Source organism: Nymphaea colorata, chromosome 2 (genome assembly GCF_008831285.2).
Source record: "Nymphaea colorata isolate Beijing-Zhang1983 chromosome 2, ASM883128v2, whole genome shotgun sequence".
Lineage (NCBI taxonomy): Eukaryota > Viridiplantae > Streptophyta > Magnoliopsida > Nymphaeales > Nymphaeaceae > Nymphaea > Nymphaea colorata.
This window is the reverse complement of record NC_045139.1, coordinates 33,173,741-33,244,919: the sequence shown is the minus strand read 5'-3', so window position 1 is coordinate 33,244,919 and position 71,179 is coordinate 33,173,741. Positions and strand designations below refer to the sequence as shown.

The 71,179-nt window shown below is 37.3% G+C and overlaps 5 protein-coding genes across 9 annotated transcripts in view; 3 read left to right on the top strand and 2 right to left on the bottom strand.

Moving 5' to 3' along the window:
* Positions 1-19,118, bottom strand: part of LOC116248107 (DEAD-box ATP-dependent RNA helicase 28) — a 20,469-nt gene extending 1,351 nt beyond the window's left edge. Inside the window, exons 1-17 of the mRNA XM_031620711.1 lie at positions 18,744-19,118; positions 17,465-17,641; positions 15,619-15,687; positions 15,415-15,521; positions 15,247-15,325; positions 12,481-12,654; positions 11,275-11,423; positions 10,407-10,502; positions 9,607-9,709; positions 9,252-9,314; positions 9,021-9,082; positions 6,716-6,812; positions 3,909-4,027; positions 2,801-2,843; positions 2,543-2,644; positions 218-316; positions 20-103 (exon numbers count right to left, since the gene is read on the bottom strand). Of these exons, the coding sequence (XP_031476571.1) occupies positions 20-103; positions 218-316; positions 2,543-2,644; positions 2,801-2,843; positions 3,909-4,027; positions 6,716-6,812; positions 9,021-9,082; positions 9,252-9,314; positions 9,607-9,709; positions 10,407-10,502; positions 11,275-11,423; positions 12,481-12,654; positions 15,247-15,325; positions 15,415-15,521; positions 15,619-15,687; positions 17,465-17,641; positions 18,744-19,070 (1,950 nt within the window). The 5' untranslated portion in view covers positions 19,071-19,118. The remainder of the gene's footprint in view (positions 1-19; positions 104-217; positions 317-2,542; positions 2,645-2,800; positions 2,844-3,908; positions 4,028-6,715; positions 6,813-9,020; positions 9,083-9,251; positions 9,315-9,606; positions 9,710-10,406; positions 10,503-11,274; positions 11,424-12,480; positions 12,655-15,246; positions 15,326-15,414; positions 15,522-15,618; positions 15,688-17,464; positions 17,642-18,743) is intronic.
* Positions 19,119-24,521: 5,403 nt separating this feature from the next.
* On the top strand, positions 24,522-32,004 carry LOC116247909 (amino acid permease 3-like). Its single transcript, XM_031620357.2, has 8 exons — positions 24,522-24,732; positions 24,878-25,046; positions 26,210-26,443; positions 28,021-28,114; positions 29,845-30,059; positions 30,616-30,755; positions 30,978-31,205; positions 31,438-32,004. Exons 1-8 carry the CDS (start codon positions 24,685-24,687, stop codon positions 31,861-31,863), a joined length of 1,554 nt encoding a protein of 517 aa, XP_031476217.1. The 5' UTR covers positions 24,522-24,684; the 3' UTR covers positions 31,864-32,004.
* A 268-nt stretch (positions 32,005-32,272) lies between these two features.
* Positions 32,273-47,196, bottom strand: LOC116247910 (protein MHF1 homolog). 4 transcript variants are annotated; one of them, XM_031620359.2, is made up of 5 exons: positions 46,891-47,196; positions 46,701-46,772; positions 44,771-44,851; positions 44,448-44,591; positions 32,273-32,427 (listed from the first exon to the last, which is right to left on the bottom strand). In XM_031620359.2, the coding sequence occupies exons 1-4, from the start codon at positions 47,012-47,014 to the stop codon at positions 44,464-44,466; spliced, it is 405 nt and encodes a 134-aa protein (XP_031476219.1). In that variant the 5' UTR covers positions 47,015-47,196; the 3' UTR covers positions 32,273-32,427; positions 44,448-44,463. The 4 variants fall into 4 exon arrangements, with proteins under 4 accessions (XP_031476219.1, XP_049932236.1, XP_049932235.1 ...); XM_050076280.1 differs by lacking the exon at positions 32,273-32,427 and adding an exon at positions 35,250-35,374; XM_050076279.1 differs by lacking the exons at positions 44,448-44,591; positions 44,771-44,851; positions 46,701-46,772; positions 46,891-47,196 and adding exons at positions 32,858-35,374; positions 35,453-37,464.
* A 224-nt stretch (positions 47,197-47,420) lies between these two features.
* Positions 47,421-58,914, top strand: LOC116248341 (probable U3 small nucleolar RNA-associated protein 7). Of its 2 annotated transcripts, none has more exons than XM_031621080.2 (8): positions 47,421-47,630; positions 50,127-50,235; positions 50,364-50,453; positions 52,294-52,426; positions 53,486-53,604; positions 54,565-54,632; positions 57,040-57,088; positions 57,511-58,914. In XM_031621080.2, exons 2-8 carry the CDS (start codon positions 50,167-50,169, stop codon positions 58,528-58,530), a joined length of 1,548 nt encoding a protein of 515 aa, XP_031476940.1. In that variant the 5' UTR covers positions 47,421-47,630; positions 50,127-50,166; the 3' UTR covers positions 58,531-58,914. The 2 variants fall into 2 exon arrangements, with proteins under 2 accessions (XP_031476940.1, XP_031476941.1); XM_031621081.2 differs by lacking the exon at positions 47,421-47,630 and adding an exon at positions 48,621-49,324.
* Positions 58,915-60,123: 1,209 nt separating this feature from the next.
* Positions 60,124-63,188, top strand: LOC116247564 (uncharacterized). The gene is made up of 4 exons (XM_031619738.2): positions 60,124-60,132; positions 61,199-61,580; positions 62,592-62,662; positions 62,935-63,188. The coding sequence occupies exons 1-4, from the start codon at positions 60,124-60,126 to the stop codon at positions 63,103-63,105; spliced, it is 633 nt and encodes a 210-aa protein (XP_031475598.1). The 3' UTR covers positions 63,106-63,188.
* Positions 63,189-71,179: the final 7,991 nt, after the last annotated feature.

Genomic DNA, 71,179 nt, shown 5'->3' with positions numbered 1-71,179 from the left:
AGTGGGAGATGTATACTACCTCAAGGTCTGTCGTTTCATGTCCTTCACTAGCTGCTTCTCTAGCTGCTTCCAGTCTTCTCCGTTTCTTCCGAGGCATGCTTTTCTGTTAAACAAGATCAAGTACCAGCATATAAATGTTCCAAATATTTCAAGAAAGAAGCACTGTTTATCAAAATCCACAAGGTAAACAAGCAGAGATAAATGCAGCAAAGGACACCTCTCGCTCTCGCTGCCTCTTCTCCTTCTCCTTCTGATCATCTGATTGCTGCACACTTAGTGTCGTATTTACACTGCCTAGATGGTTCTCTTTGGAAGCCTATATTATCAAAAGGAACAATTTTGCACATTAAGGAAGAGCACAAAAATCTTAGAAAGTACATATAGCATCAAGTTCATGAACAAAAGAGAAACTATATTTGAAAAAGAAGCATACACACTATATTCTCTCACAAAATATAAAATGTTCAAATGGGTGCGAAGAAGAAAGAAAAACAATGATTGCTCAGGGAAAATGAACTTGATATCCATGTGGCTTGTAATAAGGATATCCATATTAACTTGCTCGATGGGAAGAATAGTGAAGAAGATACAGTCATCAGAGACGTTTAGATGCTTCAGCAACTAGAGATTGTATGCAAGAAAATGAAAGGTTTGATCAACAACCACTCGAGTCCTTAACATTGGAAGTACTTGGATAAAGTGGATAAGTATCATTCGAACTAAAGCACTTTAACATGACATTAAAGCAAGATTAACTAAATTTTGGGTAAAAAGAGTAAAAACATACAGCTGGCATGTGCATGCTAAGATGGACAGACAAAAATATAAGATGATGCATAGAGTTGTTGGAGCCTACTACAAAGGAGCCTGAAGCCAGCATGGCGGTACATTTGTGGTACACTTGGATCAGTTCGGAGTCAACGAAACCACATTTTTTAATTTTTTCTTATATTTTAACCATATTTTTGTTAGTTTATTATGTCTTATGAGATGATATGTAGGAATTATGAAAGGAACTATTATAAATTACTTTAATGATGTGTTGTAAGTATCTATATACTATATATATACACATATATAGACACACACACTTTTTTTTTGTCTTGCCCCCATAACAAGGTCATCTAAAATTGCTGTAATCGTACCCGTACCTATGTGACTTAGGTAACAGAAGAATGAACTAATACAGGTCTGGAGGTGAGCATAACTTGTAGTACAAAACAAATATCATTTCTTAAGACTTCTTCACAAGAATGTGACATGGTTGCAAGAAAAGTAGCAAATGCACTTGCATGAATTTTAACATTTTAATAGAACAGTAGAGAAAAGAAACAAATAGCACTATTAGTATAGACGTCCAAGTTTCACCACAAGATAGAAAAACAGACCAGCTAAAACCACAAAGCATCAGTGCACTTGTGAAATGACACAAATGCCTGGAGAAAAATTAGACCAAAACTGCAGCAACTACAAAGTTGGGTATTCCAACAAATCTACAGATGCTTACAAGTTACAACAATACCATTGCCATGAACCTAAAAATGAAGCTGAAAGAGAGTGACAAAATAAATATCCTAAATAACTTTGTTAACACAAGAAGTCTGTCAGCAAATCAAGATAAAAACATTCATTAAATATCTACACGATTTAAAGCTTAAATCTCAAAGTGAGGTTCTTGACAACACCATAATAATTTATTCTGCTTGGGCTTTAAGCCTTTAAACATAAATCTTAATAAGCAAACAGTTTATCTAATAACCAATGGAAACAAGAACCATCTTTCCAGTCATTTGAAGATATAACACTTCAGCTTAATGAGAACAACAAAATAATATGGTTATCTCCATCTTTATCTTTTACTTTTTCATGCCCCAGAAAATGTTCTCCAAAAAAAGGCCATGGTTTAGCTCCTCCAAGAAACTGATACATTTGAAGTTCAGGCCAAGTTTCAAAATGCTAGTATTCAACAGACAAATAATTTCACAAATGACCCAAAGTCATACAAGCATGATTTATATTCTTACAAGCATGATTTACATTCTACACTCGCCTCTTTATCAGCATAAGATGAACTCATGCCTGGACAACAGAATGAAGCTGCAGTAGAGAAGGACTTGTAAGTTTGTAAACCACTGCCAGTTATTATTTGTGTGCCACATGCTTCTGAGGAAGTATATGACTTAAAGCAAATAGCATAGGGACAGGATATTGTTTACCCGAGACATCAGTGAAGAAAGGTGATTTTATAATGGGGACAACAACCGTTAACTAGCTATCACAATCAGTGCATGCATGAGATGGCCATCACATGAGATGGTCATCACACAGATTAACCAAACAACTGGTTTTCTGTTAAATTTTTCATTTTAGTAAAACATGCCAAATGTTACCTTTCAGCCCTTCAAAATTTTGGAAGAAATTTTAAGATATAGCAATGTCTGGAGCAAATGTGCAAAAATAAAGCTTCAAATAGGTTCAGACTTGGGACAGAAGATATCAAGATAATGTTAACCTATCAAATTCAACAATAAGAAAAACAAACCTTTGCAGCTTTAGCTGCAAGCTTCTTCTCTCTTCCTGTCTCGAACCAGGTTTTCTTGGGACGAGAAAATATCTCAGTTTTGTGCTCGATCATATGTTCAGCCTGTCCATTTATGCAGAAAGTCAAAAGGAGACTCTATGTTAGTAACTCATATACATCCAGAAAGTTTGCAAAAACAATGCCCTTATAGCTATTTTCATATAAAATAATATCAAAACAGAAAGGAAAAATAAAAACAGATCTTCAGAAGTTTGTCACCTTAGCTGCTTCCATTTCAGCCCTCCTCAATGCCCTCTCTTCCCTATAGGAAAAGAAATGAACAAATGCTGTCAAAGTACATTACAACATATCACATCAGAAAAGCTTTTCCACAACCATCATAACAAATATTGATAGTATATTTAAAGCATCAAGTTGACACCAAGTGGAAGTGAAGAAAATGAGAAGAGAAGGAATTTCATGATATTTTGTATTTATCACTAAATATATTTTATGATACCACTGTGATAATATCACAATTTTTTCCCTTTCTTTAACAAAATACAAATGTATGGTCCCTTTCTCTCAGGATTGGGAGATGAAAGGTCATACAAAAAAAGAGAAAGAATAATAATAATATTACTAGAAAAATGACAGGCGAGAAGTGAGCTAATTGTAAATCTCAGCACAAACATATGCATGCTTGACAGTACGAGTACATACAGAACAAGTCATCATTAGAAAACATGAGGGGAGAAAAATGATCCCCCAAAAGGATGGTACATTTCTGTATCACTATTAGTGGTATCTACTAGAATCCTTCTCGCTACTGACAAAAGATTAAGGGTGACTCTTTGGTAGATAATTGCATTCCACGTATCCCAAATGACCACCAAAAAGTAAAAAGCCAAGTTCTCCATATGAATTTCCACTTCCTCCTTCATTTGAATTGCTAGGGACCTCAACTTAAGTGTCCAAACACAGATGCCAAGCGTATATGAATGTCTGGGGGATCACCAGGTGGCAAGAACCATATATCCTTTATTGTGAGACAGAAACGGAGATTAATAAATATGCATGGACGGGTCGACCCATCCATCCATCTCTCTCTCTCACCCGTCTATCCATTAAAGCCATTAACAATGCCTTTCTTCTAAGAAAATTAGTAAAAATTCACAAGTTCATAGCTTTTCTGTTATATATACATATATATATATATATATATATATATATATATATATATATATATATATATATATATATATATATATATATATATATATTCGAAATTCACAAGGTTTCCCCTAAAAATATTTTACAAAAAACTTCCCACAAAATCCTTGTCAACAAAAACCCGGAAATGATATATGTAACAATGCTCCACAACCTTTCTTCCTGAAGAATTTCAGCCACTTGATCTTCCATTTGCTCAATCCAGTTGCACCACTTAACTACAGAAGTCTCTGCCACTGTACGACTTAAAAGCTTGGAACCAGCTTTCTTGACCTGTAGAATTTCCAAGTGAGATAGTTACTCGCCAAAATTTGCATGGACAAGATAGCAGACAATAAGGACCAGGTTCATTAATTTCTGTGTATCAGCTAATCTCTTACTACCGAGGGTCCAAAAAAAAAGCACCCGCCCATGTATATACATGTATTTCAACTAATTTTAGAAATTCACAAAACTTTTAGACATATCCTAGCTTTGACACTTCTCTTGGATGATTTGGGAAGCTTTCAAACACATTTAGGGTTTCCTCAATCTTATCCTGTTCTAAGTACTTCAGAGACTTTCAAAACTAATTAAACAATTGAAGCTCTCATTATCAAAGCACAACTCTTTCACATGGAGCATTTCTCATCTTACTAGCTAATTGTTGTACACACAACAGACCATAAAGATAAATATAGCAAGTTCGTAAACCCTGAGGAAAACACAAGCAACAAAGTTTTTATAAAAAAGAGTAGAAAACTGAACAAGATAAAAGTTCAAAAATCAATCAAACCATTAAGTAGACAAAATTCCTTATCATATAAAAAAAATGAAGGATTGACCATCCCATCACAGAAATCTCCACTTTAAATCCCACTCTATGTCCCCCTATATAGAAAATAGAAATCATATGGTGAGCCAAATAAAAATAATTGCATCCACTTAGCCATTTCCTTGTGGACTAGCATACCGGATGATGAAAAAAGAACTTAAACAAAAAAAAAGTATTTTAAGGATCTATGTAAATGGAAACCCATTTTTGATAAATATCAGTTCTGTTATTTTCTTGCCAGGCATCATCTAATCTACCATAATTTAAGGAAAAAGGAAAATGCAATTGGCTAAATTGCAAAGCTAAAAAACTCTAAAAAGTATAACAGAAAAAAGACGAGGCTGGTCAAAGTTCACTATGTCCAAAATGACTGCACTAGCCATGGCCTTGACCACATATGAATCGTATCTAAGGTTGCCAATGTCCTGAATTTTCAACAGCGGCCTATAGGTGCATCCATCTGACACAGATAGCAACCTTTGTGTAACTTATCTTCACCTACAAGCCAATGCAACTAATTCCTAGCAGTTAGCACCACCAGAACAAATGAAAATTGATTTACAAAAGGATAATTGCAAGCACCAGGTGAAAATGAGACTATATCAATGAAATAGATCATTCAAGAACTTCGAAAGTGTAGACTATCATGGTCATACAAGGGAGAAGAACATTGATTTATAGTAATTTTATCATGACATACTTCATATTTTGACAAATAAGCAAACTTTCAATTTATATGGCTTTAATGAAGCTTGAATTTTTAATATTCAATATTATCGTAACAGTAATTTGAGACAAAATAATGCCACCCTTTCATCATGAACATTGTTCTCAGCATTTGGAAAAACTTGGCAATTCAAAAAAATATAAGAATATAACGAATAACATAAAAAAGCCATAGATTTATTAGTTCTATACTCTTTTTTTTTTCTAAAAAAAGCATAGACAAACACCCATGCCACATAGGTGCAGGGCATCGGTGCCAGTCACAGTGCAGGTGCTGGTGTAACTCTTTCCAAAAACTTTGGCTGTGAGTTTTACAGCTGGGGCTTTGCCCCTGGTGTTGGAGGGGGGTTGGTGTGGAACTAGAATAGATGCATCCATGTGCCACAGAAAAACATTTGTAAAAGCTTTTATAATTAAAAAGAAACAACATTTAGAATATACAATTAAAAATATAATCTAAAAACAAAATATCCCCCGAGAAAAGAAAAATATCATGGTAATATCATTATGGTTATTTTGCGTGATTTTTTGAAATTATCATGAATTTCTTCATGATATTTCCCCCTCAGAACCAAGAGCAGCACCACAAAGGGCAGGCACTATAGTTTTTCAAAATTTCATGGGGGTGACATGATATTTTGAAAAATCTGTATATAAAACTTGAATTTGGAAATGATCAAGAGGGATGCCTGTTTGGAGTAATTTGTAATAATAGTGGGAAAGTTTCAAAATATCATTGATATTTATGACCACGTATTTGCGGCATCTGCTTATTGTAACGTTGAATGCAACCAGAATCTTCAACCATTAAATGGTGGGCTACAATCCAGATTGCTTTTAAATTTCCTGCAATTATGATAGCTGTTCACACTCAGAAAATGGGAAAACAAATACATATGCATGCTTACGATTTAAAGTCAATAAGAGGGCACCCACGAATTTAATTACAAAAATAGCAGCCTATAACTTTTTTCAACTGTAGAGGTGTTAAACATGTTCTATTTGCTAAGCATAGACTTGAATCCTGCTGTTTTGGAAGAAAGACGTGAATTTTTACACTAAAATATTTATCAAGCTTCTGAGTTCTTATTTGTGAGTTCTAAGTGAACACCAATATGTGCATCATAATTAAGTAAACCAAGCATAAATGCATAATTGATTTTTTGTCAATTTAATCACGTAGATGACATCATTACAGTTACTTTCGGAAAAAGATAGATAAAAGAGAAAGAGAGAGCGAGCAATCTTAAAAAGGAAAAGAAGAATACGCCCAACCAAATCTCTTCATCAAAGATGATAGCCACAATATCTGAAGTTCGACAATCTACCTCATTAAGAGCTTAAATAAGCTCACTGGCAATGCTAATGACCGAACTTTCTCAATCAGAAGAAACAAAAGAAAACAACTTTATGGCACTTACAATGCCCTTCAAGAGGGACCGATCTCTTTCAGTTATGAAAGTCACAGCATGCCCACCCCTCCCAGCTCTTGCAGTGCGACCTACTCTATGAACATAGCTGCACAACAAGCACATAAAAGCTACTAAGAGAAGTGCCATCATACAGTCAATGAGGAAAATGTGTGTGTGTCTCTCTCTCTTTCTCTCTTTTTCTAAAAATTTAAGTTTTTTTCTTTTGAAATTTTGGTAAATGTCAAGGGGGTTAAGGAACAAAAAGATAAAAATTAGAACTAGACATTTAAGAAGGGACAAAGTCACGAAAATCATCAACCCTACTCACTCTCTCTCTCTATCTTTCTTGTACTTTGTTCTTGTAGAAAGGTTAATATGTTAAGGATGTGAATACAATGATAAGGTGGCGACTGAATACAAACGAAGACACAAAACCATTGAAAGTTTGACCCTTTCAAAACCCTCTATCTCAAGCAAGCCATGCAGCAAGAGCTTGTTTCTGATGCATCAACCCTACCTCCGACCTAATGCTGGTGCTGCAACCCCTCAAGTCCATGAACCCCAAAGTGCTTAAGCTGGCAGAGCGGGATACACACCACAACCATGTAATATTCCTACGAAACTTTGGTGAGGGACCCAAACATTATTCAGCATTGCATCAAGTCATTGGAGGCCATGCTGACTTGAGCAGGCAAAAGCAGCTGGCCATGGAGCAGGTCTAGTTCGGCAAGGAGAGCCCTGACATCGTCTTGGCCGAGGAGGAGGAGAGGCGGGAGGGGCACAAGAGGTTCAAGAGGCTGGCACATATCATGAAGGCTGCTGGCTTCTTGAACATGCAACTTAATCTCCCGCCCATGGTTTCTAATCTGTCTCTCCTGTTTCCATCAACCGCCTGCTGCCATCAACTGAGGACGATGACCAACCAAGATTTGTCAACCTTTTGCTTCAATTTTAAGGACCAATGTTTTGGATTGGGCCTGACCCAAGACCGATTTAAAACATACCCAGCTGCCCAAGAGTACTTGTGCCAAGAATGCCTTAAAGACGTGTATGCTAGGAGAACTCTCATACCTATGCAACTTAGCCAATAACATAAACTGCACGAGGCGGACAAACTTAAGATGTTCCAAGTGTTGGCTATGATTTAAGTAATTGAACTGCTTGTATCGGGGAAAGGCTAAAAAGTCATTGCAGTAAATTTATCTAAAGTTCCAAGCAGAGGCTTCTGATTAAAGAAGTAGTTGAACTCATTGTTTTTAGGAACGACAAAAAGAGAACTGCAGCAAATGTACCTAAATGACCAAGCAGAGACAGTAATAATAGAGAAGTTATACACATAAGTGCCATAATAAGCACCACTTAAAAATAGGAAATCATAAAGGAATTTCTGCTTCATCATCTACCATTTATCCAGTGGTTAGACAGGGATAGTTACCATTATACATCTGTATGTGAAAAGAACATCTGAATATGTGTGGAACAGTCTTACAAGGGTACTTTACTTTTGCTTCCAAGTTACGAGGAACAGGCTATATTATTAAAACCAAAGAATGGCGAAAACCATAGTCAAGAATAGCATTTCAAAATTTTAAATGGCGAGGTTTTCCTCGGGTATAATATGGTGAGCTTGAAAAAAAGGGGAAAAATGGGAAAAATATGGTAAATCTTTTAAATTTTAAAAAAACTAAAAATGGAGGAAAAATAAAATAAGTGAGAAACTAATAACACAAACATCAAAAGATAAGTAGATTCGCAACAAATAAAAAATAGAAAATGAAAAAAGAAAAACTGTTTGGCATTAAAAAAATGAAAAAGAAAAAAGAAAAAGGTTCAAAAAACATGTCAAAAACGCATTAAAATGCGTTTTTTTCGTTTTTAATGTTTTCTGTTGAAAAAAACGTGTTTTTCTAAAGTTTTAAATAGCAATTTAATTTATCACATTTTTTTCGTGTTTTTTTCGAAAAAAAATGTGTTCTTTGTGACTATGACTGAAAACACCCATAACACAAATAATGAACCCAAGGAACACATTATCAGGTGATGTTTCATTGATGGACCCAATATTAGAAGTAGAGCCCAAAAAGGGAGAACTTGGCAAAAAGTAATTGAAGTAAAGGCATGAAAAACTAGGGCAATTCCAGAGCATAAATGATGTTTCCATATCATGAAATATTGAATTTTAATTAGCACAATAAGGAGACAAAGGAAAGTCGTGTCTACATATATATGAGAATTATTAAAATTCTGATTCAGTAGAAATATGATAATTGTTAAAATTGTCATTATAGAATAAGAGCATACTTAAAGGCCTTACCTGTTTATATCCTGAGGACATGAAAAATTCACTACTGTTTGCACGCCAATTATATCAAGACCCTGCATCACAAGGTTCAAAAAATCAAGTACAAGATCAAATTACTTCAGCTGTACAATAGAATAACACATGCATATGGCTATTTAGTTGCTTCCTAGCCAAATTATCATCAATAATAGACTTGTCACTTAAGGAAAAGAATAGGACTTTTTGTAAAAGAAAAGGCCTTACACGAGCAGCAACATCAGTTGCAATCAGAAAATCCACTTGCTGTTTCCTGAAAAGCTCCAAAGCCTACAGGCATTTACAAACAGAACAATTGAGGAGATGTCATAGCATGAACTACCTTTTGATGAACAAAATGTTGATCAGAACCAAACAAGTTTTAATTTTTTTAATATCTTCTCACATACCGCTAGAAAAAAATGTTTAACACTAGATTAACTTTTGGGTTATCATTATTGTCACATACTAGGAAAATGCTTTTCTATGAAAAAGACTTGCATCACAAAGATCAAAAAATTAATCAATCATGTACTATTTGCTCACAAGTCACAACATGAGGTACAAACACAAAAGCACCTACATCAAGGCGTTGAGCCTGTGTTAGATCACCATGGAGTTCAGCAGCTTTAAAACCAGCAAGACCAAACAATATTTTCAACAGATGTGCTTCCTTTCTGGTCCCACTGCATTGTTTGCATATTGTAAGTGCTAGAATTACATAAGAATATCTTCTAGAACAATAAGCTCAAAGAAAATTATCCCAATGCCTTACTAAAGATAAGATACTAAACCTGTAAATAAAAATCGTAATGAACCACATCACAAATATCAGTGTTCTGCTCCAAAAAAAAAAAGTAAAACAAACGGGAAAATAAAGGAAAACACAAAACACAAAAAAAATTGTAATATTTTGGGAAGAAAGCCAGAACGACATGATGCCTTTTTCACTTTTTCAGAAAAATGTCTTAAATATATTTAAATTTTTTTTAGGTTTATTTTAACATTTTAATAACTGTTTTGAATTTTTATCGACGTTTTTGTGAGAAAATAGTAGAAGACCCAAATCTTTACAATTTTTTAATTATTTTTTTATGTTCTTAAATTATTTGAATTCCCAAGAAAACCAAACTTCCCATTTAAGACTTGCCAAATAAACCCAATAATGATTTTTGTGACAATGTAACCAACAAAACCTCCAGTCTAAAATGGAAGTACAAGAAATGCCTAACAGTAACCTGCTTTTCACTTTTCCCACCCGGTTAACCCATTATGCATAAAAGAACAACAAGCCTACCAAAAAACAACAGAAACAACAGTAGATGCATAGAGGTCAACAAGATAATCAAATAAATAAACACAAATATTTAGGAAAAAACAAACCAGAATATTATAACTTTGTTCACAAAATTTCGCGAGCAAAGCGATAGAAGAATGGCCTCTTTATTTGCTTCCCTTGTAGGACGAATCCTAACTACCCTGCAAAGAGAACAAATGTAAACGAAAAATATATATGATTCATCAGCATCCCAAAAAGAAGACAACTGAACCTACAGCTAACGTGTTAAAGGGAAAAGTTAAAAGTGTTAGACAACTTAGATAGCAACATTAAACTTAGGAAACAACTTTAAGTGCCACATTTGTAGCTTGCTAGTGGATGATTGGTGCAAATAAAATAGGTATGGGACATGCCCATCACAAAGCCACTTAGCAAGGTCAAACATAGTGTGCACAAGGTGGTTGAGATTGTGGGTGTTGCATGGCCAGGAACAGCACAGATAATCTACTAAAACTATTTTTAAAAAGTGAGGAAGGGAAATAGACAACATCAGCTTTGTTCATTCTCCATTAGTCGGTGGTTGGACAATGGCCACATGTTTGGTTGAGAGTCTTGAGACCAAACTGATGGCTAGCCAGTAAACTTAGTCAGAGTCGCCCATAAATTTCATAGGCATTGCGAAGAGATAAAAATTGTGAAGGTTTCTCATTGAGGGAAAATGTGACATGTTATAGTTTTGAGAATCTGAAAAAGGCATCTAGGAGATCCAATTACTGGGTCTCAAACTCGAGCAGGAAATGTATGTCTATGATGCAGTTGATCATCAAAATTGGAGAACACAAATGAATACTGCACATGTGAGAGCAAAATAGCAGAAGTACAATAAGCCAACCAACAAAAGAGATAAAAAAGAAAACACCCAAAATCTGCATCTTATGTGCATATAGGAGCATTCACAGCAGAACTACATACTCCTCAGAAAGTGTTGCAGGCCGTTTCATGGATGGATCAGCTGCTAAACGAACTGGTTTATTTAGTGAAAGCTTAACCAGTTCGTCAACTTGATCAGTCATTGTAGCTGAAAACAACATTGTTTGTCTCTGTCTTGGACAAAGTTTAACCTGCATAAGCAAAAGTAGAAGAGCAGAAAAATGTAACTTGGAGAATAACACAAATAAGAATGCTACAGGCAACACACAGGCACTTGTACGCTAATGAAAGAGACCTAGATCTTTGGCATGCAGTACACATGAAAAATAATAACATATGCACCAAAATAGATCAATCTGGCTGAAAACACAAATGCAAGGCACAGTAAATTTATTATTTTAAAAATGTTTCTTAATCAAGACAAGCATTCCTTTGGAATTGATTGAAGAATGCATTGATAATTGAAACTGTATCCCTCATTATTACTATAACTGAACAATGCATTCAGTTTGGCAGTGACACGTCCCAGATCTTGCTCCAATTCGACAACCAAAAGGTCCAAAAGGGCTACAAGCGAGTAATAGGTTTTAATTGGACTTGAACATATATGGTCAATTAATTTCAAAATTCACAGACGCAAGAATGCTTCAAGTCACTGTCGTATACAGAACATTATAAACAACCTCCTTAAATGACATAACTCCTTATGGATTAGACTCCATTTCCGAGTTGAACAAGGTTCTACTACCATTTGTAATGCCAGCATAAAAATGACTGAAGTACTCAGTCTGCAGATCCTAACAAGTCCTGTAGATTGCTAAGATCAGCATGTAAAAGGGCCATGACCCAGGATAATAGATAGTCATAGGCCCTTAGATAACAAGCTCATCATTCTCTTCAGATTTCTTAAGATAAATAAACAAATAATTATATATATATATATATATATATATATTATATATACGTATGTCTGTATGTATATATGTATGTGTGTGTGTGTGTGTGTGTGTGTGTGTGTGTATAAAGGGTCAGGATATGTTCTAAGAATTCAGGAGGTAGGCAACAGTGGCTTCTATCAACCATGCCTTGTAATTGACACTTAACAAATTGAAATAGATAGTTCGGGCAGAGCACTCTTACTTGATGAGAACAGAAACTTCTGAACATGCTTGATAGAAATCATTAACACTATACATGTAAATTTGGTAGCCAAATGCGAAAGGAAAAGAAAGAAACATCAACAAATACCAATTCATTAATTTCTGCACTAAATCCAAGCTCCAGAAGTCGGTCTGCCTCATCAAGGATCAAAATTGCAAGCTCTTCCAGCCCAACAGACTGAGAATTTCGAAGATGGTCAATCATTCTGCCAGGTGTTGCTACAACAATATCGGGCCTGGATCTCAATGCTGCCTCTTGCATCTTCAAACAAAGAAAAATCAAAACAGCCCCATTCTCAGGTGAATCAACATGTAATAGGTCAAGCATTCAAAATGATAGCTACTCCTGTTGCCAAACAAGATAATCCAGCATCACTTTGCAATGCAGATCATTGATGATGAGCAAATTAGGCAGGCATTTACTTGAAAAGAAAATGAGCAAATATGACAAACATTAGCATGGGGTGCAAAACATGGTCATCAGAAAGTAGAAAAACAGACAAGGTCAGAGCCCAGAGTTCATAACTTGAAGTTATGCTTAACTGGTGACTTAGAACAGTCCACTGAGTGCTTTAGCTGCGTGAAGTAAAATTTTTATTTATGTTTGAGATAAAACATACTCCTGGTTGCAATATGAATGCATGGTATAACAGAAATGCATTAACTAATGTACACAATAAAGGAGAATATAGCTATCCAGCATATGTGTATGGTTTATATCATCATCAATTATCTCACTGTCTCACATGAACTGATGAAAGTACATAATATTTTCAAAAGCTAAGTTTCCCCAAAACAAATGTACATAAACAATTGAATTATGTATAGATATAAAGAAGTCAATTTATGTCACCAGGGTGCGTCCTTTTTGGACCCGCACCTGTGTCGCGTCGACGCGGGTGCGGGTGCTACCCGGATTCACACCCAGAGTGAGTTGGGTGCGGTCAGCCGCAACCGACTATTTTTGACACAAGTCGGGTGCGTTCAAACCGCACCATGGACATTTTGGTCCATTTTTTAGGTTTTTTTAAAATTTTTATTTTTAAAGAAAATCGATTTAGGGCACGAGATCGTGCCCTTCGCCCCTTCCCGCTGCTCTCTCTCCGTCCGCTGCTCTCTCTGATCGATTGACCCAGATCCACCGGCGGCATCATCTCCATCCGACGTCCGTTGCTCTCTCTCCGATTTCTACCTCCACCGGCAGCATCATCTCTGTCCGGCGTCCGGTGCTCTCTCTTTGACTTCTACCTCCACCGGTGGAATCATCTCGGGTGTCCGCTGCTCCCCTGCTCTATTCTTCTTTCACATCTTTCCACTTCGTCTTTACTCAAGAACGAAGCGGTAAACTCTCTCTCTCACTCTTTGCAGCAGTGTGTTTTTTATTTCTATCTGTTTTGTCTCGTCTCTCTCTACCGCAGGCAGCATAGCCTTTAATCTTTGATATCGCACAAAAGCCTTTAATCTTTTAATCTCTTTTGTGTCTCGTCTCTCTCTGCCGCAGGCCCCTTGCTTGTTGTTTTCTGCTATAATTGACCTCTGCTACTTTTCTGTTGCTTATTCTATTAGGCTCATTGTTTGTCCTCTGTTTTCTGCTGTAGTTGTAGATTGGATGATTCTGCTGTCTGGCTTCATGATTTGTATGGTTAGGTCGTTTGAGTTTGAGAATGTTTTATTTCTGTCTTTCTTTATGCCTGAAAATGCCACAGATTGTCATTTGTTTAGGCTGTGAGAACTGAGAAGTCTTTTCCTGTGCCGAGATGTGGGGCGACCTCTTTCTTCTGGCAATTTTAGATATGTCTATGGGAGATACATCAAACCCTTGCACGGAAACAGCTGTTCTTACAGACAATTTTTTGTCATATATATTATATATATAATATATAATATATATTACAATAATAAATTAATAATAATAATAATAATAAATACTCTCGCCGCACCGCCGCAACTAAATTTTTTGAGATGTGCCGCACCGACACCCGCACCCGCACCTCCCACCCCAGTGACATAGATGTCAATATAATAGTTCTAAAGCAACAAGCCTTTGTAGGCCTAAAAGAACACTTTTGGGGTCAAAACACAAAATAAACCATTTATTTGCAAGTTTTCAACCATGCTGGATGCATGTACACCATCACATGGTGTCCAGACTCCAGACTACTCTGATTGCAAATATATATATGTATGTGTGTGTGTGTGTGTGCATATTGGCAATTTAGTAGCAGAACCCAACCTGTCAGAAAATTCAAAATAGAATATGCTCAGAGTCATTGTAAATGGGAATATTTCAGCTTCGCTTTGTAGAGCCCAGTAGGGTTCTTCAGTCAACTTATTTAATTTGTCAATATGCTTATGTTTCTAGATCAGACCTCAAATCCATTTTCTTACTCGCCATAATATATCCGATCAAAAACAAATAAATAAACTCAAAACCTACTAGTTTCTGTTTCCATGACAATCATAAAAAAAAGCATAATAATCATGTCCTTCATGTGTTACAGTGTGAAAGATATAATAACCACCACTCCTAGGCATTCCATAACAAAGCAAAGGTGACAGATGCGACTCATTCTCAAAGTCGATATGCAAAAATTTTTGCATTTCGACCAGAAATGCAAATACAAAAGATAGTTCATAACAACAAAACAAAGGAATAAAAGAAAATAACATGCATATTTGTCCATGCTTAGCTGGATTTCCCATTTCCTGATATCACAAAACACAATTTTGATTTCAAGAAATTTGGACTGCCAATAGATAAGTACAGAATAGTCATAATAGATTACTGTGAAGCTATACAAGACTTATTTCATGCTAAAGAGATGTAAGAGGTGTTACTATGGTGTTAGCACACCTTCATTGATAGGCCACCAACAACTAGGCAACAACGGATGTCAGTAAATTGTGCAAGCTTTTCAATCATGCTATGAACCCTGTAAATCAGGAAACAGTCACAAGTCAAGACTGCAGAGAAACTATCACAATTCATATTCAAAGATATCTCAAGCAATAAGTAACTTACTGCACAGCCAACTCCCTAGTAGGAGTAAGAACAAGCACCCTAATAGCTAATACACGCTTGGGACGGAAAATCAACCTCTCCAAGACAGGCAAACTAAAGGCTGCTGTCTACAATTAATAAGGAGAAAACATGTACCAAGATGAGAAATGCTTATAAACAACTACCAAGAACAATAGATCTAATATAAGATTATGCAACTACCACCTTTCCAGAACCAGTTATGGCACTTCCACAAATATCTCGTCCAGTTAATGCTAATGGGATGCATGCAGCCTATAGCAGACAGAAGAGGAACAAATATTAAACAGTGATTTCATGTTCACCCAGAGTAAAATTGATTATGGGGAATACATTATTTTCAAAAAAAAATATTCTTCATTCACCAATTAATTTACATCATGTATACAAGAAGGAAATGACATAGCAAAACAGAAACAGGAAATTGATATATAACTTGAATGAAGTAAATGGTTCAACGAAAAAAATAAAATGAAAAGGAACAAGCAATTTATCATACAAAGTACGGGGGGAAGCTTTGAAGGTGTGCCACTTATTTAACCTGGAAACAAGCCTTGCCCAACAATTTTGCATTGGCACTAAACTAAGCAATTAGAACACATGTTTGGGCAAGGCAACACCAATCAAATAGGCATAAAAGGCTATTTTGAAGTGATAGAAGGTACAGGTAAAAGCTGCCCGGCTAGACACATGACCAAGGCTCCAAAACAAAAAGACAACTACTCAGTACAGTAAAAAAAAGAGTGTACTAGTTCGGACTCACAAATTTAAGTTAAAAGCCTACTTCAATCATTATAATCATAAACAACAAAAGCAGCTCCTAGTTCCCAAAGGTTACATTGTGCAATGGCAGCCTTTTTCCTTGAACCCCCTCAGGCATATGGATTCTCTTAGGTCATCATCAATGAAGGGATAACTTTAAAGGTTTTACCTGCTATTTTCAAGTCTTCAGTAGACTTTCTCTACCTTAACATGTCATACAAGAACAATTCTTTCTAATGGACCGACAGGTCTCCTCAAACTATGCCCACAGTCATGCAGCAAGACTGATTTTTTCATTTTAGACCAATTGCATTAAACCAGTTATGCTTTCCAGGTATGACCAAGATCAGACTGGGGAAAAGGCACCAGCCAGCAAGACTTTCCAAAGTGATAAGTCATATGCAAAATTTCGTAATCTTTCAAGTTTCAAACTAAAAACTTTTATCTAGGGAAAATATTTGCCCTGGTGCTGCTGTGTTACTGTTTTCCGCAAAAATTATATCCCTATTCTTGACGGATAAAATTTTGCCTAAAAGTTGCTCATTGATTTGTATTAGGGCTGCAGACATCACCGTACTAAGGCATTGAGACAACTAATGCGACCTCCATCAGTGGGAGGATGGGAATACCAGCAGCAGAGGCAGCATCTGCCAGGGGTTGTGGAGCACCTGCTTCCCTCCCTCCCTGCACATCAAGGCATAGGCTTCCTTCCTTCTGCCAGTGGCTTTCTGGTTCTCTCCACCCACTTTCTTCCCCTCCATATTGGTGGTTGTAATAGAAGAAATGTCATTTTGTTGCTTGTAATTTAACAAAGAGTAGGTTATTTTGGTGGTTTGAATGAACACGAAAGTGGAATGAAATAATAATGATTTGAACTTATACGAAAGATTGTTCTATGCTCTATTTTATCAAAATCCCTTTCTACAAACCAGTTCCGCACATTATCATTTGATTCTATCAGTGATCCATTAAATGATTTAAATACCGGCATAATGAACAATATGGAAAACAGAGCATGTTTTAACTATTAGCTTTTTATTATTCTCCATTAGGCATTTCAAAGTAAAACTAATCAGTTCTATTTTTGAATAATCAAAACAAGAATCATTGTTCATGGACAAAAAGGGCCAAATCATAGTATGGAAGGATAGAACAACTGCAATTTAGTGTATGAAACGAAATTACGGCCTTAGGAAAACTTTCTAAAGATGTAGGTTGAAGGATCCAGGACCAGAACAACTGCATGATACCAAAATAAAGAGAACAGAACCTGGATAGGTGTGGGCTTCTGGTATCCCAGAGCTTCACATGCTCTCAGCAAAGGACGAGATAGGTTCAGCTCAATGAATGAATTTGCATGAAAACAAGCTCCATCAGATGAACTGAAAAAGGTACTGGCTTCGGTCCTGGTAGCTCCAGATTCTTCTTCTTCCAATTTAAAACTTTCCTGGGCAACAAATCTGGATTCTAAGCACCTCATTGCATGCAAAAAGCTCCTAAGTCTAGCATAGATTACAAAGTAATGTGCACCATGGTAAACGAAAAAACAAGCAACAGCGGGTTAGCTCACAAAACCCTTCACTGAAAACATAGATTACAAAGTGAATGAAAACTGCACCAAAAAAATAAAGGAATAAAACGTTAGGGTTTACATCTAGTGTGCACGTTGAAATGAAAATACATTATGAGAAAACACAGGGATACTTTACTTGAACAAAACATGCTCGTACATGCACTTAATGAACCATAATTTAATCATATCCTAGAGTAATACAAGTCACCCATTTTCAACATTCACCTGATTCTCAATTGTGGGTCAAGCGCCACGCATCACGTACATTGTTTATTGAACTGTAATTTAATCATATCCTAAAGTAAAAAAAGTCTCCCATTTTCAACATTCTCCCGACTCTCAAATGTGGGTCAAGCCCCACGCATCACTTGTTTATTGAACTATAATTTAATCGTATCCTAGAGTAATACAAGTCACCCATTTCGACATTCTCCTGACTCTCAAATGTGGGTCAAGCCCCATGCATCATCTACATTGTTTGTTGAACTCAAAAGCACTTAATAAGGTCTTCAGGTGCCTAGAAAATCGGTATATAGCAAGCCAGAACGTCACTATTGGGGAAAAATCCTACAAAATTCACATCCCAAAGTCCGAAGCAATGCTGCAAAATATCAATACGAAACCCGTGTTGTAAGAATCAGAGGTACGGGTTTATATATAGCATCATTGTAAAATACGAGAAGAAATCTCGTTAGGAAAACCAAAAGATTGCAGAAAAGCAATAAGCAAGAAAAAATAACGAAAAAGCCATAGAACGAGAGAGTGCAAAAGGGAGTTTAAATGACCTTTTGAGTTTACAAAGGGAAACCATATCCGGGACCAACAGCTTTACACGGTATATCATATAGATACACACATAGTGAACAATTTTCACAATATTGGCTGGAAGTACTCATGATTTCAGAATATATTAGAACGCTTTTCAACCGGGTTTTTACAATAGTGTATTTCATTACACATAGAACTCGAGTCTTACTCGTTTGTCCTCCTCGGCAGCCGCATCGTCGGCACCAGGGACCTCAGGGACGACGACCTGGCGCTCCAAGCGAGCTCTGAATATCTTGTCGTCGATGGAGGTGGTGTTCCTAAGGGCGTGCTCTTCCTCAACGGACTTGGAGTGGCCGGAGAAGTCCCATGGTGACTGCGCCTTCTTCCTGACCCTTGGCCCTCCTTCTTCCTCGTCTCCCTCGCCTTCTTCTTCTTCTCCTTCTTCTTCGGCTCCTTCTTCTTCCTCCTCCTCCTCCTCCTTCCTCTCGAGTTCCTCGTCGGAGCTCCCAGCGTCGAACGTGAATCCGGGGTCCATGAGAGAGAGGCGTCGGGGAGAGGAGGACGTCGTCGAACGGAAACCCGAAGGGGGATTCTGGGAAGGGTTTAGGAGGAGGTTTTTCAGAACTTTTATTGTTTCGGCCCGCTCCCTGAATTTTTGAGAAGTTCTATATACACGCCCCCAAATTCTCTAATTTCAATGAAGAGTTTCATATTTTGAAATTCTTGGATATGCGCTGCAACCTTTTTCTTACAACTATTAAATGCATATTAAAAGAACTTGTTAAAAACTAAGCTCGTTTATCTACATGATCAAACTAAGAAAAACATTATCAATTCTCTTGGGCATATCAAAATTTTCAGGTGGGCCGAGAGGTCAACAATCGACCACTTCTCGAAGCAATGGTAGTAATGTACCTTTCAACTTAGATACTGTGTTCTACTACTTAAAACACGAAAACATATTACTAGCTTTTAACCCGACTAGCTATGCTATTTCCTAAAATATGCACATCAAAACTTAAAAGCATCATTAAGGCATTCCCTGAACAAGTTGACATATAAAGTGTTTTGAATTTGGACACTTGGGCACATAAAGGTGGAATTAAACTTGGATGTCATATGTACATATATGCTTTTAGGATCATAGGTGGCTATCCCTTCATATATGAACTATAAATTGTTGAAAATTTTGTTGTTAAAGTTATAGTATTAACATGACTCACGTAAGAAAAAATGACAAAAAGGATCAAAATTTGATCTCGGATAAAATGTTTTGTTATGTCTTTTTCTGTGTGTACCAATTTATGATTTTAATTATTTATCTTAAATCATTTTAAAATGGAATATCAATCAAGCCCTAGTTATATGTTAGGCCATAACATCGATGCTAGGTCTGGTTCCTGACAGTAAGCCTAAGCATCGGGCCAGCCCGGCCCAGCCCAGCCCGATAAGGAATCGTGCATGGACTCGGCCCGACCATTCAAACCCAAGCTCGAGCCCGGCCCTATTAAATTAAATATAAATATATATATTTTAATATAAAATAAAATATAAATATAAATAATCTAATTAAATATTATATTTATATATATATATATATTAAAAATAATAAAATATCATGCCCACCTGAGTTTATTGTGTCCAACCGAACCAGCCGGGTGCCCTTTTTTTAGGTCTGAACCCGAGTTTGGCAATGTACCGGTATATGTCAGTGCCCAGCTTACCTGAGTAAGCCCTTTGGATTTTGTAATTACTAAGGGCAAGCTTTCTCCATAGTTATGCACATGTCGTGTATGCAACATCAAAAAGAAAAGTGAAAGTTGAGGTATTTTAGAGTTTTTTTTTTTACTTTTAACTTTTCACTACCATTTTTGTCCTTAAAAAAATCTCCTTTTTATGACCAAGGTCATTTTTATTCTAGTCATTACTTAAGGTGATACACAACATATAACCAACTTGGGCTTTCACAAATGTCCCTCTTACGGTTATATTATAGATAAAACATGGGAAATGTCACCAAGATAGTTGAGGCACACCTGCAACTTCAATCCTTCACAATATTTACTTTTCTTCTATTCATAGAGTTTCCTTGAAACCAACACTTGGTTATTTTTAGATCTTAAATATGAAATGGACAACCGAACAAAAAATAGTTTTAAAATGGTTTGTCTTGGTAACTAGTTGAAAGGTCCACATGATGGTATGATCTGTTTGTGAATAAGCTCAATCTGATCATTCGGTTTCATCTTGTCAGAAAAATGTTGACAAATAAAATACTTTCGCTATCATTTCGACAACATTGATTGGTGATACGTGCTAATGGATTTAGATATTTATTTCAAGTTCTTTGGTTGGTGATATGCATTAATGGGTGTTGAGATATACATAGTGGGTGACATTCATGAAGGCCATCCATTAATCTATCTTGATACATGATTGAGAAAAAAAAACTAGAAAAAAAAAAAAGGTATGAACAAATATTGAATGACAAAAATATTCATCATATTTTTCTCTTCTTTTGTTACTCAACTGACCATGACAATACATCATATGACCTTGAGTGAGTTGGATGACTCTCACCCACCATTCCATCTTCCTATTTGTATAACTAATTGTTACTTCGTACTTTTCCCATGAAAACTAATTGTTTATTCATGCAAATCTCTTACACTATTGTCATGAAAACTAATTGTTTCTTGTAGCCGTAATTATATAAGAATTACGTCAAGAATTCAAGGGCATAAATCGTATGATCTGTTTGTGAATAAGCTCAATTTGATCATGCAGCTTTACCTTGACAGAAAAATATTGACAAATAATATATTGAATATCATTTTAACTACATTGATTGGTGATATGTGCTAATAAGATTATATATATATATATATATATATATATATATATATATATATATTAGTAGTCATGTGACCCTTAGGTTAGGTGCATAAGTCAACATAAAAATCTATCTTGGCCATTTATTTTTTTAAGATGGAAGGGTAAAGAAAAATCAAGGAGATTTTCTCCTTGATTTTCTGTTACCTTTTCATTTTAAAAATATCAATAGCCAAGATGATTCCTTACCGATCATGCACCAAAGGTTATATCACTCTTTGATTGCCAGGATAAAACAAGAGAAACTGGTGAAATATGTACGGGCGGGTGAAATTTCACCCGCTTGATCTTTTCTCTCTCACGCCCATTTTCCCCTCATTTCACCCGTCTCGTCCTCCCTCCACAGTCGACGACAACTCTTCCTCCCTCGCATTTGAGAATATCTCCCTTCCCACCGTCGTCGCCCCTCCGCCGTTGACCCTCAGATTGGAAGAGGGAGAAATTTCATCCTGTAATTTTTTTTTAAAAAAATTACCATGGTAATTTTACCACGTTAAATTCTCCTTTGCATGAACCCTAAAACAGAGATATTTGTGGAATCAATCCCTTGCAGTTAGTGATATAATGGGATTATTACAGGTGAACTGAAGATTGTTCTGAAAATGGCGTTTTCCTTCCAAACAAGCGCCTATTCCAATCACCACCGTTTTGGGTTTGAAACCAGCTTGACTAACCGTCGGTGGGCGTTGAAACTGCTCCTGCAAAATAAGGTCCAGCAGAAATTTCTCAGGCAAATGAACATCCTCTCTTAGAACATGACTTCTTGAAAGTATCTCCTCCTGGTTCATTCCTGATGCCAGAAGCATACATCTTCTGATGGTTTCTTTAATAGTGCTGCTGATATGTAGTGAGCATTAAGGGTAAATTTTCCATTTGATTCATTAATTTTTTGAGATGGACGTTGCTTTTTCATGAAGCTCATGATCAATGTGGCATGCTTTGAGTCTTTCAAACGAAGATTGAACTGATTAAGAAGCACAATTCTTATGATTCTTTGTAGGAACTACTAACTTTTGGAATTGAAGTATGGGCTTTTATGAAGTACCCATATCTGTTTCAGGCAGTTGAAATTTGGTATAGAGAATGCACTTATCTATGAATAATGTTTTTAAGCAGTTCATAAATATAACTATTGCAATTGAGTTATTTATCTTATGCAGGCAATTCCTTATGGCTGTTCTATTTTTGCTTGTTTCTGCAGGATATTTGGCTTGTGGTTGCTGTTCAAACATTGGAACTCCTCCAATTGAGCCAATTGTAAAGATGAAAGGTTCTGATCAACCGCTGTCACTGCCTAAGGTGTTGGAAATGGCCGGACAACAGGACAGTGAAATAGAAGAACTTCTGTCATGTTAGAATTGTCCCATTTGAGCAACGGAAACTTGCATTGGCTACTTATCTAGTGTTCATATCGTTATTGTGCTTAATTTGGTGGTTGGGACCATATGAATTTGTACATGTTTATATGAATTTTTATTATTTCTACACATTTGGATGCATAAAATTTTCTTGAATGACAATGATTTCCTTATTTTCACAAAATAATGTTATCTTTTTATGTTTCGACTTTATAATAATAATTTCACTGCTACTAACATTTTTAACTTATCATAAAGGCCTTTAGTGGCACTTTTAAATTTCCATAAAATGTCGACACTGACATCCAAAGCAAGTGTCACTAACAATCGATAATGGCTTCTTCATTTTGCCATAGAAAGAACTTAAGTGACACACAAATAAAGCCATAGAAAAATGTTTAGTGGCATTTAGTGTATGTCATGGTTGACTAACAGTGGCGTTTAAAGAACGCCACCAAAAAGTTTTCAATGGCATTATTCAAGCACCATAGAAGATCCCCATTTATGGCGTTCCAGCATTTTCACATTGAAGAAAACCACCGTCGGCACTTTCTCTCGCATTTTTAGTGGCGTGGTTTCTTTCCCACGGAAAACCTTTTGTGGTGCATTTAAAACGCCACTTATATATATATATATATATATATATATATACATTTGCCATGAAAACTACTTGTTTCTTCGGGCAAATCTCTTACTTTATTATCATGAAATCTGCTGTATGGTCGGTCTAGCTACTGAAATAACTGGGCCGGCATATCAGATGAGTGGACGTGGTTAGTGGAGTAGACTTTATTTCGGCACCAAACTGATCTTTGAATTTGGCGACTTCAGATAACTTTCAGGCTCTACTTTTTCTTTGGATTTTACGATAAGAAAGTTTTAGGAGCAATGAAATTATTCTGAACAGTTTAATCTGTGTTTCTTGCTTTCTTATGCAACATATATGACTTCAACATCAAGGGCAGAGCCAGAAAATACTGGTTAAGAGGCATTAAGTAAATGTAAAAAAATTGCTCAAAAATATCAAAAGAAAAAGAAAAAGTTTTTTTTTTTTATCCGTGTAAGCAATTTGCCAATGCGTAGCTCACACCTACCTTTATCCTATTGTTCAACATGAAGTAAAAGCTTTATATCTTCCCCATGAAATGCGAAGTGATGATCTCTGTAGAGTTTTGCAGTGTAAGATCATATATATGAACTGCTGAACAGATAAGCTAAAGGGATCGCAATCTTTATCAAACCAATCATGTTGAACCCATTCAGACAGCCATTAGCAAAGCCAGAAAATATTTTTAGAGGAGCATTCATTCACAGAAAGAACACTCATATATATAACAGAGCAAACATTGGAAAATGTTAACGTGAAAGTAAAGAATATTGAGGGGTCTGATGTGGGCAACAGCCGACAGCAGCCCATATGTGCTTTCGCCACTGCCATGAAGCTTGATTGGTGGAGAAAAGGACCAGCAAACAACGAACTTTTCATAGCGATAACAACGAAGCGTGAAGGTAGGGTGGACGATATATAGAATGGATGAAACCCGGCTGGGGCTGGTCAGATGGCTGGGGTTAATATGGAGGGGATGGGCTTTGGTGGTCAGCAATGGAGACCCATGAGTGGCGCATGCTCCCCATAAAAGCAGGCAGAAAAAGGACAGTAGTGATAAGAGAGACAGAGATAATGGAAGCAAACGTCATCTGCTTTGGAACTATATATATATACATATATAAAACTCTTTTCTCAGGATCTCCCAAGTTCCCAACTATGAGAGATCAACACATTCCTGCCTGATATGACTCTTCTGCGAGATCCCAATCATTAAGAAAGAACACTCTCCTGCCAAACAGGACCTCTCTCTCTTTCTGTCCCTCCTCCTCCCTCTGCTGCTCACACTGCAAATGTTGACAAGAAGTAGAACCCTCCCAAGCAGGATTGCTTATGACTCGGTAATCTGACTATGAATTACCTCATCCCTCTATCTTTCTCTCATTTGTTGCTTACGAGTTTTCCGATGGTACTAGAGCTTCTGTCTGGCTTTCCTGTAATTGACTGACTGTCTTCTTGTGCTGTTGACGGCCATTGATGGAGCAGTCGGGAGATCAGAGCCGGGAAAGCAGGCACTACGTGCAAGTGGACGTGGAGCCCAAGCTCCACGAGCACGCAGCAGTCACCGGCGCAGCAGCAACGGCAGCAGCTGCTCCCCTCTCCGTGGCCGCCTTCTCCAAATGCCTCGATGATGACGGCCGCCCCAAAAGAACCGGTAGGGGGCAGTAGTACTCTCTAGTTTTTTTAGACGTTCGTAGAATATACGCACCGCCCAACGGATTATGATACTTAGTAGGATTCGCTGGTATTATAATTTTACAAAAAGAATGAGCAAGAACTGTTTCTTTTCTCAGTCGACAGCCATTGTTTTTCAGGATAAGAAAAGAAACGACTCTTAGTTTTTACCATTAATTTAGTAAGATTGAAGTACTTAATTTTCAGCCAGGCTTAATGTCGTGAAACAACATGTATCTCGCTACCAACAATCCTGTCCACAGGGGAGAAAAGCAAACATAATAATCAATATATATATATATATATATATATATATATATATATATATATATATATATATATATATATATATATATATATATATATATATATATATATATATATATATATATATATATATATATGTTAAGGCATCTGTTTCCTCATTATATTTGAATGATTGAGAGAAAAACAATAAAAAAAATAGACATTTTTATCATATGCATTTTTTTTTCTGAACAGTTTATTGCAATGGATCAAACTACTCTCATAATTAAATTGTATGATTCTAAATAGCTAGCTTTGAATTTTTAAATTATTGGTTATTAGCTATATGGATTATTGGATTCCTTTAGTCATATGCCCATCCGAATGTCTCACACACAGAGCTCAAATTTGGCTATATGTGTGAGACATCTTGATGAGCCGATTGGTAGAAGGATTGCAGCTTTATATATATACATATGTATATTAACAAGTTTTCATAACTTGCAACCACAGCAACTTTAATTATAAACTATAAATACAATAATAGCGTTGGATATTTTTATGGGATGTTTTTGATATAATGATAAAAGTTTTCTTTTACCTGATCATATATCTTGGGCAGTTTGTAGCTGCCATTATTGTAAGAGAAACAATTAGGAGCATCAATCCATCAGCTTGGCTTGAATCCGGCAATCAAACTCAGTTTATGCATGCAAAGTAAAATCGAGTATGATGATCAGGAGAAACATTACAAAATCTTTAAGATTTCAGACATCGAAAGTTTTAATAACTTGAAGCAAACCTTTATAAAAATTTTAGAAAGACGACAACCGAGAAGCGATGGATCAAAGTTGATCTGACTTTTTCCTTTCGTGATCTTCGCATTGATGTGAGCAGGAACTGTCTGGACGGCATCGTCCCACATAATTACTGCAGTGATAGGATCAGGAGTGCTGTCCCTTGCCTGGGCCATGGCTCAGTTAGGTTGGGTGGCGGGTCCCGTGATCATGATCCTATTCGCCTTGGTCATTCTTTACACCTCCAATCTCCTTTCTGCTTGCTACCGGACAGGAGATCCGGCCACTGGTAAAAGGAACTACACCTACATGGATGCCGTCAAGTCCAATTTAGGTAACATTTCATTCCTTTTCAACTCTAGCTAACACACACACACACACACATATATATATATATATATATATTGAGTCAATAGTGATTCTTGCTATCCAACAGTCACTTAGCTTCACAAGGGCCTTTAGTGATGTGATAGATGGTTGAAACAATAGAAATGACAACTAATACTATATATATATATATATATATATATATATATATATATATATATATATATATATATATATATAATGTGTGTGTGTGTGTGTATAACGTCTGTGTTTGTGTGCAGGCTACTTAGATCTGAAATGAAAAAAAAAAGACAACATAAAATAGATAATTAAAGTATTTTTGTGTAACATTTGATTTTAGAATAACTTGAAAAGTATATCTTGTGTAACATTTGATTTTAGAATAACTTGAAAAGTATATCTTAAATCAATCATATTTTTGAGTTTACATGTGTTGCCGACCTTAGTAGTTTGAGATATATAATATGTATACACTGTTAGGGAATCTTATTGGAAAAATCAACTCAATGTATATTCCGAACTTCCAATATGCTTATCAATTTAACTTTTTGCGATGATTGATGTCCAAGCATTGAAAGAATAATGCATGTAACATGCACACAAGGCAACCACCGTTTGTTTTGGTGTCCACAGGCTAAAACGCAACCATAACTTGAATTCGAATATAGAGCGTGTAGTTTTTTTTTTTTTAACGAAAATCATGCTTTAGATTATTTTTTGAAAAACAATTTATAATTTCAAGTTTTGATGCATCATGGATAGTTGGTTTTGTCTCTAATATTCAAAGAATTTTATTTGTTGTTAAATTGCCTAATGTAAAATTTATCAAAATGCCAAATGAAGAACATGATTCAATCACTTTATGAGAAAAACCTTAGAAGAGGCCTACGCCAACTGAGGACCTTAGTAGGGATGTAAAAGGTCGAGATATAGGCTGAATGTGCAACGAGTGAGCTGAGTTCGAGCTCGCCCTAGTCACATATTGCTCAGCTGCTCAAATTGAGCTTTACGAGTCGAGCTTGAGTTTAGACTTGGTTACCGAGCTTGAGCCTAAACTCAACTCCTTTAAGCTCATGTTAATTTATTCATATGTGTTTTTTTAAAATGAAAATAAAAAATATAAAAAAGGTGTTAGAATTTATCAAAAATTACCAACATGCCCATGAAGGTTAACAAATAGGGAAAAACAAAGCCAAGTCGAATTTAAACAAGTCAAGCTCGTGTAACTCTAACTTGACTTGTTTAAAACTCGAGTTTGCCTCATTTGCAAACAAGTCAAGCTCGAAACGAGCTTACTCAATCAAGTTCGAGTCGACTCATTATATTAGATACATGTCATATCTAGCTTTTACAGGATTCAACTAATAGGATTTATCTATAATCGGATTCAAATTCGAACTCTGGCCTTTTTCTAAACAAAGACTTGAAAAAATCTGATATTTATATGCAATTCAGTCATATCTTTTTATTGGGTACATTTGACATAGATCCCAACTTGGTTATTTCGTATCAATGTCCCATTTTTCATGCCTTAAAAGCCATTTCTGAACTTAATTTTTTCAGGCGGCACAAAAGTAAGCTTATGTGGCTTTATTCAGTACGTCAATCTCTTTGGGATTGCGATTGGATACACCATTGCAGCATCCATCAGCATGAAGTAAGTTGGTCTCTTGGTTTCTTTCACGTTTTGTGTTGCACTTTAATTTGCTTGTTTTCTTTCTTTTCATTCTTCAAAATCGTGACCAAGTTCATGAACTCTGAAAATCAAAATTATGCATCTGAAAATCACTAGAATTTCATAAAATCTGAACATGAACTTGCTTTTGTCGGTTCAGTCCAAGTGTTTGGTAATAAAAGGTTGGAAGCCTATCCCCTGCAGTGTTGCCGACAAGTGGAAGTATTGCAGCATGACTCGCCAACGATAAGAACCTCCCACAGTTTCCCCTTTGTCACTATGTGTCCTCTTATGTCGGATCCTTTAAATTAGTGAACCGCGGGGAAATAAATAGTTCAGTGTTTCATTAATCTACCTTAAAGATTTGAACAAATTCATGAAACACTAGAACTAAGTGTGCATGAATCTGCCCCAATTTTTAAGGAATATTCATGAAATGCTTACAAAGTGTTCCGTTTGCCAAACAACCCATTTGATATTTTACTGCTCAAGCAAAGCAGCATGTGGTCCAGATTGTGCCAGACTTAGAGCTATAGTCCTTCATCTCAAATACATATAAGAATTGAAATATTTCAATTGGCTGCCGGATGTTGTGGCATAACAAAATTTTATAAATAATCTATAAAAACATATTGCAATGGAACTACTAGCAACGAATTTATATCGACAGCTTTTGGTGTTTTTAACAATGGTTTATGCCACATTTATTTATGACTTTTCAATATTTTGACATATATATATATATATATATATATATATATATATATATGTGTGTGTGTGTGTGTGTGCGCGGGAATATGACTCTCACTGACCATAGAAGACTCATATGCACCGTTCAATCTGTCTGGAAAAGTAGAACACTTCTGAAAGCTTCGAGAAAAGAAAGAAGACAAAGGGAAGCATCAATCTCAGTCACACTTTATTTGTAGACATAAAAAAACAGGTATAGTTTAAATAATAAAAGGCAGCACCATGATGAAAAGTTCGTCCAGTTTAAGTCATCTGCCTGTCTTTTTTCTCTTATTTTACAAAGAGGCATCTTCCTATCCAGTTTGCAGATATCTTGTCGGGAGGCTCAATCAGTGAGTTGAGTCCGCAATTATTGGAGACTTCTGTGAAAATAATTTAGATTTTCAAAGAAAATAGTTTGGTAGTCGAACACTTTGTGAATGTAATTAGAATCTGCGTCGACATGAAGCACTGAAAATCATATATTGCATAAATATACTTCAATTTTTATGTTAGATTCATGAAACACTCACAAAATATCCTTACTACGAAACAATTCTTAAGGGATAATCTAATCATTGGACCAATTACACGTATATTGTTTTATAAATCTTACAATAAAATTAAACAATTCATGGTTGATCAAACGAAGATGCCAAAAAGTATTTATGATTCATTAACATATATAATTGGGCGCAGGGTCGGACTAATTTATTTCCTGAATAGAAATAAAAAAGATACTGATATTTCAAACGCACAAATATGTGTTTATAAGGATGCCCATGCGCGCGCGCACACACACACACACGAGTTCTTTGCAAGATGTTAAGGATTAACTTAAGAAGTTATGAAAGCACATGAAATACAAAGACACGAACTTTACCGTGCTTCCATGTGACCATGGGCTGCTGTTCAATTTGAGGAGGAAAGGAAGAAGGCAAACTTCCAAAACGCCCTCAAGCAAAACTTTTTCGTATTTTCAGGGCGATGAAAAAGTCGGATTGCCGGCACAAGAGTGAGGGAAAGGATCCATGTCTCATCTCCAGCAATGGCTACATGATCACATTTGGACTGATTGAGGTGGTGTTCTCTCAGATTCCCGACTTTGATCAGATATGGTGGCTCTCCATTGTCGCTGCAGTCATGTCCTTCACATATTCTACAGTCGGTCTCAGCCTTGCAGCAGCCATAGTTAGGCGTACGTATATTCGGGTGTAACATAACTTTTTGGTTTTTTTTTTTCATAATGTTATATATATATATATATATATATATATATTATATTATGAGTCTAGACTGTGGATCGTTATGATTGACCATTCCTCCGGCCACCCGACTATGGCATGCTGGATAATGGCCCTGAGCTCTATCTCTGCATCTTGTAGTTGCAAGAAGACCCACTTGCAGTTATGAGATTAAATTAAAAAACTGATTTCTAGATAAAAGATTTTCGTTAAAACAAAATCAAAGTTTATCTTTTATCATTTATCTTTGCAGTGTGTCAGATGTTTGCAAATGGCTAAAAATTTAAAGGCCAGAAATAGTTGCTAAAACTATCATGGGCATAAGTATATTTAAGTTTTAAAGTAGCATGAATTTTATTTTAAAGTTAATTTCAAGAGATGATTTTCAAAATACTTTTGGCATATTCACAACCAATTTAGCTGATATAAAAACAGTGTACTTATCTTATAATTTCCTAAGTGTTACTGGGGCCGCTAGCAAATTGATACTTTATGGCAAATCTGATGCAGAAGACGGGCATATTAGAGGAAGCGCCATGGGCATAAGCATAGGAAAGGTGACGGGAGCTCAAAAAGTATGGAGAAGCCTCCAAGCTTTAGGGGACATCGCCTTTGCCTACTCATACTCCATCATCCTAATTGAGATCCAGGTTACAGCATCTTTAATCTTTGAGCTTCATTATTTTCTTGCAATATAAACCAGTCAATGGCTTAATCTAATTTTGAAATTAACTGGTAATTAGTATTCATATATGCAAATTAAGATCCCCAAATTCATTTTAATGGCAGATTTTGCTTCTCGACCTTGCTTTTTTTTTATGACATGTGTCGGAGGTTAAGAATTGATCACATGGTTATCATTTAATTGACAGGATACAATAAAATCGCCACCAGCAGAGCACAAGACAATGAAGAAGGCCACACTGCTAGGTGTGGTGGTGACCACCGTCTTCTACATGTTGTGTGGATGCATGGGGTATGCTGCTTTTGGAGACGACTCTCCAGGGAACCTGCTGACTGGTACAGGGTTCTCCGAACCATATTGGCTTCTTGACATCGCCAACCTCGCCATTGTTATCCACTTGGTTGGAGCTTATCAGGTGAGGACCATTCACGCTTGAGCATCTTGCATCAATTCTCATGCACAATCTATTTCATACATGGAAACATCCTTCAAAGATTTTTCAAGAAAAGAAGTTCTGACGTGCCTGGAAACGTTTCCCTAGATGAGAAACTTCCCTAGCAGTGAGAATTATGACTACTACTATTTGCGAATACCAAATTCTCTCAGGAGACAAAATTAGTTCAATCTTAGTATGTGTTTGATTACAGGTATTTTGCCAACCACTTTTTGCCTTTGTGGAGAAGTGGAGTGCCCAAAGGTGGCCAAAGAACAGTCTCATAACCAATGGAAGAAACATCTGCCTCCCCTTGTTTGGCTCCTACAACTTGAATCTGTTCCGACTTGTATGGCGTACAGCCTTCGTCGTTCTAACCACTGTTATCTCCATGCTCATGCCCTTCTTCAACGACGTAGTCGGGATCCTTGGCGCCCTCGGCTTCTGGCCTCTAACTGTTTACTTCCCAATAGAAATGTACATCAACCAGAAGAAAATAAGCAAGTGGAGCAGTAGGTGGCTTGGGCTGCAGATCTTGAGCTTTGCTTGCTTGCTTGTCTCTGTAGCTGCTGCATGCGGTTCCATTGCTGGAGTATTCCTTGATCTCAAATCTTACAAGCCATTCAAGAATAGTGATTAATAAGTTCATGCATCCTGCAGTCAAAACTTGGCTAGACCAGGTGGTCTATCTTTTCCTGTTAGTCTACATGTCAGCTGACCTTAATATGTATTTGGACCATTTGAACACTATTGTTTTGAATGATGTACGATGCAAGGTGAATTTGGATGCTCGGTTGGAGGAGAATTCTCTTGGAAAAGGAAATTCTCAGTCCAACGAAACAATTACAAGAAATTCTCAGCCATCGAGGAAAGAAAAGAAAATAGACTCATAGATACCAGGTTCTTCGATGAAGACTTGCAATAATGGTGTCACTCACTTACCCTCCCGAGGTCAAGTCCAAAGTACCCCTCAAAAATTTACAGACACAACTGGATTATGCTCTGCCATGTTACCTTTATTCCTTCTTTGATTTTTCTGCCTTTCCTGCTGCTGCTTTAGATGCAGTTTTGGCGATCGTTGATGGTTTTAAGACACTTTGGATTGAAGGCTTTCCTTATCTTGGAGACTGCCCATGTCGTGCCAATGGCATGACCTGCACCATGAAGTCCATCTTGGGTCGCTCCACCAGCTTGATCTTCGTATCTGCAGGAGAAGAAAATGCTTAATGATTACTTTGGTTGATGAATTTGCATTAGAAGTCAATCCAAGATGAACTACAAACACTAAATCCCACTTGACAAGTTGTTGTCTTACAGTAGAAAATTAGTACTGGAGCTACTGAAAACCTAATAATAGGATTCCAAAATTTGCAGGAACGGAACGGAAGACATCTAGATTCCCATCCAACAGGACATGACTGTATACGAGAACAGAGCGAGTTTATGAAGACAACAACATGGCAATAACTACATATATGTGCAAAAACAAAACAGCGCCTAAGTTGGGGCATCCACGTACATCTGAATTGTTAATGTATGATGAAGAAACAATCTTCGCTGGTGAAACTATGGATGACAAACTTAGAAAGAGCAAAAATCAAACTGAACAACCGTTACCATCTTGGTCTCCGTACCTGCATATCGTGCAATAGTGACCAATTTTCACAATGTTGGCTAGGAGCACTCATGAATATCAGAACACCTTAGAACGCTTTGGAAAGGGGTTTCTACAATAGCGTATCTCTTTACAGAGAGAACTCGAGTCTTCCTCGTTTATCCTCCTCGGTAGCCCCATCGTCAATATCAGGGGCCTCAGGGACGGCGATGGAGGTGGTGTTCCTGAGGGCGTGCTCTTCCGCCACGGACTTGGAGGGGCCGGAGAAATCCCATGGTGATTGCGCCTTCTTCATTACCCCTCTCCCTCCTTCGTCTCCCTCGCCTTCTTCTTCTGCTTCTTGTTCTTCCTCCTTCCTCTCGAGTTCCTCGTCCGAGCCCCGGCCTGGCGTCGAACGTCAATCCGGGGTCGGGAAGGAGAGAATGTTGGCGAAACGGAAGCCCGAGAGGGATTTCCAGGAAGGTATTAATAGAATAACAAAAATGCCTGTAACTTTTAACAAGTATTTGAAGTCGCGGTGGAATTCGTTTCTCCCCTCTCTCAAGTAGGAAATGTGACTTGTCCTAGTTGAGGCACACCTGCAACTTCAGTCCTCCATAATATTTGCTTTTCTTCAGCCCATAGAGTTTCCTCGGTCTCAGCACTTGGCTATTTTTCAGCACATAAATATGAATCACAAAACCAAAAAAAAAGTAGCTTTAAATTGGTCTGTCTTGTACTTGGACATGAAAATCAGAACTATGTGGTAAGCTAACAACCCACAATGGGTGGTTTCTGCCTACCGTGGTGAAATTCAGTTCTGCCATGAACGCCTCCCATGAACCTAGAGGCTATTTGTTAATAACAGCTCATCGTTATTATCTCATGAATCTACTGAAAAAAATAGAGTAGATTCATGAAACATTACGACAAGTGCTTCATGAATCTGCTCTATTTCTTTGTGTGGGACTGTAACAATATTTTACTACTGCCAAACGCCTCCTTAAGTTTTTCGTTCAAGCAAGTATAATCAATAATCACACCAAGCATAATCGGAGTGAAATGCATCCTGGAGTTTTTTCTTATCAAACTTTCAAAAGGGAGCCTTCATACTTTCAAAAGTTTTCAATAAAAGTGCATTTTAATTTGTTTGAACAAACAAAAAGAAGAAGAAAAAAGAAAAAGGGCAGCTGCACTTTTGTGGTGTGTGAGGCTCTTGGAGAAGGTGAAGAGAAGAAGAAGAATGCAGCAATATGGCTAATTGTTGTTCATTTTGGTTTTGTTTGTATTGAGTCCGTTGAAACTTGTACATATGAGTTCCCTAAGCCAAAAAACCAATGATTGATGCGCAGCTTAATTGGAAATGTATAAGCTTGTTCATTTAAGAGTAACAAGTTTGAACCACGCTCATTCCTGGCTTTTTCATTAAACCTTTGATCTTCATTGAAAATCTATGTTTTGCTGCTTCATCGAACATGCTAGCAGCTGTATAGATGTTCGAAAGGAGAACTGAATGTCCAGGGTCTGCTGGATCACCATCAGGGACCATATGAACAACATGTTCAACAAAATTTACATGGCCATAAAGCCTGCAACCACTCAGGAATGCTCCATACAGGCTAGAACTTGGCTCCTCAACTATGTGCGTCACAAACTTCTCTGCTTCAGACAAACGCCCAGCACGTGCAAGCATGTCTACTACACATGCATAATGCTCAGCCTCTGGTTTGATCACAGCATCCGTCACCATATTGGAGAAAATATTCAATCCTTCATCCACTAAGCCGGCATGACTGCAAACATTCAGAATACTGGTGTATGTTATAGAGTCTCTTTGTACTTCATTTCTTCTGCCCATCTCCTGGTAGAGAGACACAGCACTTTCCCCATCACCATTAATCCCATGTCCTGATATAATTGCATTCCATGATACGGTATCCTTCTGATTCATCTTGTCAAAGACCTTTCTGGCATCCACAACTACTCCACACTTGGAATATGCTGAAATCAAAGCATTTTGAACAGTGGAACATTCCTCGAGTCCAGTAGTGATCATGTAAGCATGAACCTGCTTACACAATGCCAAGTTGGCAAGGTCGGCAATTGCTGACAGTCCATTAACCAACAGAGCTGCATCCATTTTGTTGGTCTGATCCTCAGTTACCATCTTTATCATCAATCTCATAGAATTTTCTGCTTGGCCATTCATTATATACCCTGCAATCATGGCACCCCAAGTAACTTGACTCTTTTGGGACATCAAAGAAAATAACATCTCTGCAGATTGCATGTCACCACACTTAAAATATACTGATATTAAAGAATTTCCAATATGAAGTTCAAACTCCAGACCCCAAAGGATAATTTGATTATGGAAGATCTTAAGTTTCTGTATATCACCTAACACTGCACATGCACTAAGCAGGGCCACCATTGAAACCATGTCGGGTTCAACATTTGCACTTCTCATTTGCCAGAAGAACTGCATAGCATTAACAGGACAACCAGCAGAACCATACATGTTGATCATTGTGGTCCAACTGATCACATCTTTCACCTGCATTATGTTGAATAGCTTAGACACATCATCAATGGCTCCAATGCTCGAATACATTTCCAAGAGTGCATTACCTACTTTAAGGTGTGTATCAATTCCGAGTTTAACAGTAAAGCTATGAATGCATCTGCACAGCTTTCCTGACCCCAGCCCAGCACAGGCAGAGATCAGACTCAACATTGTCACTAAATTAGGCCTCAAATCCGACAATTGGACTTTCTTAAACAATCTCACAGCATCACCAAACAAGTAACGATTCACTGACCCAGAGATGATCGAATTCCATGTAGCTATATTCGGTTCAAGAACTTCCCCAAGAACTCGATAAGCATCATTAATACATCCACATTTCACATACATGTCCACCAAAGAGGTCCTTACGAAAGAATCACCTGCCAAACCACTTTTGATAGCGCAACCATGGATGCAAGAACCAAGACTCAAATCGATAAGGGAAGCTGAAGATCCAATCAGGCTGACCATGATGAATGAATTAAAAGAGAATCCCTCATATCGCATCCGAGAAAACAAACTCATAGCCTCCCCATCATATCCATTATGGATGTATTTGGAGATCATCAAAGACCAAACTACCTCGTTTCTTTCAGACATTCTGTCAAATACTTGGTGAAAGACAACAACTTGTATTTGGAAAACTTTAAATAGGGAGTATGAATATAAAAATTGTTGAAATGGTAAGACTATTATGGAATAAGCTTTTTTTTTTCCTCGACGAATACATATTTGATTTCCCCACTTATTAGATTGAGAAACATGACAAAAGTTGTGGGGAATTTTTAAAAAGGGCGAAAAGGACTATTATTCAAAAACATGAGGAGAAAATTGAAAGTTTAAGACTAAAAATGATAGGTATAGATAATAGCTGATATGGTAAGGATTATTATAGAAAATACTTCTTTTTTTTTCCTCATTCTAATCAATATTTAATTTTCACATACGTATAGATGTAAATATTGAAATCTGAATATGAACTTGTCCATTTCAGTAGCTTCATCAGAAATTTAGGGCCGAGGGGCATTATTTTAAAAATTCTCATGCCTTAAGGAGCACCGATATATACAAATAAGCATATAGTTGAAGGCATGTGAAAATAAAGAAAATATGTGGGGCAGTTGGCCCACATGTGGCTCTACAGACTGTAATAAATCTATTAGAGGTAAAGTCGAAATCATTTTCTGTAAGTAAACAATGACAACCCACTTGTAGACCTCTTATGAACAAGATATTATATCCATATTTGATTCAGTACTCGAACCAAAACTAGTTACTCTGTTTTTTTTTAGAACTTCATGATATTTGATTTGATCCACATGAAATATCATGAGTTCTTCCCATGATTGCCATGAAAGTCTGGGTCGATCACCATTGTCTCTTCCACCACCCCAGTATTTCTAGTACCACCTTTGTAGTTTCCACCTCTAAAGCCAGATCTATGGTTTCCAAAGCTTGGATTAATAGACATGTTATATATTAATTCGGTCCACTAATCACTTTAAATAACTCGGTAACACGCCTTTAAAGATTTCTCTTAATATTCAATACATGACTAAACTCAAAGTGGGGTGTTACAATCTAATCCCTTTTTGGCACACATATCATTGTGTATGAGACCTCAAATCCACAAGTAATCTTGATATCCATGCAACAATCTGACTCGCTCTTATGCCAATTTGGTAGATCTCAATCCGCCCCTTAGCAACTTCAATTCCAGCACAAAAAAATGTTGGGACCAGAACAACCAGTTACATAAGTAATCATCCTTTGATAAGCCATTGAAAATTTCTCACAATCTTTAATATGAGACTAAACTTCAAAGTAAGATATTATGTATTAGCAGTAGTTTGAATCATAATCACAAATAACGTATCGGAGTTTTAAACGGCGAAGTTTTTTATTGGGTATAATACGGCGAGCTTGAAAAAAAGGGGGAAAACGAGAAAAATACAGTAAATTTTATTTAAAAAAAACAAAAAATGAGGGGAAAATAAAATAAGTGAGAAGCTAATAACACAAACATCACAAAATAAGTAGATTTGCAACAAATAAAGAATAGAAAACAAAAAAAAACTGTTTGACATTAAGAAAAACTGAAAAAAACGCGAAAAAAATGTTTTTTTCGTTTTTAATGTTTTCTTTTAAAAAATGTGTTTTTTTAGTTTTAAATGGCCATTTAATTTATCGGGCTTTTTTCTTTTTTCTTTTTTTTGAAAAAAAAAGTGTTTTCTGTGACTTTGGACTGATATCCTGCTTAATATTGGATGCTTATGACTTCCTGCGATGCTATACCATCATGTTTTGTATCGAAAAAACAGTTACACAAAGAGGAGGATTTAACATGGTTCAATCAAGTTTATCTACGTTCACAGATTTCTCGTAGACTCTCTCCAGCATGATTACACAAGGCTAAACTAAGATGATGATGGATTGGCAAGAGCTTTAATTGCGTCTTAAATAAAGCATGAGTAAATTGTTCACAATATGGAAAACCAGGAAAGAAATCAGCAGTCTCACTCTCACTATTAAGGAAGATGAGAGAAGAACAACACAAGATGCATCTAAACTTTTAGTGACACTCAGAAACACACTTAGGGGCCGTTTGATTACTCTTGATTTGAAATCCATGAATCTGATGTGGATCTGACGTGACAAAAGATCCACGATAAAATTCATGGTTTATTATTAAACTTAAGATCCTTATTTTACTTTTTTGCATCGATAAAAGGTCAGATTATGATCAGAGGGGAGAGGGTCTGATCTTAAATCCATGGTTCTTAAGAACTCAAGTATGAGGCTATCAAATGCCCCTTTAAGGATTTGAAATTATATTGTTGAACCAATTTCTTATCAGAGTTCATCAAAAAGCTAAGTACTTGGGTGGCAAAAAAACAATCTTATCCATGAAATATGATCCCACACAGATTTAAATATTTCTTTGAGCACATGGCCTTCTTACCTCCACTGAGGGATATTTTACCATGAACATCTAGAAAGTGGGTCTCCAGTGCTTCTCACTATGGAATTCTCCAACATCATGGAAGCTTACCTATACTCTTATCTTTAACCCCACTATAGACTAGCCTTTTGCTTTTAGTTTCACTCAATAGCCTCAGCCTCAAATCCAAATCTGGTCTGAGATTCAGGCGGGTAAACATTTAGGGGGCATTTGATAGCTTCAGATTTGTGATTTGAGGTGATTTGATATCATTGAAAATCTCAGATCCACTAATTTAAGCTCCGACTCCCCTTCCATCTGATCTCAAAATCTGAGATTTTGGCCATAAACTGAGAATCTCAAATCCTTCTTTTCACACAATGGTAAAATCTAGTGTTTGTTTATACATCTTAGATCGGCCTGGTATATGAGAACTAAGCTATCAACACACCCATTGTCGAAGCAAACTGTGCATCTTAATGCATATTTACATTGAAACATTACTGACCTAAGATCCATGGTTTTTAAATCCATAAAAATTTAGATCCAAGGTGATCAAATGCATGCACCTTAGTTTGTGCAATTTAGAAGACCTATAAAGATGTTAATGATCTCTTTCCATGTCATTACAGATGAAGTTGGCTCCACTGTGGTAGGCAAATTGTCATCCATGGCCAGCAACCTATGAAGTTAAAGAAGGTTGCAATCTTAGTTGGCACCCATACTTGCTCCAGTGGTAGTAGTTAATTTCACATTTCTTTATACTTTTTGAAAATTTAGGGTGAGTCAAAAGTTCATCCCCGCCGCCCAGAATGAGACTTGAAACACCTGACTCTCCTTACTTCTAGGGTCCTGAGTTGCGTTAGCATCAGCCGTGACAACAATGCATCCACCAATTTGGATGCTTCACTTCACCACCCTAAGACACAGGAGCACATCACCCACAGAAATCAAACTAGATATCTGTCTTCCTACAGACCGTTAGTCGGACCAGAGAAGCCATGTCTCTAAGGACTAAACCTCTGTTAGTGCTTCAAAACAAGCCAAAAAATTAGCAGTTTTGGCGCCGGTCAGCTCACAAAATTTTTCTCTCAGCCTTAGTGATGAACTTGTTGATCAACTGTCTTAGGTGCTAATTAATATATATATGAAGACTACACAAACTTTTTTAACCAACATTTTTTATCAGTAAAAAGGGCTTGAATTGCCCTAAATCAGCTACTTAGAGTTGAATCATGTGGTAGAAAATTAATTTGATTTGTTGGTGGACAGAAGAATGCCATGGGTAATATACCATCATTTTTTGGGTTAATTTTTCAAATATTTTAAAACTTTTCTTATGTTGATTTGTTTAATAATATTGCTTTTTTGTCTTTTATAAATAAACAATAATATTGTTAATCAGGATGCAGCTTTATATAACACCTAGGAAAATATTGTAATTCCAAAACCAACCAACATATTTTTATCTTATCATGCAACAAAAAACAGAAAAAAGATAGAGGAGATCACTTTGAAGTCTCAGCTTCCAACCTTGTCAGAATATCACTTTTGCTGCAACAATGCGGTGGCCCAAATCATGAAGTTGATCAAAATATTAGAATAAACTTCGCGTGCCCCAATGCTCATGTCACCCCACATTTATATGCTGCATTATTCTTCTAACTTGCTTTGAGATTTAACAGTTTTTAGCCAATCCCTTTCAACTATCCTTTTCTTTCTTTCTTTCTACTGCGCATACCAAGTTGCTGTACACGCAGATTTAGAGAGAGAGATACCTAAGTAAGAGGGACGTATCCGTCCATATCCGTAAAGCATGATTGAATAAGAGGGACGTATGGAAAGAGCATGAATATACTTACACTATGGGTGATTAACATATTCAATCCTGCATATGGATATCGACAGATACGTGCCCCTTACTTAGCTAGCTCTCTCTCTCTCTCTCTCTCTATATATATATATATATATATATATATATATTTATATATATATATAGAGAGAGAGAGAGAGAGTAAATGATAACTTTTAGTCACCTACCAATCTAACCAGGGTTGTTCATTTTAAATAAATAAATGATTGAAAGAAAAATAAGGACAAAAAAATGTGAATTAATCACATTTTTCTTTTTTTTTTTTAATCACCATCCATCATGTTAGATCAGACAGCTCCAGTTAGATGGCTAAATGACTTTGAAAATCTAAAGTCATTATTTAATGTATATATATATATAAATTCATCGTTAATGACTGTAAATCATCACTAAAACCCATAAAAGGTCGTTAATGCCAATATTGTGACTGCTTTTTTAGCGACAAATGTGTAAATATTAACTGTTTGACAGTATCCAACATCCGGCAAGACCTTTCATCCTATATATATAGCCTTTCAAATTAGCATCATTTTTTCATAATTCTTAAATTGTTCTTGCCAAACTTCCCAGTACTATGAATGGATTGAGAATTCAGATGTCCAAAAATAGAGGATGGCCGACAATGAATATTTGATATATAAACTAGATTTACAGTCAACAGTCTTAGCTTTCTTGACTCAGAAAATTCGATCGTTTTTTAATTTGATTCTTATATCTTTTCGCATCCTGCTTTAATATATGCGGTTAGATTCTTGACTAGAATACCCCAAACCCTGTATATATAAATCCCAAGCAAGTTGGCCCTCAAACAAAGAATCTCAAATATTTGTACTCTTTTTTTGTCTATTTTGACGAATGTTATATGGAGAAGCAGGCATTACAATTCTAATATTTCCCGTTATATATATATATATATATATATATATGTGTGTGTGTGTGTGTGTGTGTGTGAATGATTGGTAGATACCAAACTACTTGAGTAAGAAATAAAAACCAGACTTCTTAAATCTGTGTTAAAAGGTCTTTTAAGTAAAATGTAAACCTTCTAATACTCTACAAACACTAACTCAATATAAATCAGACTTTAGTTCAAGTCATTTTTATAAAAAAAAAAAAAAGAAATTGATCTTTCTATTATCAAAATTTTGATGTTATAAAACCATTCATTTTTATTATTAAAAGCATTATTCAAATAAAAAATAACTAATTAATCGTACAAAAGATGCTCATTAAAGTTCACGTTGCTTATAAATCAATCATAAAAGTGACGCTGGATTCACCAAAGCAGAAAGGCTAAAGGGGTGGTGGCGGTGACGGCTCTAGTGCAGATCTCCCAACGGTCAAAGGGCATGCAGACAAAAGTAGGAATATTAGGATACGAGGAGATGGGATGAGCACGCCCACGCGCCACTTTTTTTAATTCGATCAAACGAATCTGTGCTTCCAGTTAAAGTGCGAAGTGACGCCGCAAAACGCATTCCATTCTTTCTCCACCACCGCCAACGAATAAAATATACGATTCTGTTGCTTCTGATTCAATCTAAGCCAAATGTATGTGTTTACCATCAGTCATTTCCCAAAATGCAAGTTTTTTGTTGCTTTGACAAAAAAATTGACTTCTTCTGCCATCAAGTTCAAATGCAATATGGACCGTTGTCTTTTCAACTAGCCAAACAACACAAAGGCATGAAATCGAAATTTAAGCTAACTCTCGTCCCTCCATTCTTAGATCAGACCTTTTGACAGTTTAAGATATGAAGTCTTATAATACAGGTATTAAATGGGTATTATACGCGTTTTTTGTAAGTTGACGTTTTTTTTAAAAAAACGAGAATAGTAGGGTATTATACGGCAGAACTGTTTTTGGGTTAAATACACGTTTTTTAAAAAAAAACGGCGTTTTTTGTGACAACTTTAAGATTGTCATTACTGATGTCTATGCAATGGTGCAAAGACCCTCGAGGTAGGGGGAATGGGAGGACTATATGGGAGAAGGGGCGGAGCTAGGATTTTGTTTTGTTTTAGTAGCAACCGAACAACCAAGTGAAGCACCAAATAGAGTTTTTTAAAATATTTTGAAGGAGCCACCGTAATTTTTCAAAAGTTTTATAGGGGCCAAACAAGAACTTTTAAAATATTAATATGCAAAAATTGTATTTTTCAAAACCCAAGAGTCATGGCCCTAACAGGGAAAGGGCCATCATAACTTTTCAGAAGTTTTACAGGGGCCAAACCAGAATTTTTAAATATTTTAGTATAGTAAATTTTGGTTTTCAAAACCTAAGAGGGGGCTATAGCCCTAACAGAGGGATACTAATTAAAAAAAAAAACTCTTAACACTTTAGAGGGCAACACTTTATATAAATGGGCAAACCTTTTGAAAAGCATCAATGTGAAAATCAAGAGTAAATGCCCACGCCTGCCTATATGTTGCTCCGCTACTGCAAAAAATAGCAAAAATGGAGATCATGTAAGGAGAAAATTTTCTTGCTGAAATGAAATGAAGTAGACAGAGAAGCCGTCCATGTCTAGACACAATTTGGGGTTCCATGGGATAAAGTTTAGTAGAAGGTATGGATTTTAATTTCCACGTTGTAACTTGCAGCAGCTCCGCACTAGCTGGCATCGCTGCACTTGTTACAGATTCTGCAAGAAGCCAGGTCTATGGTGTCTCTGAGCGGTTGCAGCCTGTTTGTGGGCAGAGAAGTTTTTTGGAATCAAGAGGTGTCCTGGACTCATGTTGTCTAAATCGAGTGACTGTGGACAAGTTGCAGTTGCAACCAATGTAGCAATCAAAACTGCAGTTTTTATTCCTTCGATTGGCTTCCCATCCCTCACTGCGAGTAGTATTCAGTGTTTTCTGAATCCATTGGCAAGTGGCTAGAAATTTGAATGCCATCATGAAGAAAGGCACAAGCATTTTAATCGCATGGCCTGGTGGATGTGGGTCCAACTTGGCAAAGCAAGACAAACTTCTCTTTTTGGGGATTGACGAAAGTTGCCCGCTATTTTCCTCAAAAGGAGAAGCTGCATCACATGAAGCGTGATCCTTGTCCCTCCACCGCTACCCTTTATATTGCTTTTCCTTTTGGCAAAAACCTTTCATGTCGGATGAGAATGATGGTGTGGGTGCCGGATCACCCATCCCAAAAATAAGTTTTTGGGGGGTGTGGGTGCGCGATCACCCATCCCAAAAAATAAGTTTTCGAATTGCTCGAGGCGAATCGGCCGATTCAGAAATTCGGTTGAATCGGTCGTAAATTCGGAAAAAGTATTAAAGATCTTATTTGTAAATAAAATCAAAATTAAGAAAACTCTTAAGTTTAGAAAAATATTTGAAATCAACATTCTATCAGACAAACCAATATTTGATGACTGAAACCAAAAAAGTTGCAGTTTTTTAGTTTGAAAATGTAAAAATAAGAAAATGCTACAAAAAATCAAGATAATTTTGAAAACTTACTTTATATTAAGAAAACATTAATTAGAAAGTAAGTCGTCCGCAAATCTAACGAACCTTGTATATAAATAAAAGTGTATCCGTCAAACCTTGTTACAGTTCATAATACCTAAACCTTGAGTAAAACTTTAAGTGCGTAAATCTAAAGTGCAGATCTACAATAGCAAAGCTCTTGTCTAGAGTCTAGACTAATCAAAGATAGAAGAAATATATATCTGCAATAAAACCTTGACGGTTTCACTATGTTCTCCCGCTCCACTACGTTCCTCTTGATATAATGGTCATAGAATTCATGTTGCTGATGTTATTGGAAGAGTTAGAAATTTGCTAATAGCTGCAATAAGAGAAAGATATAGGGCAAAAGAGAGGTGTTGAAAGGCCATGATCCGAATCTGGGGCTATACCCTAATCCCAATTTCACTTTATATTAAAACCTTCAACACAAAAAAAATGAAAAGAAAATAATAACCTCCAATGTAAAACAGAAATTATAAGAATATACAACACACACTGTGTAGAATAACTCTATCATGTCTCAGTTGAACCCCAGTCCAGAAACAATATACCTTGACAGCCTCCTCAAGTTCTTTTCAACTATATAGGCTGCTTATTTTTCAGGAAACAAAATCTATGTCATGGAACATACACTTCTTCAGAATCAAGAACAAGCACAGGGTCCAGTATATCATCTTGATCTTCATAAGCAAGGATAGTACTTAAAGGTTGATTTGGGTTGTCAACTTTTGCCCACTTTTGGAAAAAGAAAAGAAAGAATGGAATATGTTACCTCAAAGATGAATCTATCAATCCAAGTCAATCTTCTCTTCCTTCTTGGCAGCTTTCTTACGTTTCTTTTCAGCTTGAGGTTCCTGTTCTTTCAGATCCTTTGAGAAGGACCTTAATGTGGCAGCCAAATCCTCATTTCTATGTGCTAATCCACACAAGCACCATTTGAAGTTAAACTCATAAAAAGTGTGAAGTTGGTAAATGACCAAGGGCTGAAGAAATTACGGGCAAAGAACGTACACAAACACACACTTATCAGGATGATCTGGATGTAAGAAGCAATATGCTTAACGTGGAAGTCTAAAGAAAGTGTGTCAAGTTTACCTGAAATGATGACATCTTCCATATTGACAGATTTCCTGCCACCATGCTGCATAAACAATTCCAGATCCTTTGCTAATTGTTCTGGTCTCATAAACAAAATAAGGAATCAAGTTACACACACCTGAAAAGTGCAAAACACATACATGCTTGCACTCACACACAATTGATTCATCAAAAATTCCTTAAACCCAAAAACATATAATGGTGTCATTCCCAACTGAACAGCCTTTGTATAGATGAGTCGCAAAAATAACATAACTTCTTTCTGCTTAGACCAAGATGTGAAATGGTTTTGGAATTTGAACTTTCGCTTGGAGAACGAGCCAGCTAGAGAACTTGCAATTTGAAGTGAACTAGGCACACCGTTCAATGAGCATTCTGTCCAATCCAAATTTTAATTGATAGTGCAATATTAACCAGAAGAGAGAAAGAGGGGAAATAGAAGCATGATTCCCATGGTCCTTATTTTTATAATCCCTTACCAAAATTCATTGCTTTCTCATACACAATGGAGTATATATACAAATTCATGAATCTGTTTGTTCTTTATCCCATGATATATTCAGTCTATTACATCAAAGTATCAAACCAATGTTGTAAAAGTCCATTTCATAGCCCACACTGTACAAAATAATATAGGTAATGTACACATAACATAATATAAAGTATTATAGAGTTCCTAAATTTTGTACAAAGATATTTTTAAATCTAAAGATGCGATCTTGGAAAAAACTGACAAAAAATATTACATAAAGAAATATATTAGCTAAAAAAATGAACCGGTACTTATATTTCCATGAACATCAAATGTACAATAGAGCTAGACAACGGGCTGAACAGGTAGCCCAAGACTGAAGACCCAGCTCATATGTGCTGGGCAGCAAATTCACACCCTGACCAACAAGCACCCGGCTATAAACTAGGATTGGTATGCCAGGTTCAGGCTACTTGATGTGCTGATGGGCTAACCATGAAGTCTCTTCTAAAATACGTTGTAGATAGGATTACCCTTACCAGGAGCAGGTTGTCCTGTTCTTGGTGTCCTTAGAATGGAAAGAGCAAATGAGAACCCAAAAGGGGCAACATTTGCTTCTTAAGGAATGGTTACTCCACCAAACATGAGCACTGTCTATGATATCATGACAGAAAATTCAAAAAGCAAGAAGAAAGTCTTTTAACGTAGTACTGAGTATTCTGCTACATCCACAATGCCTCCAACTTAATCAATCATTTGGAGGTTTCCATTCTCGTATTCATTTCCTTGATTGTAGTGGTCTCATTTGAATTATCATTATCTCCTCTTTCCATTTTCACAAGATTGTCATATTTATCTTTTTCAATCCCAGATCTTACGCTCTTGGCTTGTCTATCTTGCTGTGCTCCCTGCTGATGTGTGATCCCATGATTTTTGCTCTCTCCCATGAGGCCATGATTGCGTGTGGTTGCATCGTATCCGATTGATGTATGCTCTTTAGATCCGGATCCATTTCATGTTTGGATTCATAGCATTGACAGGCCTGTTAGTTTTTTCCGCTTGTTAAACAGATCGAGGGGGTGTCGTCTCTCATAACACTTCATTAGTTGCAAACTAGCAGTGTGCTGTAACAATCATTCAAGAAAAACAGCTTAATTCATTGAAACAAGTCAAATTTTCCACGTGAATCCTCCAAAGAAAGGACGTGAAGATCAGATAGACAATTCCGATTCCAAGCCTAGATGCAGAAACATAAAAGACTCAAGTGACCTGCTTGTCGCTTACTCAGAAGAGGAAAGGTTCGACAATCCTAGATAACTCCAACCCCGCAATATCCAAACAGAGAACAACAAAAGGAAACCAATTTTTCATAGTGCAAGAGTAGTCAAGAAACAGAATCTCGCCATTCACCAAACCATAGCAAAAATGAAATTCCACTTCAGTTTTCCCTCGTACCTGTGAATTTGAAAGCGAGATCGGCGATGCATGAAACGACCGGCTGGGACACTTCCATTGCATACTTCCCAGCTGCCGATGCAAACAAAATCAGGGAAAAAGGAAAAAGACGAAGAATAAAAAAAAAACGAAATGACGAGAGAGCGCGTTCTTGGAGAAAGGAAAAGCGAAATCCAGCCAGAAATTAGACCTTCCGACTCCGCGATCTTAATTACGGCGAGGCGGACTCGATCCCTTAGCTCCCCGGAGACGGGATCGTCGCGATCATCGGGATGCGGCTCGTCCCTCTGGAAATCGCCATCTTCCTCTGCCATTTCTTTCTCAGCGAAGGGCGGGAAAAGAGGCGGTCGTCGCCAGAAGGGTATAAATAAGGGGAGAAGCCCGCGCAACTGTGGGTTTTGAACCGCCTCGGGCAAGACACGGGGCAGGTCCTAGTGGGAAGCTCCAACCCGGTCCGAAGATGTGAGGAAACGGTTGGTTTTTCAAGGGAAATTTATTTTTTCCGGTCAACTTTTCTTATAATTTCAAAAAGACCATCAATATTTCGCAATTTATCTAATGCGGGCGATATTGTTTAGGAATATTATCAAATAAAGGGATAAAATAGAGTTCCGGTAACTATGTTTTGCGTCTCTCCTCCAATGATACCTGGGTGCGTCCAACGCACTCGTGTCGACGCGTTGCGGGTGCGAGTGCGCTTTAGGTGCACACCCAAAAAGGTCAACGTGACTCGGGTGCAGTCAGCCACTCTGTGCTGCCCTCTCTCCCTCTCGCCCTCTCTCTGCTCTCTGTGTTGCCCTCTCTATCTCTCTGCTCTCTGTGCTGCTCCCTCTCTCTGCGACGCCGCCGGCTGCTCCCTCTCTCTGCGACGCCGCCGGCCGCTCCTTCTCTCTGCGCTGCTCCCTCTTCAACGCACACTACTACCCATCGGTAAACTCTCTCTCTCGCTTCTCTTGTTCTTCAGTTCTTGCCTTCTTGCCCGAGATTTCAATTAGGACGGTTTGCCTTCTGTCTGCGCTGCTCCCTCTCTCTGCGTTGGGCAGCATGATTTTTAGTTTTCTGGGCAGCTTGATTGCTTGGGCTTAGTATGCTGCTGCTGATGGTGGCTTTAATGCGGTCAGATTTACCTTAAGAGTGTTGGGGTTCTTCGGGTCTTGGTGAGAGCTGAGATCTTATTGAGCTTCTCTTTTTCCTTGAGGTTCTCCTTGGAGAGTTTAGCCTAATAAAGATTGGGCTTTGATTGATTTGTTGGTGGGTTTTCTGCTTGTCGTCTGTAGACTTCGTCCTTCATTTGTTCCTTCTCTGTTGGTGAATTTTGGTCGGGATTTGCTTTGGGGGCTGTGTTCTTTTGGGTTGTATGTGGTTGTGAGATGATAATGGTGTGCGTTGAAGATGGTAAAACGGACATATTCGGAATGCAGAGCTTCATTCCTTCTCTGGGGGCGGCATATTGTCTGTAATTTTTCTGTGTTCCCATTTCTTTTCATGTCTGCGCTCGCTTCTAGCCGAAAACTGGCATATCAGACTGCCTGCTTTCCAAATTCCAAGTGTTTGATCATCAAAGGCGGATTATTCTAGCGGATTGGACTAAAGTTGTTGCATGGTTTGACGCTCAGTATGTAAGACTTCTTTATTCACCTAATCATAATTTTAGAAGCCTTTTTGGCTTTTCTGGTTCAGATGTCCAGACGAACTAAAGCATTTTTGGTATGTATATACTATATACGGATTTTTGTATGATGCTTTTATTTAACTACCAACAATGGCAATACTTGATGTTGTTATCACATTGGTGTTTGTGGTGATTAAATGTAAAGAATATGTTTTTGGGTGGATATTTTTTAGGAAGAATTGTATATTAATGTTGAATTGATGATATTTCTTGTTGAATGTTGAATTGATGATATATATTTGTTGTTGAATTTTGAATTGATAATGATTTCATGTTAACAAATTGTAATTTTGATCTTGTTATTTAATAATTTTGTGGTTTATATTATTATATTTTAAAAATATAAAATACTCTAACCGCACCGCCGCACCTAAATTTTTTGGAATGTGCCGCACCGGCACTGCACCCGCACCCCGCACTCAGGTGACATAGCTCCCCTCTCTCTCTCTGGCGTCGTACGGCAAACTGTCTCCCTCTCGAGCAGGCAGGTTACACTCTCCCGCCCTCTTTTAACTCGCCTGCTGCAGTCTTCTGCAGTTCGCCATCCCCCCTCGCAGGTAACCCTAACCTCTCTCTCTGTCTCTCACTCTCACTCTCTCTCTCCCCTTGTCTGTTGCGGCAGAAGAAGGGCGTAACCTATTATCGTAGTGATCAGACATGGTTAGCCTCGATGCAACGTCTCAACTTTAGGCTATTCTGGCGCTAGGTTTTTCCTTTTTTTTCCTCTCTCCCTCGTGTCTCCCCTCTCTCTCAGGCGTCGTACGGCAAACTCCAAGTTCTCTCTCCCTCTCGAGCACGCAGGTTTCCTCTCTCCCTCGCGTCTCCCCTCTCTCTCAGGCGTCGTACGGCAAACTCCAAGTTCTCTCTCCCTCTCGAGCACGCAGGTTGCACTCTCCCGCCCTCTTTTAACTCGCCTGAAGCAGTCTTCTGCAGTTCGCCATCCCCCTCGCAGGTAACCCTAACCTCTCTCTCTCTGTCTCTCACTCTCACACTCTCTCTCCCCTTGTCTGCCAAGGGCGTAACGTATTATCGTAGTGATCTGACATGGTTCGCCTCGATGCAACGTCTCAACTTTAGGCTATTCATTTGCTTCAGTGAGGCTGGACGACGGATATGGACCTAAAAAGGATAAGTGGTCTCACAGACATATACTTTTTCTGTTGAATCGTTTTAGACAGTGATATCGTGATATTGACTCTTGCTCTGAGCAAATCATGGTTATCACAGTACTGGTGTTAGAAAAAACAGCTGGTCTTCGTAGTTTTGATTAATGTTGGTCGTATTGGTCAGGTTTTTAAATATGACAGAGCATTGCTAGGAGCTTAATATCGGTTTTGGAGATTTTAGTTGGTTCTTGTGTGTGTGTGTGTGTGTGTTTTTTTTTTGTTTACATCAGGAAAAAAACACATGTCCACATAATCGTTCTAAATTCTCCTTGCGAATTCAGCTATACTGTGTTTTATTTATTTTTTTCGTTGTCATTGCGGCTTTTAATCTATTTATGACCTCTGATGGAGAGCGTGATTACTTTAATTTTTAAGTAGGGTTCAAGCATGTTTGGTTTTATGAGATTCTTTAGTGTTTCAAGTGTCTGGTTCGTCGCTTCTATGTTTTCACCTAGATGGAATGATAATTGTCAATTAGTTGCCCCTGCTGACCTCTCATGTGATCCAATACTGTTTCTCTTTAAGGTTCTCAAAACTTGAGATCTCGCAGGCTTTAAATGTTGGCTTAGATGCATGTCTTTTTGGCAGTTTATCACACGGAGCATTTGATTGTGCATAAAGCGGAAAAATGGCTGTGCATGATGAAGATGATTTGGACTTCAAGAAATATCTGCGTGGAGATAATACCAAGTTACAGGTACTATATGTTCTGCTGACATCATTGAATTATTTGGTCGACATTCCTTGTGTTGAAATTCTGTGGCGGCTCTTCACTAGATTGGCTTGGTGGAAATTTGACAGACGTTGCATCTTTTGTTTCGGCAGGCAATTAAAGATAAAAAGCTTAGAGGTCAATTGTCTGCTAGAGAAGAGCTATATGGAAAATCTGCAACAGTTGCTGCTAAAGTTGACAAGGTATTGTTTATTTTTCAGATTGGTGTCTTGGTCTTACCATTATTCTTCCAGATATACACATGCTGATTTTTGCATTCCTGAGAAAAAAGAAAAAAAAATGGAAATATGTTAATCAAGTAACTGGTGTTCTATTCTGTGATTTCGCAATTCAAGTATATGTCATTTGCAAACGTGATTTCCCACAATTCGTATGTTGGATTGTAGAATCACATTAATATATTCAGATATCCTTGGTAGGAAATAATCATTTTGATACCTTTCACTTGTGAGAGATTTTTGGGTCTTCTTTTTTTGGTTTTGCATAATTGCATGCCTTGTCTCACCATGCTGTATGCAAAACATTGGTACTGCTTTTTGCTTGCAAATATGGCTTGTAATATTCTGAGCAGGTGTAGATGAGGTAGTAGATTTGATTCATATTTGATTCATGTGGTGCCTTTGGTTTCTCAAGTAGACGCCATTTCAGGCAAGATTTGCAAAAGTTTCTGAACTGCAGTTCTTCCAAGCATTCAGAGTGTGAATTAAGTATGTGTTCTTGCAGTTTAGTATTGGGAATCAGCTTTCCATGTTGGTATTTTGACAAGGTTTAGCTTACAAATGTGTTTATCACAAGGTCCAAGGAGGGGAATATAATCGAGAAGCCATTAGGAAGTGGAGGCATGAAATGGTGGTTCAAGTGGGAAGGGGGATGTAACTAAAAAACCAGGAGTTCCTCCTATTCCGAAGGTCATATAATTTTCATATAGAAGGAGAAGGAGAAGCATTTAAGAAATAAAGAACAAACTTTCCCACAGACTGAAAAATGTTTTCAGAAAGAACAGAGCACTAAACAGTGTCTAATCAAAATCAATCATTCATATTTCTTTTAGAAACTGCAACTTTCTGATTACATAATGTTTTGTTTGATTAAATCGTTGTTTTGATATAAAAAATATGTGTCCTTAGGAGCGTGCTTCTCATGAACAGGAACCAAGTCTTGAAGTGCCTAATAGTCCAACTTGATGCTCGAGGAGAGAAAATCCTAACTGTTTGATTTGGGGACGGATCCTCCTGATTTTGTTTTATACTCCAGTTCTTTGGATGCCTTGTGATGGTTTGGGGACTTGTTTTATGCTGTCAACAGCTTTCTAGCTGATAATCTTTATATGAACCTCTTCTCAGATGTCGTGTTTCCAAATTTGACATGCAAAAGTATTTTCAACATCAATATTTTAAGGTAGTTAGATATTATTAGTAATAATAGGACAATCAGATTTGTTTAGTTATAATAGACAATGTACACATTTTGTTTGGATCATTCAGGGGCCTTATGTGTAAGTGTGCTCGTTATAGACATATTAATGCGTGGACATAATAAAACAATTCATGTTATTAGTGATAGTAAGCTAACACATGTAATTTGTTTGGGTTGTCAAGGTATTGTATATATGCATTGACATAGGGAGTAGTGATGTGTGTCGCACTTCAGGCCTCAAGCGAAATGATTTCGTTTTATTATGTCAGTCCTTTTAATCCCTATCTTGCTTGATGCATTACATAGGCTGAAGTTCCAACTTTGCTGTTGGAAGGACTAATGGAGTGCTTGCAGTGACATTTGTTTTCTACAAGCTACTGAACTGACAAGATGCAATATTAAGCTACAAAACCAAAATCTATGATTTTAGAAGCACTTAAAATTTGTTGCTTTTACCTTTTAATGCCATAATTTGTGCATGCATGCCAGGGTTCCTTTTTTTTTTTTTTTAATTTTTCTTATCAGTTGTTTTTATGGTATTGGAGGTGAATGGTAAACCTTGTTTCTTCTTCGAAAGAGCCTTGACTGGTTGACAAATGACTGCAGTGGTTGATGCCAAGTGAAGGTGGCTATTTGGAGGCTGAAGGTTTGGAGAAAACTTGGAATATTAAACAGGATGCTATAGTTCGTGAAGTTGATCTTTTGAGCTCTAGGAAGGCATTTGATATAGTCCTACCAGGTTAGGTTCTGAGCAAACGATGGGCGTTTCATATAACACCAGCATGCGGCTATTTTCTACTCCTTTATGCCCTTTTGTTCTCTCTGACTTCAATGCTTAGGTTTGTACAGGAATGTCCTCATATTAGCTGATCCTTGCGGTTTTTTTTTTTTTAAAAAAAAAAAAATCTTTTTCATAATCTGTTTTAAGGACAAAATCTTACATTGATAACTGAGATGGTTTTAAATGTCAATAGGTAATACTGGCCTATACAAATCACTAAAGTTTGATGACAAGATAATCAGATTTTAATTATCCCTCAAGCTGTTATATATGAATAGTTTATCCAGGGGCATGTCCAAAATAGTGTTTTCTGCTTGTAGTCAACTGAACTGTAGCTTGTTAATCAGGTACTTTCTCTTTGTGCTTAACTGTCTTTGTAGCTTGTCATGAGGTAGGAAGCTTTGTGACATATGTTGTTCTCTATGGCAAGGTTTTTTTTTGGGAGTTTGGCATCAAAATTGTTGTTGTTTGGTAAGAATCCTCAGATATTCAAAATTTAAAACATATAAAAAATGGAAAAAAGGAAATTATGATTTTTCTACTAATATTGTTTCATTAATGTTGATAAAAATTTAAATAAGTTTTAAATTTGAAAAATAAAAATGAAAATATATGCTTAAAAAGTTAAAATACTAGTAAAATTGGAATTTTGATGGAAAAGTAAAAATTATATATCATGATAACTATTTTTTTGAGAAGTTGAAAATATCACAATATTTTCTGGTAAGGAATTTGTTACTCTGTTTGGCGATAGCATCAGACAAATCTTGTAAAGTATTATTGACATTTGTCACACTGGTAGAAGTCTTTACATTTTTAATGATCTCATTTTCGTTAGGGTTTTTTATTTTACTTTGATATATTGCTAGGACCTAACCTGTTCACTGCAGTAGGAAAATACTCTAATCAGTTATGGATTCAAAAGCAGATCCACTTTCACTTTCTGTCACAAATGATCTAGATTTCCTGTTCAGCATTAAAGCCAGTGATTAAACTGCACCTTGCATTTGATGACAGACTTTGGACCGTACACACTGGATTATTCCTTGAATGGTCGCCACATGGTGTTTGCAGGACGGAAAGGACACTTAGCAATAATTGAGACAAGAACCATGCACCTGAAGAAAGAATTTCAGGTTTTCTCTTTTGAATATTTTGGAAAGGTTCTGTAGATAGGGGATTATGTCTGCACCAGATATTTCTGGAAGAAAGAAAAGGCATCTTAAAAAGATCAATTAGAACCATGTCACTGACTGTTGTCACACATATTCTTTAAGTTCTTCTATAGTTTTGACATTGTTTAGATGGCAAGAAACAGGAGAAAGCTTCTTATCTGATTCCTAAAATGAATGTGGTTTGGTTCTTTTCTTGTCATGTTATTGGCTTTTTTATTATTTTTATCCATGACAAAAATGTTGGTTTCTGTCATTGATGCATTCTGTATATATTTGTTTTAACCTCTAGATGCTTTTGCCAGGGCTGGAAAAGTTACTAAACATTGCGTACTTGTGGATGCAATGCCATCCTGTAGTAGATGTAAAAACACAGATGCCAATATGTAAAATAAAAGTACGATGAAAAAAAATGAAAGGATGCTTTACTGTTGGTGAAAATTGAAATAGCAAAAAAAAGCTTATGTTCCAAAAAGTTTCATTTAACTGCCAATCTCGTGTAATATGTTTCAAGTTAGGAGTGTAATGAAAATTTTTGAGATTTTAGCATGTTTTTGTTGTTTTGCCTAATCTTCAGTTCTTTATAAAAATTTCAGAATATGACACTCTTGCATTGTACACAGTAATAGAAGAATGACACACCAAAAAGATATATGAAAATCAAAGGGGACATCTGTATCTGCTGCAGGATAAATTTTCTGATCTCTCTCTGTGTAGAACATACACATTTCTTTTAGTGTCACTACTAACTTAAATCCATGTTAAAATATTTTTTCTTGGTTGTGCTTTTATTTGCATTAATGCATTTGAATAGGTGCATGACTGCATGTTGTTAAATCAATAATGCTGATTGCTATGCATTTGGTTGAAAGGAAACAGAAAGTGTGATGTGGAAATGCTTTGGCTTATGGTTGTTTTTTCCAGGTTCGTGAGACAGTTCGTGATGTGGCATTTTCACCTGTTATGAATACTTTTGCAACAGCTCAAAAGAAGTAAGCAGTGTTTGCATGAACTTCTGTTTACACACACACACACACACACACACACACACAGACACACACACACACACACACACAAATATATAGTATATACATATCTGTGGTGCACTGTCTCCTTTTTCTAAATTCATCCAAGATAAAATATCAAATGCGTTCCAATATGAATGTTGCATTAGTAAATTTTTAAAAATAATTAGAGGTGTTGGGGGGGGGGGGGGAGGGTGGATATATGTAAGTCTCAAAAAAAAAAAAAATTGGGATACCTTGCTAATTAAAATTTATCAGTCAATTTGTAAAAATTGCCAACTATATCCGTCTGTTTGGAATTTGGGTGAGGTATGTATTCCTTGTTTCTTATTATCATATCAGAGTTCTATTTGGCTTAATATGATTCAAAAATGGTTAAACAAGTAAATGAAGCATTAAATGGATGTCTTTTCTTTTACAACTGAACCAGAATCCTATAGAGTTCTGGATGAAACTTGACCCATCAATATTGCTATTTTGTAGCAAAAGTTTCTGCTGCTGATATGCTATATTGACTTTTGGGACCATGCTAGAAAAGTTCATTTTGGTCCTGACCTTGTAGTTTTCAGGTTTAATTCAAAGCATGTTTCTTCATTAGATAATGGTTATGTCGTACATCTTGGAAATCTTATGATACCATGACATCATTCATGTGATGAGAGTGAGACAGAGCGGGCAATATTGCCATCTTTGTGTCCTTCAATTTTGTTTTGAAAAATTAAATATCTTTCCCTAACCCCACTTAATTTTGGTAAACCATTGACAATGGAAACGTGGGCGCCTGCCCGAGTGCATGTGTGCCATTCTGAAAAAGACATGAGTGGATGTGTTGATATATGCATTGCAAGAATATGAAAACTAAACATGGGTGGATGTGCTGATATGGATTGCAAGAATATGAGGATTGTGTAGACTGCAGATTCATCTGGTTCATCAGATAGTTCTGCTCGGCCAACTCAGAAGGCTGGAGTCCTGATAGCCTGCAAAGAAAGTAAATGGAAAAAGTAGCAAAATAAGTGTTTTCTGGGCCTTGCTTTTTGAACTGACAGCAACAGAACCATCCAGTTGACAAGAGTAAACAACTCATTTTACATATGTATATACATATGATCAAGTGACATTAAACCAAGTAAATATGAGGGCTAGGTGTACTGATTATGAACTGTCCCAATTAAGGTTGTTCATGGTTCACAGGTCATGTATAGAATTATTTTTTTCAAAGCTAAAATACTAGTTATTGTCAACCTTTGAAAAGTAAATTTACACGTGACACTTTCTGAATCATCATAGTAATACCCGGACTAGCATGCAGCATTGATATGAAGTGTCCGATTAACATTATTTTATCATTCATAAGGTGCTATATGTTGATTGTCGAGCAGTTTTTTTTTAACAAAATAAAGGTACTCATTGTCATCCACTTTTCCAAAAACAAACTTTGCATGTGACATTCTGTGAACCGTTTATATAGGTAGTGGTCAAAAGTGTTAGGCAAGCTTAGGTGGCAACTATACAAGAGACCAGTCAGTGGTTAGGTGGGCCAAAAACAATGTGGAAGGAAAAAAGGACGAAGAGGTAGAAGAAAAAAAAGGCAAAAAGCAGAAGAAAACAGATGAAAAGAGGTAAAAGAAGAAGAAAAAAAAAGACAAGGAAAACAAAAGAAGAAGAAAAAGAAAAAATAAGCAAAACAATTTAAAACATGACATTTTATGAACCATAAAACAGGAGAAAATAATGTAAAACACTTCCTTGAAACCTAAGAGCCTAGGTGGTTTAGCCTAGTAAAAAAGGTGGGCACCTAGGGAGGTGCTTTGGTGCACTCTTAAGTCTTAACTACTATATATATATATATATATATATATATATATATATATATATATGCATTTGAATTAAAGCATAATAGTGTAATAACGATAAATCGTTAAGAACCACACCAACAGGTGTGGCTACCTATTTGCAGCACCCATGTGGCCTAGGAAATTAATGGATAACTTTTTATCTCGTTTGCACTGCATCTTCAAATTGATTCTAAACCCATGGTTCAGAAAGAAGAGTAGATGTTTGGAAGGAACTTGATGTCATCTACCAGAGCCATTGAGCCCTTTCTAAAACAGCCGAGACATTTATTTTTCAGCTTTTAGTAATAGCATAACTTGCTTTGCTTTGCTTTGCTGTTAAGAAATTTTACAGCACTTGGAGTTGGCATTCAATTTGTTTATTATTTAAGAAGTCATATTTCTTTGTCATTTTTGTTAGCCAAATGTACTATAAGATCATGCGTTTTCTGATGAACATATCTATTTAGTTATTATTGGTTTGACAATTGGGTCGATGTTCTGTTGCAATTCAAAAGCTGACACGGTCTTCATTGCAGGTATGCTTATATATATGACATGAAGGGAACAGAATTTCACTGTCTTAAGGTTTGTATTTTTGCTTGTTCCTTTACCCTTTTCTAGTTAGAGATGTTAAGACAAATTTGTCCCCTTTGTCAGGTTTGGTCAACATTTTTTCCCACCTTTAACTTTGTGGCAAACCAACTGGTTTAAGTTGGATTTTGCTTTTGGGGAGCACACTAATGAATGCACGTGTTTCTGAATCTGATTTCTTTTCCCCTGACAAAAAACAAGATGAATTATGAAATGGAAATTGTCTATTTGATCACGTTGCTTTCAGCTACCTGAGTAACTTGTTTTACTAGTCCATTGTGCATCCTGAAGTGATCTATGTGTTATTGGAGCTGAGTTTAGGTATTTTAGTTCTTGTTTAATGTTTACATGAAATAATCCAAATTCTTATTTCCTGCTGTTAATTTGCAACATCCATGGGGGAAAATGGATTGCAGGAGCGTGTGTCACCACTGAAGGTTCAATTCTTGACAAATCACCTGATCCTTGCATCAATAAACAAATTTGGACAGATCCATTTTCAAGATATTAGTACTGGTGAAATGGTGGGCCATCATAGGACAGGCCTTGGACATTGTGACGTGATGAAGGTAAATCCCTTCAATTCTGTCATAGGCTTGGGTCACACATGCGGGAAAGTCACAATGTGGAACCCCAACAATGGCACTCCTCTGGTGAAAATGTTGTGTCATCATGGTCCTGTTTCATCAATAGCCTTCCACAGAGGAGGACATCTCATGGCAACAGCAGGTGTGGATAGGAAAATTAAATTGTGGGACCTTAGAAAGTTTGAAGTTTTACGTACATATTCAGGGCATGCAAAAACAATGGACTTCAGTCAGAAAGGTCTCCTAGCCCTAGCAGGCGGGTCCTTGGTGCAAGTATGGAGAGATGAAGCAGGCAATCAAGATTATAGATTTTACATGAAACACAGAATGGTGAAAGGTTTTCAAGTAGGGGATCTACTATTCCAGCCATATGAAGATGTTCTTGGGCTAGGGCATTCTATGGGCATCTCCTCTATTCTTGTTCCAGGATCTGGTGAGCCGAATTTCGATACATTTGTTGCAAACCCATTTGAAACTACTCGGCAACAGAGGGAGAGGGAGGTGCATCAACTGCTGGACAAACTGCAACCAGAAATGATTATGTTGAACCCAACAAAAATAGGTTCTGTCAAAAGAAAAAGAAAAGGGAGCGATAATGGCTTCAATAAGCAGGAACTGGAAGCTGAAATGGCTGAAGCTGTTGCCGATGCTAAGAGCATACGAAGGAGCAAGAAAACCAAGGGAAGAAGTAAACCAAGCAAAGTAGAGAAGAAGAAAAAAGAAGCAATTAGCGAAGCGAAGCGACCTTTCTTGGAGAAGCAAATTGAGGAGGAGCGTTCCAAGAAACAGAAGATTGAGAAAAAGCAAATGGATTTGCCGGTGGCACTTCAAAGATTTGTACGTAAATGAGATGCAGCCAAGTTGGAGTTTGATCTTGATTCTTAAACCGAGTTCCCTCTGCAGGGGAAGCTAAATTCTGAGTTCAACCTCCTTTTCTTGTGGAGGTAAACGTGACCTTGCATGGGGAGGTCAAGTCCAGGCACTGCTTCTCTGGCAACCTAGTCAAACATGTGCTTGGTGTTCCCGGCATGAAGGCTCACATTTTTTGGCTCGAGATAAAAATTCTCACGAATTTTTCTTTTGTTCTTAAATTTTATTATTTTCTTCTCTTGAATGTTGTACCCATAGATCTTGCGAGTCTAGAGTTTATGGTTCAGAGAAAGTTGGCCTTTAAGCCAAGAGCTTGTTCTGTTTTTCAAGCATATTATTAATGCATGAAGTTAATTTCTCAAATCTCTTTCCCTAGACCAAAATATGGGTTGTCTGGAACTGTACATGTTACAGACCTTGCCATCTCTTCTTTTGGCCTGTTAATTAGATCATGCTTGAAACATAACATGTTTGTATTTTCCAATTATTGCAAAAACAAAGCAAGCTTCGATTTCATGTCTAGATAACGTATCTGATAATTTTCCGCTATCTTTGAATACCAAAGTTTCCACCGATTCAAAACTTTTACCTGTTCATTTGTTTAAGCAAAACTGGAATATGAAAATGGAATCTGGTGAGGAACAAGAAGCAAGGCTCACATATGGAAAGTAAGAATATCTTTAGTTTTAACATTAAAGGAAAAGAACATGTTTTACCATGTGAAGAAAACACAATAAAAGGAAATATGTCAGTAAGTTCAGAAATACAACTGTTGAGCTACAGTCATTATGTTAGCATATGTAGCAACGGAGACTTAATGTTTATGCAAAAAGGCATGTTTGAGGTCTTGGCAAATAAGTATTCTTTAAATCTTTATATTCTATATCCACATTTTGATTATTATTGACTATTAGAATTTATGCACTAAGAAGGTTAACGTCTAATTTCATATATCATATTAACAGAAAACAGGTAGCTGTTGGACGCTCATATATTGGATTTAATGCAGATTAATGGTGGAGATTCAGTTGCAAATACAAAAGACAAACTGTTTTTCATTTTTTTAGAAGTACGAAATACCATCCAAATGATGAGAGAGAAGCAAAAAAGGAAAGAAACAAATGGGTTTCCTTAAACTAAATTCCTTATTCTTTTGATGGGTACTATGTTGTACTCTCGAAAAAAACATTTCACTTTCAAGCGAATCTCTTTAGAATCGATGACTTGGATGATCCTCATCAAAGTCTAATAGCTACGAGTTTCCCCATATTAACAATATATGAATGATTATTGAGAATTTAATCATAGCAAGAAATGTGGACTCCAAAGCTATCTGAATTTCAGCAATAATAACAATTGGTCAACCTCTTGAAAAACCTGTTCAAATCTCCTTGCCAACCTCTTCTTAATTACAAGTCCTCCAAAATAATAGCTACCTTTCCCATTAGATTTTGGTTAAGAGAATATATGGAAAAAGTAAAAGAACTGAATAACACTAGATTGAAGGTTTTTTGTATCATATCATAATACCAAGTTATATGGTTCTCAACTTTTTCTGAATAAAACCTGGCTATGAGGCGGGTAAGGATTTTACTTTGAATAATAAGACTTAGAAACAGCTTTACTTTGAACAAAAAATTGAGATTTTAGGGGTCACATATGCCCATCTAACATATTATCAAGCATCTTGGTTCATGCTATTTTTTAATACGAACATAAAAGGGTGGGTAAGGATCCACAACACTAGAAACGCTGGTAGTTTTCTTTGGCTTAGATCATTATGAAGATGTTGCAAGTGTATCAAAAACAAAATAGATCCTACAAGACCAATTAAATGTTTTAACAAATAGCCACTAACTCGCCAATACACAAGTTGAAGCGTAGAAGAGGTAGTGCCCCGAGGCATCAAAAGCAAGCTCTATAATTAGATTGCAACAACAACAAGAAGAAAAAATTATAAACATAATGAAAAAACGCAATATGATTTGCATTGCAACAATACGCTTATTCATCGCTTACTATATTGTTGGAAGGTGGTTGGACTCTAAAGCTACTGGATAAAACAATTGTCATGAAAGAATACCAACATGAAGGACATTAAGTGTTGAGAGAAAACATTTGCATATCATTATGTCTCGTATGAAAGGTACCAAGTATATGGTTAATTTCTAAAAAAGGTGGTGGCAATTGGCAGCTGTAAGTTTTTGACTTTCAAAAAATAACTTTACAAACGGCACTTTAAAATCCTTCGGTTAAATTGACCAAATGGTCCATAATTAGTTTACGTAATTTTTCGCATTTGTTTAATTTACATATTCATGAACTTTATACACACGCAAAGGCACATGCATGCTTTATATTAGGTTTCAATGTATTTTTAAATGTTGTTTGCAGAAGTACTTTCCATGTGTATAAGCGAGAGGTTAACAACCCACTGTTCGAAAACTAAGCTCCAAGGCCTCCTCATTATCTTTGCCTCTAGAGTCAATTTTTTTTTGTTGTTTAGGTCACGTTTGATTGCAAGGAAAAACACTATTTATCGAGGTAAAGTTCACTCCCTTGTACGGTTTTTCCGCTGGCCATCAAACGCCGAAAATGTTACCTCGAAAAAATTGTACGACAAGAGAGATTTTAACGCGGAAAAAAGTCGGACCTCCAGAGGTCCGACTTTTTTCCAGGGATTTTTCTACGAGCCGTTAGGGCTCTCCTCGCTTTGCTCCTTCTCACTGCTCCTCTCCCTTTGTCGAAGCCTTCTCCGCCGTCGAAGCCCTCTCCTCCTATCAGTGCTTCTCTCCCTCCGTCGAAGACCTCTCCTCTGTCGAAGCCTTCTCCGCAGTCGAAGGCCTCTACCTATGTGGAAGCCCTCTCCCCCTATCGGTGCTCCTCTCCCTCCGTGAAAATCCTGTCTTCTATCGAAGCCCTCAGAATTGCTACATCCGTTGGGGGAAGCCCTCTCCTTCTCACTATCTTTTTTCTCTTCCTCCTTCGCGCTGCGTGTGGTTGGAAGAAGCAGTGTTCGTCCCATTCTGGTGAGTCTCTTTTCCATCTTTGCTTCAATCCCTCTTTATTTCCATCTTTGCTGCAATCCCTCTTTACTTTTTCCTCTTTTTAGACTTGTCTTGGATGTTCTGAGACTCCCAACCTTAGCTAACCTGCTCATGTGGACCAACTAAATTGTGCAAGGGCTCTAAAGTTGGAAGCACTCTGATGTACAAGATCTTCAATCTCTGGATACCTTCACTACTTGGATGTTGTCAATGAGTTCGGATTTTACACCATTTTCTTGTTCATGCCACTCCATCAGTATAAACTTAGAATCCTCTAGTTATATATCAGCAAAGTCTTCTAGACACCATTGTACATCGCAAAGTTTGAATAGTAATGCTTTTTTGTAAATTTCTCTCCCTTTTTGTGGTGCTTCTTATGTGTCAGCGATTATGCTAAACAACTAAGCAAGCCCCTTAACAGTAAAAAATGTCACCAGCTAACATATTAGAGAAACTAGAAATTAAATTTCAGATGGTAGAAATTGCAAATTAAAGATCTGCAATATTTATAAGAGCAGTAGCTCACGAAGTATCCATCACAGTCTGATGACTTCCTACCAGTCTCCAATAAAATTGGCATGATGAGCATTGAAAAAGCACCAATCTTGTCTAGAAACTGGCAAACATGTTTGCCTTTGGCAGCCACGTGAAGGTTTGGAAAGCTTTCCAGTGGTCAGTGTCTGTCCAAAAATTCTCATAATATATAGACTTCAGTTCTCATTCACAGAAACACATGATATGCACCTGCAAAAGGGCAAAAGCTGCACACGATCTCAGAATAGATGATGTGCTCCTCAACATGCTAATAAATCTTCCTATCTCTGGCCCACTGTAAAACAATCATCAAAGCCTTTGGTAAGAATTATGTCTGGGACCTGTTAATTTAATCTCTGCCCCACTGTAAAACAATCATCAACATGCTAATGAATCTTCCTCCACCATATGTGATTCTGCATCCTTATTAATCCTTTAACCTGTCATTTTGGTTTTCAGGCTGCCAAACATCCACCAAGAGGTGCAGCAGCGTAAGATATTGTATATGGGCCTTTATCTGCTTATCTGGGGTGAGGCTGCAAACCTTCGGTTCATGCCAGAGTGTCTTTGCTACATTTATCATTTTGTAGGTGTACTTTTGCATACATTGCATGTTGGTTTTGTAAATGTTACACTAGTCCTGCTTCCTTTTCTAGTACTTTGGTACATTTTACTTATGATTTTTAAGGTTTTTTTTTAACTTGTCATTATAGTTCCCATTCTTTCAAAATCTAATATTAGTTGGCTAATCTACAAAGTGAATATTACACAAAATTTTTTTCAGTAATGGTGTTGTTTGCAGATGGCTTTCGAACTTTATGGAATGCTTGCTGGCAATGTGCGTCCAATGACAGGTGAAACTATAAAGCCCGCTTGTGGTGGTGAGGAGGAGGCCTTTCCGAAAAAAGTGGTCACACCAATCTATGAAACAATTGCACATGTTTATCGCTGTATCTATTTGTTCAGATGCTAAATGAAATCTATATGTTTATTCCGCCCAAGTTTCTGTATAATCCATCTTCTATTTGATCTTGTCTTGCAAAGCCATTTTATTTCTCTCGTGCATTTAAAAAGATGTATATGATATGCATAATTGTTACCTGAGGAGATGATATCTTTTAAACGGTAAAAAAAAATTTTCTTGAAAAAATTTTCCAATTTACCAAACTAGGCATTTTTTTCCCTTTTAACATGGCCTTAGTTACAGGAACTCTATTTTATCCCTTTATTTGATAATATTCCTAAACAATATCGCCCGCATTAGATAAATTGCGAAATATTGATCGTCTTTTTGAAATTATAAGAAAAGTTGACCGGAAAAAATAAATTTCCCTTGAAAAACCAACCGTTTCCTCACATCTTCGGACCGGGTTGGAGCTTCCCACTAGGACCTGCCCCGTGTCTTGCCCGAGGCGGTTCAAAACCCACAGTTGCGCGGGCTTCTCCCCTTATTTATACCCTTCTGGCGACGACCGCCTCTTTTCCCGCCCTTCGCTGAGAAAGAAATGGCAGAGGAAGATGGCGATTTCCAGAGGGACGAGCCGCATCCCGATGATCGCGACGATCCCGTATCCGGGGAGCTAGGGGATCGAGTCCGCCTCGCCGTAATTAAGATCGCGGAGTCGGAAGGTCTAATTTCTGGCTGGATTTCGCTTTTCCTTTCTCCAAGAACGCGCTCTCTCGTCATTTCGTTTTTTTTTTATTCTTCGTCTTTTTCCTTTTTCCCTGATTTTGTTTGCATCGGCAGCTGGGAAGTATGCAATGGAAGTGTCCCAGCCGGTCGTTTCATGCATCGCCGATCTCGCTTTCAAATTCACAGGTACGAGGGAAAACTGAAGTGGAATTTCATTTTTGCTATGGTTTGGTGAATGGCGAGATTCTGTTTCTTGACTACTCTTGCACTATGAAAAATTGGTTTCCTTTTGTTGTTCTCTGTTTGGATATTGCGGGGTTGGAGTTATCTAGGATTGTCGAACCTTTCCTCTTCTGAGTAAGCGACAAGCAGGTCACTTGAGTCTTTTATGTTTCTGCATCTAGGCTTGGAATCGGAATTGTCTATCTGATCTTCACGTCCTTTCTTTGGAGGATTCACGTGGAAAATTTGACTTGTTTCAATGAATTAAGCTGTTTTTCTTGAATGATTGTTACAGCACACTGCTAGTTTGCAACTAATGAAGTGTTATGAGAGACGACACCCCCTCGATCTGTTTAACAAGCGGAAAAAACTAACAGGCCTGTCAATGCTATGAATCCAAACATGAAATGGATCCGGATCTAAAGAGCATACATCAATCGGATACGATGCAACCACACGCAATCATGGCCTCATGGGAGAGAGCAAAAATCATGGGATCACACATCAGCAGGGAGCACAGCAAGATAGACAAGCCAAGAGCGTAAGATCTGGGATTGAAAAAGATAAATATGACAATCTTGTGAAAATGGAAAGAGGAGATAATGATAATTCAAATGAGACCACTACAATCAAGGAAATGAATACGAGAATGGAAACCTCCCAATGATTGATTAAGTTGGAGGCATTGTGGATGTAGCAGAATACTCAGTACTACGTTAAAAGACTTTCTTCTTGCTTTTTGAATTTTCTGTCATGATATCAGAGACAGTGCTCATGTTTGGTGGAGTAACCATTCCTTAAGAAGCAAATGTTGCCCCTTTTGGGTTCTCATTTGCTCTTTCCATTCTAAGGACACCAAGAACAGGACAACCTGCTCCTGGTAAGGGTAATCCTATCTACAACGTATTTTAGAAGGGACTTCATGGTTAGCCCGTCAGCACATCAAGTAGCCTGAACCTGGCATACCAATCCTAGTTTATAGCCGGGTGCTTGTTGGTCAGGGTGTGAATTTGCTGCCCAGCACATATGAGCTGGGTCTTCAGTCTTGGGCTACCTGTTCAGCCCGTTGTCTAGCTCTATTGTACATTTGATGTTCACGGAAATATAAGTACCGGTTCATTTTTTTACCTAATATATTTCTTTATGTAATATTTTTTGTCAGTTTTTTCCAAGATCGCATCTTTAGATTTAAAAATATCTTTGTACAAAATTTAGGAACTCTATAATACTTTATATTATGTTATGTGTACATTACCTATATTATTTTGTACAGTGTGGGCTATGAAATGGACTTTTACAACATTGGTTTGATACTTTGATGTAATAGACTGAATATATCATGGGATAAAGAACAAACAGATTCATGAATTTGTATATATACTCCATTGTGTATGAGAAAGCAATGAATTTTGGTAAGGGATTATAAAAATAAGGACCATGGGAATCATGCTTCTATTTCCCCTCTTTCTCTCTTCTGGTTAATATTGCACTATCAATTAAAATTTGGATTGGACAGAATGCTCATTGAACGGTGTGCCTAGTTCACTTCAAATTGCAAGTTCTCTAGCTGGCTCGTTCTCCAAGCGAAAGTTCAAATTCCAAAACCATTTCACATCTTGGTCTAAGCAGAAAGAAGTTATGTTATTTTTGCGACTCATCTATACAAAGGCTGTTCAGTTGGGAATGACACCATTATATGTTTTTGGGTTTAAGGAATTTTTGACGAATCAATTGTGTGTGAGTGCAAGCATGTATGTGTTTTGCATTTTTCAGGTGTGTGTAACTTGATTCCGCACTTGATGTCAACTTGAAGTAGGGCCTCTTATCTTTATGAGGACACGTGACTCTTCTCTTTAAGAGGATAAGTGTGATGACAAGTTATGTAATGCTTATATTCAAAATATTTTATTTTTGAAAGCATTGAAGTATTTATAATAATTTACTGTATTTAGTATGGAGAGATAAGGGGTTGGGTGGAAACTTCACTCTTTTTTTGGGTGGTGGGAAACCCGCTCAACCATATCACATACTAATGACAAAGTTAAGCATCGAATTATTGCGATTTGAATGACATAGAAGAGCCCTTGCACATAAAAAAAAAAAGGGACAACCAAACATATTTCTCGAATATTCAATACAATGGAAGACCAAATAAGTGAATATGATGCCTAACTAACAAGAGATATCTAAAATATATGACTAATTCGCTTATTCCACGTCTTAAATGGAATTTAATAATGCAAACCGTTGTCATTTTTTAGGAGGGAATCATCCCTTAGTCGCACGCATGTGCATAACGGAAAATTGGTAAAAACCATACCAAGGACAAAAAATAGACTCATCAAAATTAATCAATAAAATATTTGTTCTACAACCTAACCTTTATAAATATGATACTAATAGTGATTTGGTGAGAAACATATATTAAGTTAATAATTTCTTCACTTTGATCACGTATCCTTAGTAACAACAAATTGGATGGCTTTTACGGCATCAAGATTCTGATAGTAGAAATGATAAAATTTTGCAATAAAAATGATTTGAATTAAAACATAATTTAGTGTTTATAAATACATCGAGAGGTACCCATTTTGTTTAAGACACATTTAAGAGGTATGGTTTTTATCCTTTACTCTAGTGCATGGTATTTACCAATCTCTCTCTTTTTCTTTAGATGCAAATGGTTCGATTCGGTCTGCATTTAACTTTTATTAATTTGTTCTCAATCAAATCATATGCAATCAGACTTGAATTTAGATTTTTATGTTTTCAAAACTCTACGTGGTTCCGACTAGCTTAAGACCCGTCATCTATTTGTAACCAGGTCGGGCCCTTATCAAATCTAACCAAATCAAATAGACAAATACAAATGTCAAATCTTATTCTACTTGTTTAAAAATTTGAGCACGTTCCAAATCCAAATACGATTACATATAATCTAATTGAGTCGAATCCAGTAAAAGCTGGATCCAACCCAAACCAGAACATGAGAGAGAAAGTCAACATTTGAAAAGAAAGAACAAACTAAGTGCTAGAAATGGCAAAAGCATAATAAAACCAACCAAGAATGCCGAGCGCGAGACAAAGAAACCGCGGAGAACAAGTTCTTCCGTATTGAATGACAGAGATTTCTCTTATTTGATATTTACTTAGAACCTTTCTACCCAGGGAACAGAACGTTCCCCCTCTCCCCTTGCGTTCATGAGCTGCTTTCATCATCCGTGGCGCTAGGTTTTTCCTTTGTTTTTTTCCTCTCTCCCTCGCGTCTCCCCTCTCTCTCAGGCGTAGTACGGCAAACTCCAAGTTCTCTCTCCCTCTCGAGCACGCAGGTTGCACTCTCCAAGTTGTCTTCCTGTTGAACGTAGAAACTATTATATGATAGTACTGTAGCAGAAGAGAAAAGTACTGTAGCAGAAGAGAAAAAATTCAAATTCTGAAAATTTCTCCAAAGACAGTCCAGCAAAATTAGCTGCCTTGTTGCAGTTGGACTAAAACATTAAAAAATGTATGAATTTGCTTCTAGCCAATTCACAATGAATTTCTTATATTGATTGTGGCGTTATTATCATTATTATAATTATTTTGGTTTCTTCCTTTCTTTTGGTACCAGAATCAAAATAAAATACATTGATGGGAAGGGCTGTTATATAATGGCCAACGTGTGATCAGTATTCAATTGCTTTCAAATGCAATTGCATAAAATGGACGAAGATGTGTAATTTTGATTTCCTCCTCAAATGCAGTTGCATAAAATGAGCACAGTTAGGATTTCAGAAGGTTTAAGTTTATGAGTTCTCACAATCCTACACTATCCTTTCGTAGAATTTCAAATAGGTTCAGGTCTTTTCTAGTAGATTTGCTCATTGTTCTTAATATGTGCTCAAATCTAGAAATATATTTCTATACCATCAAACTCAGAAATATAGAATTGGAAATATATTTCCAACAAATCAAACACATACCAAAATTGGAACCGAAAAGATTTTTCCCATTTCATTTTTATATTTCCTATATTTCCAGAAATATATTTCCAAATTATGTGGACATTTGTTTTTTTCCTGATGTAAACCAAAACAAAAACACACACACACACACACAAGAACCAACTAAAATCTCCAAAACCGATATTAAGCTCCTAGCAATTCTCTATCATATTTAAAAACCTGCTCTTGTACCAGAAACCATGATAACTTGGATTTGTTGTCTGGAAGACAGCCTCGTGACCTATAGTCTTTTGTAGAATACTGTAGTTACCTGAAATTGCTGCTCGAGTGATAATTTACTACGTTTCAGGAGTCTTTCCGATTTTTCCAACAAACTAACCAATACGACCAACATTAATCAAAACTACGAAGACCAGCTGTTTTTTCTAACACTAGTACTGTGATAACCATGATTTGCTCAGAGCAAGAGTCAATATCACGATATCACTGTCTAAAACGATTCAACAGAAAAAGTATATGTTTGTGAGACCACTTATCCTTTTTAGGTCCATATCCGTCGTCCAGCCTCACTGAAGCAAATGAATAGCCTAAAGTTGAGACGTTGCATCGAGGCGAACCATGTCTGATCACTACGATAATACGTTACGCCCTTGGCAGACAAGGGAGAGAGAGAGTGATAGTGAGAGACAGAGAGAGAGAGGTTAGGGTTACCTGCGAGGGGGATGGCGAACTGCAGAAGACTGCTGCAGGCGAGTTAAAAGAGGGCGGGAGAGTGCAACCTACGTGCTCGAGAGGGAGAGAAAACTTGGAACACTAGTACTGTGATAACCATTATTTGCTCAGAGCAAGAGTCAATATCACGATATCACTGTCTAAAACGATTCAACAGAAAAAGTATATGTTTGTGAGACCACTTATCCTTTTTAGGTCCATATCCGTCGTCCAGCCTCACTGAAGCAAATGAATAGCCTAAAGTTGAGACGTTGCATCGAGGCGAACCATGTCTGATCACTACGATAATACGTTACGCCCTTGGCAGACAAGGGGAGAGAGAGAGTGATAGTGAGAGACAGAGAGAGAGAGGTTAGGGTTACCTGCGAGGGGGATGGCGAACTGCAGAAGACTGCTGCAGGCGAGTTAAAAGAGGGCGGGAGAGTGCAACCTACGTGCTCGAGAGGGAGAGAAAACTTGGAACACTAGTACTGTGATAACCATTATTTGCTCAGAGCAAGAGTCAATATCACGATATCACTGTCTAAAACGATTCAACAGAAAAAGTATATGTTTGTGAGACCACTTATCCTTTTTAGGTCCATATCCGTCGTCCAGCCTCACTGAAGCAAATGAATAGCCTAAAGTTGAGACGTTGCATCGAGGCGAACCATGTCTGATCACTACGATAATACGTTACGCCCTTGGCAGACAAGGGGAGAGAGAGAGTGATAGTGAGAGACAGAGAGAGAGAGGTTAGGGTTACCTGCGAGGGGGATGGCGAACTGCAGAAGACTGCTGCAGGCGAGTTAAAAGAGGGCGGGAGAGTGCAACCTACGTGCTCGAGAGGGAGAGAAAACTTGGAACACTAGTACTGTGATAACCATTATTTGCTCAGAGCAAGAGTCAATATCACGATATCACTGTCTAAAACGATTCAACAGAAAAAGTATATGTTTGTGAGACCACTTATCCTTTTTAGGTCCATATCCGTCGTCCAGCCTCACTGAAGCAAATGAATAGCCTAAAGTTGAGACGTTGCATCGAGGCGAACCATGTCTGATCACTACGATAATACGTTACGCCCTTGGCAGACAAGGGGAGAGAGAGAGTGATAGTGAGAGACAGAGAGAGAGAGGTTAGGGTTACCTGCGAGGGGGATGGCGAACTGCAGAAGACTGCTGCAGGCGAGTTAAAAGAGGGCGGGAGAGTGCAACCTACGTGCTCGAGAGGGAGAGAAAACTTGGAACACTAGTACTGTGATAACCATTATTTGCTCAGAGCAAGAGTCAATATCACGATATCACTGTCTAAAACGATTCAACAGAAAAAGTATATGTTTGTGAGACCACTTATCCTTTTTAGGTCCATATCCGTCGTCCAGCCTCACTGAAGCAAATGAATAGCCTAAAGTTGAGACGTTGCATCGAGGCGAACCATGTCTGATCACTACGATAATACGTTACGCCCTTGGCAGACAAGGGGAGAGAGAGAGTGATAGTGAGAGACAGAGAGAGAGAGGTTAGGGTTACCTGCGAGGGGGATGGCGAACTGCAGAAGACTGCTGCAGGCGAGTTAAAAGAGGGCGGGAGAGTGCAACCTACGTGCTCGAGAGGGAGAGAAAACTTGGAACACTAGTACTGTGATAACCATTATTTGCTCAGAGCAAGAGTCAATATCACGATATCACTGTCTAAAACGATTCAACAGAAAAAGTATATGTTTGTGAGACCACTTATCCTTTTTAGGTCCATATCCGTCGTCCAGCCTCACTGAAGCAAATGAATAGCCTAAAGTTGAGACGTTGCATCGAGGCGAACCATGTCTGATCACTACGATAATACGTTACGCCCTTGGCAGACAAGGGGAGAGAGAGAGTGATAGTGAGAGACAGAGAGAGAGAGGTTAGGGTTACCTGCGAGGGGGATGGCGAACTGCAGAAGACTGCTGCAGGCGAGTTAAAAGAGGGCGGGAGAGTGCAACCTACGTGCTCGAGAGGGAGAGAAAACTTGGAACACTAGTACTGTGATAACCATTATTTGCTCAGAGCAAGAGTCAATATCACGATATCACTGTCTAAAACGATTCAACAGAAAAAGTATATGTTTGTGAGACCACTTATCCTTTTTAGGTCCATATCCGTCGTCCAGCCTCACTGAAGCAAATGAATAGCCTAAAGTTGAGACGTTGCATCGAGGCGAACCATGTCTGATCACTACGATAATACGTTACGCCCTTGGCAGACAAGGGGAGAGAGAGAGTGAGAGTGAGAGACAGAGAGAGAGAGGTTAGGGTTACCTGCGAGGGGGATGGCGAACTGCAGAAGACTGCTGCAGGCAAGTTAAAAGAGGGCGGGAGAGTGCAACCTACGTGCTCGAGAGAGAGAGAAAACTTGGAGTTTGTCGTATGACGCCTGAGAGAGAGGGAAGACGCGAGGGAGAGAGGAAACCTGCGTGCTCGAGAGGGAGAGAGAACTTGGAGTTTGCCGTACGACGCCTGAGAGAGAGGGGAGACGCGAGGGAGAGAGGAAAAAAAAA

What these genes read in the sequence shown, in the direction of transcription:
- LOC116247910 (XM_050076278.1), bottom strand. Translation starts at nt 35,986, where the DNA reads ATGTCTGAAAGAAACGAGGTAGTTTGGTCTTTGATGATCTCCAAATAC.
- LOC116247909 (XM_031620357.2), top strand. Translation starts at nt 24,685, where the DNA reads ATGTTGACAAGAAGTAGAACCCTCCCAAGCAGGATTGCTTATGACTCG. An exon ending in TCATCCTAATTGAGATCCAG is followed by an intron (nt 30,756 to 30,977) that starts GTTACAGCATCT and finishes TTTAATTGACAG; the next exon opens with GATACAATAAAATCGCCACC. An exon ending in ACTTGGTTGGAGCTTATCAG is followed by an intron (nt 31,206 to 31,437) that starts GTGAGGACCATT and finishes GTTTGATTACAG; the next exon opens with GTATTTTGCCAACCACTTTT.
- LOC116248341 (XM_031621080.2), top strand. Translation starts at nt 50,167, where the DNA reads ATGGCTGTGCATGATGAAGATGATTTGGACTTCAAGAAATATCTGCGT. An exon ending in TTGCTGCTAAAGTTGACAAG is followed by an intron (nt 50,454 to 52,293) that starts GTATTGTTTATT and finishes AAATGACTGCAG; the next exon opens with TGGTTGATGCCAAGTGAAGG. An exon ending in ACCTGAAGAAAGAATTTCAG is followed by an intron (nt 53,605 to 54,564) that starts GTTTTCTCTTTT and finishes TGTTTTTTCCAG; the next exon opens with GTTCGTGAGACAGTTCGTGA.
- LOC116247564 (XM_031619738.2), top strand. An exon ending in GCAGTGTTCGTCCCATTCTG is followed by an intron (nt 61,581 to 62,591) that starts GTGAGTCTCTTT and finishes TTTGGTTTTCAG; the next exon opens with GCTGCCAAACATCCACCAAG. An exon ending in CCTTTATCTGCTTATCTGGG is followed by an intron (nt 62,663 to 62,934) that starts GTGAGGCTGCAA and finishes TGTTGTTTGCAG; the next exon opens with ATGGCTTTCGAACTTTATGG.